The following is a 72089-nucleotide window of genomic DNA, read 5'->3' on the forward strand; positions in this document are numbered from 1 at the left end:
TATTTTAGATTAGACTTATTCATTACAAGCAACAAAGAGAATTGTGATGGAAGTATATGATAGTCAAGTCTCGGTTGAAGATCAAACAATCTGAAGATTCATTCAAGAATTATGTGAAGACGAAGTCCGTCTAAAGATTAATCAAGCTTGAATGATGAAGTAGCCTATACTCGAAGATCTCCTATGAAGATTAGAATAGTATAGGTGATTGTCTCGTAATGGTAACTACGAATGAATTTCTTAAGTTGGTAAAGTTATAGCTTTGCACCTATAACATTACTAGTAAAAGAGCTCAATGTTATAGCTCTCCTACTATAACATTGAGATGCTAAGTTTATTATACACGACATATATTGTTTCAAAATTGTTTTTGAAAATTGTTTAAAGTTTATTTTAAATGTTTTGATAAAAGTATTTATTTAATAAAGCTCGATTTAGTCCGGAGTTCGGTTTTATGTTGAATGTTGACTAGTAGTCGTTTTGGGTCAACTTATGTGTTGGACCATGCTACTAATTAGGGTTTCAACAAAGCCTCTCTTAAAACCTAAATTCTTACCCATATATTGAGTTAGGGTTTGCACGAGTCATGAGGCATATGAGCCGTGACATCTCGTGTAACTTATGGTATATCTTGTGAAGATTCTATTCTATAAAGAATATCTTTACATATCTTACTTAATATAATTGTTTATGATAAAAGATATTCTTGTTATAGAAAATCTTATCATATCTTAGAATTTATAGTAAAGATAATAATTGAATAGATTATATTCTATCTTTTGGAATATTCTTTATTATCTTTTAGGCTTTAAGGAAAGAATTAACAGAAGATATGATTTGTTAACATATCTCATATTTTCGGCCATTAGGGTTTCTATAAACCGAGTGAGCCTTGCTCTTTCCTTCCTATAAATACTTTGCTCTTTGTAACATTTAATAGAGAGACCTTGAGCATAAAATTGATTTTGATTTTTACAAAGCAAAACCGTGTATTTCAAGTAGAAAACCGTTTTGTTATTTTTTGAAAGGTCGTGTGTTTTAAACTCGTATATTCATTTGTTAAGTTATCGTTATAAGATAATAGTGCTCAATATATTTCTTACTTGTTCATTAACGTGAACCTTTGCAATAATCTTTAGTGCTTTCTTATTAGCGTAAGTTAGTCACTCGAGTAGTTAACGGTACTCATTGAGCTACAGCTAGAGTTAGTTGTACGAGTTGGGTTAGTAAATTTGTAATCCGTAGAAAGGTACTAAATTTATTAATCGAGAATAGTGGACGTAGGTTTCGATTTGTGAACTGAACCACTTCAAAAACCGTGTGTCTCCTCTCTTTCATTCTTTCGTTTACTTCGTTTTAATCGTTCGTTAGTTGATTAGTTAAAATTTAGTCAATAAACTTTAAATAATCAATTATATACACATAATCGAAAAAGCTTTCAAAAGTTTTAAATCCTCAATTCACCCCCCTTTTGAGTATTTTGGATCAATAGACTCTTCAATTGGTATCAGAGCCTCGTGCTCTTGATTGCCTAACCGCAAAGAGGATGATCTATATTGTTTTTATTTATCTTATCGTTTTATATTCCACTGCCTATCACGTGATAAATGGATTCCAAATATCTCAAGTGTCCCGTCTTTAATGGGAAGAATTATGGATTGTGGAAAAACATGATGACTCACTATGTGAAAGGTCACGATTGGGAGTGCTGGAGGATTATCCAAAACGGACCGCATAAAATTCTTGTTGCATCCGAAGAAGGCACTACCTATGAGAAGAAAGAAGAGGACTACGTCGAGGCTGACTACAAGAAGGCCGAAAAGAACTCCAAAGCAATAAGTCTCCTGCAAAACGGAATGACTTCTACAGAGTTTGATCGGTTTTCTTCGTGCTCTACGGCGAAGGATATATGGGATGGGCTTGAACTAGCTTATGAAGGTACTTCCATTGTTAGGAAGCACCGAATAGATTTGCTAATGCATAAATATGAGCTATTCATTATGGATCCTAATGAGTCCTTGGATAGTATGTCCGCAAGGTTTTCAAGCATTATAAACGAACTAAAAAACCTAGGTAGGAAGTTCAGTACTGAGGACATTGCTAGAAAGGTTCTTAGGAGCCTGACTAAGAAGTGGCGTGCCAAAGTCACTGCAATGGAGGAATCACGAAATCTTGAAAACCTATCCTATCAAGAACTCATTGGTGCTCTCAAGGCCCATGAGATTACTCTTAACAAAGATGACGCTGAACCAAGCCGAAACAAGAGTATGGCCTTAAAGAACGAAGAAGTTGACTTTGAACTAGAGGATGAAATTGTTCTGTTTGCACGCCGGTTCAAAAATAAGATCTTTCGAAACAAACAAACAAAATCATCCTACAATAACAACAACAAGTCGTCCAACAAAAAGGTTACAGAATCAAAATCATCTTTCGCAAATAGAGGTTGCTTCAAGTGTGGACAATCTGATCACATGATCAAGGACTACCCTACATGGGAGAAGATCAAGGACAAGACAAAACGCGAGAAGACAAAGAAAGAGTTCAAACAAGTAATGATGGCTTCGTGCTGGGGAGACCTTGACTCAGAAGATGACGAGGGATCTGAAGATGACGAAGTAGCCAACCTTTGTCTCAGCAGCGTTAGTCTTGACCTAATCTCCGATAGCGACGATGAAAGTACAAACTCTCACTCAAACTATTGCTTTCTCAGAGAGTCAGACGAAGATGACGATGAAGAGGTAAGTTATCTTGAACTTAAAAAACATGTTAAAAAATTGTCTAAAAGTGCTTTAATTGAATTCTTTGAACAATGTCTCGATAAGTGTCACGAACAGGACTTGGAGCTAAAAGATCTAAAGGAACGGATTCTCGAAATTGCAGAAGAGAATCACACTCTGAAGGCTAAAGCTAAGAAGTTAAAGTCTAAGGTTATAGCTGAGAAAGCAAAAACGTTAGATTCTACTATGGCTGAAAAGAAGGAATTAGAGTCCAAAGTTATAGCTAATGAAGCTATAACTTTAGACCTAAAGCTTAATGTCAAGCATCTTCAAGCCAAAGTTATAGATAATGAAGCTATAACTTTAGAACATAGACAAGCCAAAGAACTTTTGGAAACTAAGGTCACATCTGATGAAGCAGTGATCTTAGACCAAAAGAAAGAGATAGATTCTCTCTCAAAGCAATTAAAGGAATCTAAGACCGACATGATCAATGTTAAGAAACAACATTCCGATGTTGTATTTATTCTTAACAAACGAGTCCAAGACTTTCGTGATAACCTTAAAAAGGATAATGATGTAGATCACACGAAATGTCAAGAAGAGATTAAAACCCTAAAGGATCTACTCTTACATGCTAGGAAGGTCCATGATAAGTGGGAGGGTAGCACAAAAGTCCTAAACTTCCTAACCGAACAATCTGACAATAATATGAAGATTGGGTTAGGACATGAGTGCTACAGCCGTAGAGATCACTCTAAATGCAAATCAACACCTTGGATTTGATTTCAGAAAAAGAAGTATGCTGATCTTCCTGAATATCTGATTTGCAATTACTGTGGTCATACAGGTCACATCCAAAACAACTGTGTCAAAAAGACTCATGATATACGAAAAAATACCGAACATGCTAAAACTGTTGACACAGTTGTCGAGGATGATGAAACCCCCATAAATGAACCTAACGAAGAAAGGAATAACAAATTTCGTTGGTTCTATGACATGGCCTTTGACTACACCAATAAACCTAGCACTTCACAAAATCCCTGTCGACCTAAGCCTAGTAAACCTGTGTTAGGTTCATATACCTATTATTAGACTCCTCTAATTGTGAACTAATTAACTTGTTAATTATTTGTTCTTTAGATCTAGTGCATGCATAACAAAATGAAAGATTTATAAGAAAAACAAGGTTCCTTACATTGTTATGTATTTCGAAAATATGGGCACAAGTAAGGTCACCTTCCTTCACTTGTTCTTGAGCTAATAATGATGATGGATGATCCTCCTAAGACTCCAAGTATAGAAGCCACTCCAATAAATTGCACCCAAGATTAATCCCAAAAATCTCTACTAATATTAACTAGATATTTAGTAGAAATATTACCTTAATAATACTAATATTCTTGCATTACTACCTCTAGTAATAGATTGGAGAGTATTAGTATAGAAGAGAGTTTATTGCAATAGCTTATGAGGAAAAGTAGAGAGAAAAACACACAAGCACACATACTAGAAAAAATGAGCAAAAATAATGCCCTCTCTCTTAAGGCCAAAACCGGTGGCCTTATGCATTTGTAGGGAATCTTGTGCTTTTGTTTTTTACTCTTTGTTTAGTGTAGGTAGGGTGTAGGAAGCCTAGGTGTAAGATGTAGTATGTAAAGGCTAGTATGCAATGTCTCTTTCACACAATAACCAACATCTACATAAGACAAAAGAGCATCTTTGCTCATCTCATTTTGGCCGAAATATTGGTCCTTTTATGGACCATTTTTGCCTTTTGTCATTTGTCCCACAAATGCTTATAAGTCTTGTGTTTAACAATCTTACATAATTAATTATTAATGTAATCATTTAACACTTAAATATTACAAATAATAATATAATATACACTCTACTTTTTGTGTAGTATACTACCATTATATCATCATATAATGGGTCCCATAATTTCTAGTTAGTTAAAATTACAACTTTTTGTAACTTTAAATAACTAATTACCTCTACCTCAAAACTTATATAATACCTCAACCAATTTAGTAATATAACACTTAATTACTAAATTTAATCTTTATTTAATCACATTAAAATAAGACGCAAAATTGCACTCCCATAATTAAGGAATTAATTAATCTGTATCGCATACAATTAATTAAATATCTATTTGGGCCTCATCCTATAGGTGTGACCTAAAGGGATCAACTGACCACCACCGTCACACGACAGTAATGTCAAACTCTAGTTAGCCAATCATTACCGATTAATGACGGTCAGTCGACTGTATAAAGAATCATCCCTCACGTATTCTTAGTATGAGATTTAATAATGATATTTAAATCATGTGATCGCACTATTGTTGAGGACACATTTCCCAACAATCTCCCACTTGTCCTCGACAAGTGTGCGTCACCAATTCTCTTGTCCTATTACTATCTCCCACTCAATGCAAGGTGTCTTACAGGTCGTACTTGCATTTGATCATATCTTGAGTGGTTTTCTCGATCCGGAGATTAAGCGTCGACCGGAATTATCTATCAAAGATACCTTCCGAGCGTGGCCACGCATTTCGATTAACTACTCCTCGAGTGGCCTTGAGATTTCAAACAACCCGACAAGGGGTGGACAATTCATATCGCCCTATTCCCTTCGTTCAGCCACAGTCCATCATAACCCAAAATATACCCAGTTTGACCTCGTTTAAGAAATCGTAGAGTATAAATCAAAGCTAATCAGAAGTTGTGCCAACTTGGGCGAATAGTCTCTAGTCAAAAGAATTGACTCATAAGAATACTATAGTAGCTCTTGCCACGACCAGGCTTTAAGAATTTCCAGAACTCTATAAGCGGTCACTGCCCAACAGATTGTCCCATACAGTCTGTCTATGTGATCGACTAGTCATCCCATATGACTCTATGGCACTTGAACTTGCCATCAATCGCATCACATTCTAGTCACTTGGAGACGTCACCTCATATAAGTAACTAGGGGCGAATACCATGTCAATCCAGTTCACTTTAATGGGGTTCAATTTGTCTCTACAACCCATTCGGATACGACAAGGTAGCGGGTGAGTTTAATAAAACTCAAACGATAAATGTGATTATCACATATGAATAGTCAATACACTATTACTACTTCATATTCTTTAATCTCTAATGCAATACAAGCTTGTCAAGTCGATATACCCGATATCCATATATTCCAACTTAATTAATTGCTATTTCCTTACATTCAATGTCATCTCTAATGACATGAATTTTATCCAAGTGTATGTCTAGACATCATACTAGACCTGAGCTCTTTAACTTGAAAGAAGCTTCCACTGTTATCGCATAACTTGTGATAAAGTCATTTGTAGAGGGATTCACCCTTAATCCCTACGTTGACTATATTATCACAACTTAGATTCCTTTTGTAGATATTTGCAATGCGCGAAACTAAAACACATTTCTTAGTTTCTTACTCCTTTGTCAATAACATTAGCTTAGGATTTCATCAAATCCTTTTAAGCTTGGAAACTAAAGTTTGTGTAACCCTTCAACACGTAACTTAGTTTATCATCCAAACATGTGTACAAGTCATCAATTGTACTTTAAGGCTTTCACAAGCCCATCTAATGAATTAACTTATTATTGATTCATAATGTACCTAGCATATGGTACATCACAGCACGTGCGTCTGTTGGCATACATCATCGTTCTAATGGCGGAAACATTAGTAATCGATTTCATGTAATCAACAACTTAATGGGTTCAGTGAACGACTATGATTCCATCATAGTAATTCCACTTTCATCATCATGAATAAGCCATTCAACTTTGTTGTTGTACAACAGATGTGAAATATCTTATCCTCATAAGACTCTCAACTCTATGCCAATATTCTCTCACATAGATTCAAAATCTAGAATACTTTACATCCATTTCCATGTCTCCCAATCACTCTTGCTAGAAGAGAGCATTGGTATATTATTCTCAATAAGTAATATGTTATATACATATAAGACATGGAGAAACAATTATAGCTCCCACTTAACTTCATGTATATCATGATTCCTCAATCATGTGAATAAAACAATTCACTATATCACATGAACGAAAAGTATAATCCTTTAAAGCTAGCTTAAGACCATCTTGTGATTACTTAAGATAGCTATGCATAATATGTTAGGATTCTTAGATCTTCATCTAAGGTTTTGTGTTTCAAACACTTCCTTCTCAAAATTCCCATTTTAGAAAAGCGAATTTATATTTGCCATTCTTCATTATAATGAAATGCGGCAATTCCTAACATAATTTATCTTGATCAACATCTTCATGTAAATCTTATGCATTTGTGTACTCTAAAGCTCTATTTACCTTTAAAGAGACCCTCACTTTAAAGTAAATATACTCATGAGCAACAATTTTCGGATTGTAATGCTTCGGCTCGTATGTAACAAGGTCATGATACTATCACTTTCACAAAGTAATATTTTTAAACACTAAGACATGTGCGATAGACTCCTACTGAACTATGCTCTCATACTATCTTCATAGATAATAGTTCAATACCAACTCCCACTCTATAATTCAATTACTTTCACAAAGTAATATTTCAACTATCAGAGATGTTTGTGACGATTCAATCTACTCCCACTCTATCTCTCAGAAATATATCAATATTCATGAGAGATAGCTTAGTGAGTCACAAACATATATATTTAACGGAGTTTTAGGTGTTATACTTAGACTATGTATTCGCTTTCAAAATGCCATCCCAACATGGCAGCTTGATACATATATGGCTGTCTGATTCATGTCATATGGTTTAATAGACTCTCTATTCTAGGTATCTCATGGTTGACCATCCGATTAGAATTACTTGTCCGTATTGGATTGCAAATTCCCAAAATTGAGTTCAACAACTCAAACCAACTCATATTAGTTTGATCTTATGGGTAGTGACACTAGGTCATAATCCATCTTTAATAAATCAAATTTATTACTTAGATCTTTGCCACTACAATCACATCGTAATGCTTTAGTACTTAGTTCAATTGGTTCTCTACATCATTTAGAAATTTCTCAAATCTCTCAAATGCTTCACTTTATATTTAATTAAGTAAATATACCCTTATTTACTTAAATCATTGGTAAAAGTGACGAAGTAGTCATAAATCTCCTTGCGGTGATTCATATTTAGAACACATACATCGGCATGTATTAGTCTTAACAAATCACTTGCTCGTGTTCCTTTACCACTAAAGGAAGTGCAAATTATTTTGTGAAGGAGACAAGATTCGCATATTCCATATGAGAGAAAATCAAATGGTTCAATAAAACTAGTCGACACTAGCCTTTAATGCGTTTCTCTTTTACGTAACCAAATTGAAAAAATCAAATGTACAAATCATTTGGATTACCAGTTATGAGTCCTTTTGTGCGTATTATGTAGATATCTTTACATGAGTTAGAACTTGTCTAAAACTTGTGTATCATAAAGATAAGTGACATGGCTCACATCCATGTCTATTTTCAATAAAATACAACAATTGACTTTGATGACAAAATATAGATCCTTTCATGTCACACATAGAAATGATGTTTTAGACTAAGTGGGAACATAATAACAATTATGCAAATCATAACTCAAAGTTATTAGCAAAAACAAGTATATAAATTTCTCTTGAAGTGGCGGCTACCCGAGCTCCATTTCATTGTCGGAGATTCATATTACTCTTGTTTAGCTTTTCCACATTTCCAAGTCCCACTTGGAGTAACAAGCCCAACTTGATATCTTCTAAATACTCGGGGCAAATATGCTTCCATTAGCCCATGATATTAAAATAATGACATTCATGGTAGGATTGGATACCCATCTTGGTTTTGTAGTAGTCTCACTATCAACTTCCAATTCACAATCGGATTTGGGTTTCTTACCTTTCTTTGCTTTTCCATTATCAATACCAATACTCCTTTTATTTGCAAGGACACTCTTGCTAGAACTCCCACTTAATTTGATATTTCACCTTGTTTCATCAAACAAGGATATCTTGGAATCTGTGAGATTCCCCTCATATGATCCTCTTACCTGAGAGGTAGGCATGAGTATGTGAGTGGGAGGTGAAGAAGTAGTAAAAAGACAAAGATTTCCATCCTCACTAATGCCAACGCGTAATTCTCAAATCGTATCATTGTCATAATCGGAGCATTTCACATCGTATGATTGGAGCTATGAATTAAGGTGATTGGTGTATGAGTATAAGATGAATTCATTGCGAATAATTAACTACAAAAACCGGAAATGAAGGAAATAATTAACATCCATCGTTTTAATAATACTCGTAAATAAACTACAAGTATTGCATTTATATAGTGACCTCCACCCAACTACATAAATGATTCCGAGATCCAAATTCATATCAACTCGAGCACGGTAAGCCGATTCATCCCTTATTAATATAACTCGGTGGATTAACTCTTTAATCGATTCTACTTTTAGAATTCTCGGTCGATAAAAATTACTCTAATTCTCATCTTTAGCCCGGAACACATGCGACTACGGTCAACAATACTTCCGTTGAGCTCAATCCAAATTTCGATGTAATAACTTTTTACTACCCCACTTCGCCAACGTAACAAGGTTTGTATTACGGTGAAGCCGGATTAACTCCCTCATGAAATTGGTACTTCATGGGTTTCTACTATTTGGTAAGGCTTTATCTCAATTATTATATGTGAGAGGTCTTGTCAATTTATTATCTATCACGTTTTAAGTGAACTAAAGCGGTGAACTACGATAATTATAATTGACACGGTCGATGACTCGATATGATATGCATGTGTTGTTATGGCGATTTGGCAATGCATGCAACATATTAAAAGAAATGCAAAGCAATAAATAAATAAAATTCCTAGTATGGCCTTCCTAAAATAGAAAATCAAATAATCTATTACATATTCGGAAACCAATTCCTTTGGTCCCTTGAATCTTCAATTGGCACGCCTTCCAAGACACCGTCTTTGTCGGATCACCTATCCGAATGGCACCGTCTTTGAAGAAGCTCCATGATTACAAATAATAATAAAAATACAAAACTATTCCTATTATACATTTGTAAAATGGAAAAACTACTGAAAATAAAATAAAAGTGATTCGAGATCACATTAAATTACAACCGAATCAATATTCCCTTTCATTACGGGTAATATCGATTAAAACTAAGGCCATACTAAGATAAAATTACATAATTCAAAATTATATAAATAAAATACATTCAACAATTGAAATATGCAGCATTATAATATGTACCTATCATGCAAAATCATGTGCCAAATCGCCCTATTTAACTTATGTCGTACATTTAACCCGGTTTCATGGAAATGCGTGATAATAACCTTTTAAAATCACTAATTAACACTTAAATCACATCTAAGCTCAAGTTAATTATCCTAACACATTTTAGGACTCAAAAATCAGTCATCACTAAATTTTTGACAATAATTCAACTTGATTTAATTTTATGCTCATTTTTGACCTTAAAATCATCATTTATATGTAATAAATCCAAATTAAATTATAAAAGTTTCAAAATTTGAATTTTAAATTTTTGAACATTCTGGAATAATTCCATGACCCTCATAATGTCAAAAAACATGGTTAAAATTTTCGAATTAATTTTGAGAAAATATAGTTGCATTTTTATCGTTTTTATCTCATAAAATGTATAAAGTATACGAAAATTAAACCAATAATTTTTACAACTTTATATCTGATTAGTGGGATATTTATTCAACTTAAAATAATTTTCTCAAGCCATGCAATACGTTTTAGCTAATTTTTGCTAAAATAGTCACTATTTATGCCATTTTTACTCAAAAATCCATAAATCATGCTAAAGAAGATATTTAAATCTAGAAATTTACATACTCTCTATAAATCTTGCATGTGACATCATATTAAAATATCATGGCTTAATTCAAAATTTAACTAATTTTAACCATTTTACCTCTTTTAATCCATTTTTATCTCATAAAAATCATAAATCATGCAAAATTAATCAAATTAACTCGTCCTTTTACACACAACTTGTAAAATATGCATGTGAGGTCATATAAATTTTTCAAGGTCAGAAACGAAATTTAACTATTTTTAGCATTTTAATTCCCATTTTAGTCATAAAAATGTAATAAAATGACCAAAAATCCTTAAAATGAGCCATAAATTTCCATGAATCATAAAAATGACCTAAAAACATTTTAGGACCAGAATATATAACATGCATGGTGATTTCGTGGCTTATACTTATAAATCACAAATTTTTAAGTTTTATATGTTAACCTTTTAACTCGGAAAAACAATAACCGATTATGCATGCAACATCCTTATGCTCTGATACCACTTGTTAGGTTCATATACCTATTATTAGACTCCTCTAATTGTGAAGTAATTAACTTGTTAATTATTTGTTCTTTAGATCTAGTGCATGCATAACAAAATGAAAGATTTATAAGAAAAACAAGGTTCCTTACATTGTTATGTATTTCGAAAATATGGGCACAAGTAAGGTCACCTTCCTTCACTTGTTCTTGAGCTAATAATGATGATGGATGATCCTCCTAAGACTCCAAGTATAGAAGCCACTCCAATAAATTGCACCCAAGATTAATCCCAAAAATCTCTACTAATATTAACTAGATATTTAGTAGAAATATTACCTTAATAATACTAATATTCTTGCATTACTACCTCTAGTAATAGATTGGAGAGTATTAGTATAGAAGAGAGTTTATTGCAATAGCTTATGAGGAAAAGTAGAGAGAAAAACACACAAGCACACATACTAGAAAAAATGAGCAAAAATAATGCCCTCTCTCTTAAGGCCAAAACCGGTGGCCTTATGCATTTGTAGGGAATCTTGTGCTTTTGTTTTTTACTCTTTGTTTAGTGTAGGTAGGGTGTAGGAAGCCTAGGTGTAAGATGTAGTATGTAAAGGCTAGTATGCAATGTCTCTTTCACACAATAACCAACATCTACATAAGACAAAAGAGCATCTTTGCTCATCTCATTTTGGCCGAAATATTGGTCCTTTTATGGACCATTTTTGCCTTTTGTCATTTGTCCCACAAATGCTTATAAGTCTTATGTTTAACAATCTTACATAATTAATTATTAATGTAATCATTTAACACTTAAATATTACAAATAATAATATAATATACACTCTACTTTTTGTGTAGTATACTACCATTATATCATCATATAATGGGTCCCATAATTTCTAGTTAGTTAAAATTACAACTTTTTGTAACTTTAAATAACTAATTACCTCTACCTCAAAACTTATATAATACCTCAACCAATTTAGTAATATAACACTTAATTACTAAATTTAATCTTTATTTAAGCACATTAAAATAAGACGCAAAATTGCACTCCCATAATTAAGGAATTAATTAATCTGTATCGCATACAATTAATTAAATATCTATTTGGGCCTCATCCTATAGGTGTGACCTAAAGGGATCAACTGACCACCACCGTCACACGACAGTAATGTCAAACTCTAGTTAGCCAATCATTACCGATTAATGACGGTCGATGATTTGTATAAAGAATCATCCCTCACGTATTCTTAGTATGAGATTTAATAATGATATTTAAATCATGTGATCGCACTATTGTTGAGGACACATTTCCCAACAACCTGTTCACAAGGGATACAGTCATGATAGACCTAGAGAAATTCCTAGACCGAGAGAAAACCCTAAACCTAGAACTCCTCCCAAGAAAAATAACCCAAGGGTTAGAAAATTGGTTATTAGACAAGTTTGGGTTCGAAAGGATTTGGTATATAGAGTAACTAATCATAAGGGACCCAACTTAGCTTGGGTACCTAAAAACTGTATCTAATCCCTTTTGCAGGAAGTAGTGAAAGAAAACAATCAATGGTATCTTGACAGTGGATGTTCCAGACACATGACCGGAGATAAGAATCTATTTCTTTCACTCAAGACCTTCAACGGAGGAAAAGTGACGTTCGGGGACAACAAAAAGAGAAAAGTAATCGGCATTGGCAAAATCGGAATTTCTAAATCTCACGCGATCAGTGATGTTTATCTCGTGGATGGTCTAAAACATAACTTGCTAAGCATATCTCAACTGTGCGACAAAGGTAACAAAGTCGTTTTCCATACTGATAGTTGTCGCATTATAATCGAAGGAACTAACAATGTTATTCTTGAAGGCCACAGGAAAAGAAATGTCTATATGGTAGATTTAAATGTTGTGCCTACTAACTCTTTTTCATGCATGAAAGTTACACTTGATGATCCCTATTTATGGCATAAACGGTTTGGTCACATTAGCTCACTAACCTTGAACAAACTCAAGAAGTGGGACTTGGTTGAAGGGTTACCTAAAATCAAGTTCGACCAAGAAAAGATGTGTGATACGTGTGCCAGATGCAAAAAAGTAAGATCATCATTCAAACCTAAAAGAGTAGTAAGCACAAATCAAGCCTTGGAATTAGTACACATGGATTTATGTGGACCTATGAAGGTAAGGAGTAGAAGAGGATCAAGGTACGTCTTCGTTCTTGTAGACGATTGCTCGAGGTATGTATGGCCTATCTTTCTTCATTCAAAAGATGAAACATTTGATGAATTTGATTGTCTTATGAAACGTGTTTAAAACAAATATAAGACTAATCTTGTATCTATTCGTACGGATCATGGCACCGAGTTTGACAATCAAGCTTTCATAGAATATTGTAGAGTTAATGGTGTAAGGCATAACTTCTCTGCACTAAGAACTCCTCAACAAAACGGTGTCGTTGAACGTATGAATAGAACTTTGGAAGATATGGCTCGTACAATGCTTTTGTGTAGTGGTTTACCTCGTAACTTTTGGGTTGAAGCCATTGGTACTTCTTGCTACATCCATAATCGTGCTATCATCCGACCTATTCTTAAGAAAACCCCCTACGAACTTTTTAGAGGTCGAAAACCTAATATCTCCCATCTTCGTTGCTTTGGGAGTAAATGTTTTGTTCACAATAACGGTAAAAACCGGTTAAGTAAGTTCAACCCTAGGAGTGATGAGGCGATTTTCATAGGATACTCAGATCATAGCAAGGCTTACAAAGTCTTCAATAAGAGAACTCTTTGTATTGAAGAAAGTGTCCACGTTATTTTTGATGAAGATAACGTGTTTGATAAGCCTTTACAGGATGAGGAAGAAGACTTGGATGAACCCGACTTTCGTCTTTCAAGAGACGATCCCCCGGAATTGGAATTGGAGGACAATGAGATAGAAGGAACAAGTGATGAACTTGATAATTCTTCAAAAGATAAAAAGGAGAAAACCAAAGTTATAGTTGATGATCCTATAACATTGACTCAAAATAATGACTCCCAAACTAATGTTATAGGTGATGTTACTATAACATTGGATCGAAATCAAGGTGTAGAGTCCGAAGTTATAAACGACTCTAATACAACACCCGGATTGGATTCAGGGGGAACTTCCTCCAATTCCGATCCAAATGAAGTTGGGACAAGCTCAAATAACGATGAAGAACCAATTACTTCAACAAAGTGGAAATACAAGAGCTCACACCCCATGGAATATATTCTAGGGAATATTAAGAAGGGTGTTCAAACTAGACGATCCTTGAATAACTTCTGCTCTTTCTACTCTTTTCTATCCATGATCGAACCAACAAATATCAATGAAGCTCTTGCAGAATCAGATTGGATTGTAGCTATGCAAGAAGAGCTACAACAGTTCGAACGAAACAAGGTTTGGCATTTAGTTCCTAGACCAAAGGATCGATCTGTCATTGGACCAAGGTGGGTCTTTAGGAACAAACTAGATGATGCTGGAGTCATTATCAGAAACAAAGCAAGATTGGTGGTCCAAGGTTATAATCAACAAGAAGGAATAGATTATGACGATACTTTCACATCTGTTGCCCGTCTTGAAGCTATTAGACTTCTGATAGCATTCGCAGCACATAAAGGAATGAAGCTCTTCCAGATGGACGTCAAGACAGCATTTCTGAATGGGTATTTACAGGAAGAAGTCTTCGTTGAACAACCCCCCGGATTTAAGAATAGCAAATTTGAAGATCACGTCTTCAAGTTGGATAAAGCCCTATACGGATTGAAACAAGCACCTAGGGCATGGTACGACAGGTTATCCAAGTTTCTACTTGACAATAGATTCAGCATAGGATCTGTTGATAAAACAATATTTCTAAAATCCGAGGGTTCTGACCTTTTGGTTTTTCAAATATACGTCGATGACATTATCTTTGGATCGACCAACCGAAACCTATGAAAGTATTTTTCTGAGTTGATGACCTTCGAGTTCGAGATGAGTATGATGGGAGAATTGAAATTCTTCCTAGGTCTGCAAATACAACAAACCGATGAAGGCATTAAAATTCATCAACAGAAGTATATCAAGGAATTAGTTCGAAAATTCGAAATGAAAATTCTCATGCTATGCCTACTCCAATGGTCGAGAACAAGAAATTGACATTAGATGAAGATGGTAAATCAGCTGATGAAGCTACTTACCGTGGAATGATTGGGTCACTGTAATATTTGACCGCAAGTAGACCCGATATTATGTTTAGCGTATACGTTTGTGCGAGATATCAATCATCTCCCAAAGAATCGCATATGACGGCCGTAAAACAAATTTTACGATATTTAATTGGAACGGCCAAGCTGTATTTATGGTATCCAATGGAATGTAACTTCGATCTAGTCGGTTATTTCGATGCCGACTACGCAGGATGTTCTCTAGACAGAAAAAGCACGTCGGGTGTCGCCACATTTGTCGGACCGTGCATTATTACGTGGGGTCCTAAGAAACAAAATACGGTTGCTCTCTCAACTGCTTAAGCCGAATATATCGCTGCAGGACTGGTATGTACTCAATTATTATGGCTTAAGCAACAATTACGTGATTATGGTGTTGATGTAGGATGTATTCCTATTTTATGTGATAATACTAGTGCGATAATAATTTCTAAAAATCCCGCACAACATTCACGTACCAAACATATTGAAATAAGACACCATTTTATTCGAGACCATGTTGAGAAGGGGAATATAAAACTTGAATTTTGTAGTACGGAAAAACAATGGGGAGACATTTTGACAAAATCGTTAGCTAGAGAACGATTTGAGACTTTACGGTTGGAAATTGGTTTAATCAGTGGTACCTAAGCTTCTGTATATGTTTTATTTCCTTATGACTGACTAGTTTAAGTTAAGATTGTATGACTGTATCCGTATATTGCGTTGCATGAATAATTTCGTTTATAGGAAAATATTTATCATATATTCTATTTGTTATCTGGAATTTAGTTGGTATACAAACTTAATCTTTTATCAAAAATAGACAAGATACACCATATCTTTTATTTTCCAAATTATACAAAATTCTCCTAAAATAACTTCACAAAATCACACGTTTTACACTTCCTATCCCTAATATACTTCAATTAATCTTACTTTCCATATCTTATCTTTTACCATATTAATTTGATCTCCTAACATCTCCTATTCCTACTTTAATTCTTGTCACAATTTGACACTTACCAAAATTAATCACCACTTGCCTAAGACCTAGACCTAGACCCTTATAATTACCCCCCTCCTTTGCCGTGTACACCTTACCACACCCCAATTGCCTACTTTTTTCTCTTCTCAAAAAATTACCACAATCTCATCATCACCTTCTTCACTCAACCATCAACATCACCATGAATTCTCACCATGCAAAAACCCGATCATCAACCCGACATCAACAAAACCGCAACTTTAACAACCCACCATCACCACTACCATCTCATAATCCAAATTCTTCTACCTCCCCTTTACCTCAACCAAAATCATCTACACCCCTGTTTCACGGTCGTGACGACACGATGTCCGAGGGAAAAAGACGACGACTTTTTAAGGGGAAGAATAAGGTAGTTGTTGATGAGGGTAATGCTATTTATGAACCCAAAGTTATTGTAAGGAATAGTATTGCAAGAACTCTACTCTGGGATGTTTCGAAACACGCTACAAGGAAAGGGTTAAATCGAGTTCGTTTGACATATGATGAAAGTGTCCTTGTTTCTCGTGTCTTGAACTATTCTATCCATGGAGGAAGGTATTATCCTAAATATTGGTTGGTTAATGTCCCAGCTCTTAAATTTTTCATCGGGTGGAGTCACATTAGTCAATTTTCGGGTCCAATTTACCCCGGTTGAAGTTGTTCAATTATTTTCTAGTGTGTCGATTAAGAAAGGGGTCTTGTATGCGTTGGTTAATGGTGTTGATGTGACGGTGATGAGTAGTATTTTAGTCGTATTTTACCCCGCATTTATACCTTATTCCGACTCGATTTTGCGTGCTTGATTGCTTAATAGCTCATTTATTTACTAATTTATGATAATTAGTCCTCGTAATTATATTTAATGTTTAGTCGGGTTTTCATATAGTATTAGTATTATCACTATTAATTTATTATTATATTAATTCAATGTGTAGGTGAAACGGAAAAGCAAGGAGGAATAATGAGACGGAAAATTAAGGAGCAAGTCAAATTGAGGTGAATTAAAGACGGATCAAAGCTATTAGTAGAAAAGGAGAGACTAATGTTGAGTGGAAACAAAGGTCAACCTTTGACCTTTAACAATCAAAGTCAACAATCGTCTTCATCAGCCTTGCTTCACCATCATCATCAGTTCATCTCCGTCCTCTTCATTCACCATCACCTGCATCAGTCATCATCGACACCGTCATCTATTCACCATCAGTCATCACCATTTATACCTCGGCATCAACCCAACCCGGCATCCACATTCATGACCCATTGCCCGACATCCCCATCTCCATCAATTACCTTTCATTTCACCATTACCACGCACCCATTCATTCCGCATCATCAACCCAGAAACGTGTCCCTGCATCTTCACCATTTTCCTCCATCTGCATCACCAGTCATCACTTTCATCCTCACCATTACACAGCACCTCACACCTCGCCATTCAACATTCTCCATGGCTGCCACGACTGCAACACCACAGCAGCTCCTTTTCAATCAACCTTTCATCCGTCGTACAACAACAACAGCACAACAACCATCACCATCCTCAATTCATGCCCCCATTCAAACACCATCATCCTCAACAATTCTAACTCGGTTCCCGACATTTGCAATGCTTCATCGCCAGCTCGTCACTACCATAAACCACAAATCCGTCACCATTTTTGTCCACCATATCCAACCATTAACAACCTCCATCTTCACGGAGAAACCAACAAACCCGACACCAACCTGCAACAACAATACGACCACCATCTCCCCTGCATACCATAACCAATTCAGTCATCATACTCACCTTCATTCTCCATACCGGTCAACCGGCAGCCGACCTCCCCTACCGGTAGCCGCAACATTAATTTTCCCTTCTTTTTGTGAAAGACTCGCTACCGGTCATAGCCACCGGCAGCCGACAAGCCGGCACACAGTCCCCTTCTTTCAAATCTCGCATCAATTGTGTTTCTATGCCGGTTGCCCGGCAGCCGACTTACCGGCACCCACTACAGCCCATTTAATTCCTCCCTTTTTTGACGCTACGCGCTGCCGGTGACAAGCCCCGGCCGCCGGTGACCCGGCAACCACTCCCCTTGCTGCTATTGTTCCTTCCGTCATTCCCCCTTTCCCTTTTTTTTGTTTTCTTTTGTTTTGTTTTGTTTTAGGGATGTTAAGTGTCGACTGATTTTCACTTTTGAAGGGTGATTAGTATATTATTATTATTATTATTATTATTATTATTATTAGAACACTTAGTATATAAAGACACCACACCATTACACACTACCTTAGAAATTAGACTAGACTACCACTACCAATTAGAATAGAAATTAGATTAGTCCATTAGTCCCTCTATATTGTAACTGAAGAACCCTAATATTTACTCTCTCCTTTTCATTCAATAAAATTTGCAATCTTTCTTTAATTATTAGTTTAATTCTTCCTTTGTTTATGCAAGTTCTTCATCTCTCATTAGTATACAATTAGTATTTTGGGTTGTATTTGAAGATTAGAAGAAATTCATTCTTCCATATTATCCAAGATTGCTACTTTCTTCTTTGTTGGTACAATTCTCATCTTTTGTTTGCATTTACTTTCATTTGTTTACATTTCTTATGTTGTTTAATTGTTATTCATCAAAAGTATTAGTCTTTATCATGTTTGCAATGTTTACTTGTTTATTGTTGGAAATTGTTGGTAATTTCTCACCCATGAACATGAGTGAGTAGTCTTATCTAAGGTCATAGGGGGAATTTGGGTAATTAAGGGGATGAATTTGGGTTGTTAACCTTTTGAATTGGGTGATTATGTGGTTTCTACTCTTAATGCATTTGAAGTGTTTGTGGAAATGCCTCAATGAAAATTGGACATTTCATTAACATGTTTGGCTTACCTTGGTGCGTTGTGCTATTAGATAGTTTTAGAAGTGCTTATAGATGAGTTTTAATGAAAGTTAGAACATCTCTTTGATGCATTCGATCCGTCTTGGTGCTCATGCTATTGGGTAGTCTCTATGCTTAATTTGTATTTAGTTCATCTCGATCAAGTGACAACTTATTGAGGAGCTTAAGGTGACTAAGAAATTAGTCTTAAACCCTTGACCACTATTATTACCCTTTTCTTGTTAGACCTTGTTTCTCCCCCTAATTGCCCTTTGTGAACCCAAAGACCTTAGCCTTCCATCAATTGAATACAATCTCATTTAGTTTAATTTAACTTGTTTGCATCTTAGTTTTAGATAAATCAACATCTTATTTTTATTTGGCTAAACTAAAGACTTAAACAAACCTAGTATCTAACCCCCGCCATCTTCGTGTTCGACACCCGAATAAATACTACTTTTATTTGGTTTTATAAATTGTTTTTGATTGGGAAGTGACGGCAAATCCCTACATCAGACGGTCTCTGTTTCGGATTTTTGCTCTGCTTTTCGGTTCCCGATGACGGAATTGAAATTGATCCGAGTCTTGAATGGTCCAATGTCGTTAGTGAAAAGGAGATGTTGATTAAAAAGTATTTTGAGGAAGTTGGGACGGACGGTGGGAACATTGTTGTTCGTCCTCTCTCGATTAAAATTAAGTTCCTCCTAAACTTTCTTTGGAACACTGTTGTGCCGAGAAGGGGAGGACGAGACAAGGTTTCTAGTTATGAGGCCATTATTATCTACTCATGGTTGGAGGGACAAAAAGTGAATTTAGCAAGTCTTGTTTTACATCGTATAGTCCAAACAAGTCTCACGGTTGCCAAAGAGAAAGTTAGTACAACAATCGACCTTCCATATGGGATGTGGGTGTCTCGTTTGTTAGAAGTGAAACAAGTGGTAGGACAGGCTAGCTACGGTGTGAGTGCAAAGGATTGTATGTGTGATCGCTTGATTAAGCTTATGGGTCTTGTGGTTGATGGACCCAAGTTGTTGCTTATGAAGGATGTTGAGAAGGTTCCCAATGATTCGGGTTTGGGAGCAATGGAGGCAAAAATGGAAAGTTTTATGACTTCCTTAATGGAGAAGTTTGAGGAGCAATCCACTAACTTGGCTACGGTTTTATCGCACGTTGGACTATCACGGTCTTTGGAGTCGGGTTTGGATGCTTCTCGGGTTTATTCTTGGATGGATGAGGTGGATAAGAGGTTAATGGGTTTTGAAATGGAGTTGAAGGCCATCCGTGGGGAATTGTTCTCACATGAAGATCGTCTTACATTTCTCACGAGTTAAGGCGGTGCTTTGGTTATGCATGGAAAAGTTATGGCAAACGATTAATCACTAACTTTAGAAGCGACTAAAGCTTTTTCCTTGAAGATACTCAACTTTGAACGAAGTCTTCAAAGTCGTTCTCAACTAGTGAGGAGCTCCTTTGATCGTCTCGATGCCTTGAAACATCGTACTCGTCCCGACTACGTGAGCCCATACAAAACCCGCAATATTTGACCTTGCCTCGCCTTACCTTATTTAGCACTTTCTATTTTTAGCATCTTTTTATTATTCTAGTGGTGTATTTTACAAACTTCATTCGGCCCATTTTGGCATATACTTGTGGATTATGGCCCAAGTATTTCTTTAAACATGTGTTCATTCGGCCCTTTCGCACTAACATGTTTTCCTAAGTTTGTATGACAATTAATCCTTTAGATGCTTATGGTTATGCGTGGTTTATTTCTTCTCTATGACGTTTTATCTCTTGTGTCGTCTTATATTATTCTAGTCATTTTAGTTTTGTTCTTAACTTTTCGATGATGTCAAGAGAGGGAAAGAACGTCTATGGTAAGCATCTACCTAAGCTTGCTCCTTGTCAAGACCAATTGTCTCTTAAAGTACTTACGTTTTCGATTACTTGTTAATCATCTTCATCTTGCGTAAATCTTTATTATTAAGATGCCGGTATTATATTGAGGGGGAACTCTTTACTTAGTCACAATTTTAGGAGACTTGCCATCATCAAAAAGGGGGAATTAGTTGAACCATATAGAATATATGTTTATGTTTTGATGATGTCAAGGTGTTTTAATATTATATATACTCGTTGTGTGTAATCGTTTGTTAAGATCTTTTAGATTAGACTTATTCATTACAAGCAACAAAGAGAATTGTGATAGAATTATATGATAGTCAAGCCTCGGTTGAAGATCAAACAATCTGAAGATTCATTCAAGAATTATGTGAAGACGAAGTCCGTCTAAAGAATAATCAAGCTTGGATGATGAAGTAGCCTATACTCGAAGATATCCTATGAAGATTATAATAGTATAGGTGATTGTCTCGTAATGGTAACTACGAATGAATTTCTTAAGTTGGTAAAGTTATAGCTTTGCAGCTATAACATTACTAGTAAAAGAGCTCAATGTTATAGCTCTCCTACTATAACATTGAGATGCTGAGTTTATTATACACGACATATATTTTTTCAAAATTGTTTTTGAAAATTGTTTAAAGTTTATTTTAAATGTTTTGATAAGAGTATTTATTTAATAAAGCCCGGTTTAGTGAGGAGTTCGGTTTTATGTTGAACGTTGACTAGTAGTCGTTTTGGGTCAACTTATGTGTTGGACCATGCTACTAATTAGGGTTTCAACAAAGCCTCTCTTGAAACCTAAATTCTTACCCATATATTGAGCTAGGGTTTGCACGAGTCACGAGGCATATGAGCCGTGACATCTCGTGTAACTTAAGGTATATCTTGTGAAGATTTTATTCTATAAAGAATATCTTTACATATCTTGTATATCTTGCTTAATATAATTGTTTATGATAAAAGATATTCTTGTTATAGAAAATCTTATCATATCTTAGAATTTATAGTAAAGATAATAATTAAATAGATTATATTCTATCTTTTGGAATATTCTTTATTATCTTTTAGGCTTTAAGGAAAGAAATAATAGAAGATATGATTTGTTAACATATCTCCTATTTTCGGCCATTAGGGTTTCTATAAACCGAGTGAGTCTTGCTCTTTCCTTCCTATAAATACTTTGCTCTTTGTAACATTTAATAGAGAGACCTTAAGCATAAAATTGATTTTGATTTTTACAAAGCAAAACCGTGTATTTCAAGTAGAAAACCGTTTTGTTATTTTTGAAAGGTCGTGTTTTTTAAACTCGTATATTCATTTGTTAAGTTATCGTTATAAGATAATAGTGCTCAATAGATTTCTTACTTGTTCATTTACGTGAACCTTTGCGAGAATCTTTAGTGCTTTCTTATTAGCGTAAGTTAGTCACTCTAGTACTTAACGGTACTCATTGAGTTACAGCTAGAGTTAGTTGTACGAGTTGGGTTAGTAAATTTGTAATCCGTAGAAAGGTACTAAATTTATTAATCGAGAATAGTGGACTAGGTTTCGATTTGTGAAACTAAACCACTTCAAAAACCGTGTGTCTCATCTCTTTCATTCTTTCGTTTACTTCGTTTTAATCGTTTGTTAGTTGATTAGTTAAAGTTTAATCAATAAACTTTAAATAATGAATTATATACACATAATCGAAAAAGCTTTCAAAAGTTTTAAATCCTCAATTCACCCCCCCCCCCCCCCTTCTTAAGTATTTTGGATCGATAGACTCTTCAACTAGGCATTACATCAGCGAGACAAGCTAATGCGGCCTTTCTTACTAAACTAGGGTGGAGAGTCCTTGCGGAGCCAACAAGACTATGGTCGCGGGTTTTACGAGCAAAGTACTGCAATAATCGTTGTAATATTGACATATTTCAACCAAAAACTAACATGTCTAATGTGTGGGCCGAAATCACGGAGCAATCAAAAACGATAATTAGAGGTACGGCATCCGTTGTGGGTAATGGTAGACGAACTTCTTTTTGGGAACACGCATGGGTCGATGGATTGCGTCTGGCTGAGCATACTCTATCACCAATTCCAGAAGAAATTAAAGATGTGACAGTGGGGGAGATGTGGTGTGAAAGTAATGGCTGGAAGTGGATAATTTTGCGAACTTCTTACCGCAAAACATACTGCAACGAATGGCTTCTATTTACCTTGTACACGACCCCGACCTCGAGGATACGCTATATTGGCAAGGCTCGTCCTCTGGTAAGTACTCGATAAAATCTGCATTGGGCTATTTAAAAAGTTTCGATGCGGATGCATCACCCGAACCTCCAGTTTGGCGAACAATATGGCGCCTTCCAGTCCAACAACGAATTCGAATGTTTATATGGCTAGCAGCTCATGGTCGTTTAATGGTAAATGTTAATCGGGTCATGAGAAATATGGGAGATAATCCCATGTGTCCCAGGTGTGAGGAGGCCGAGGAGACCACCGAGCACTTACTCAGGTCATGTCCTATATCCCAACAAATTTGGAGCTTGGTTGGTATTCAAGCTTCACACACCCACTTTTACTTTATGTCCTTTTCGAGTTGGCTGTCAAAGAACGTAGGGAATGAAGACATTATTTCCGTCGCAGACTGGCCAATGCAGTTTGCAATTACGTGTTGGTGGATTTGGAGATGGAGGATCAATATGGTGTTTGGGCGAGATAGTGACAACCCGGTTGAACCTCAAGCTTTCCTCTTCCAACAATTCGCAAGCTCGAAAAAAGCCTTTAATATGCACGACATATTCACACCCTAGCCAAGAAATTCCCATAAAGAAATCTTTGTCCGTTGGCTCCCTCCCCCACACGGATGGACTCAATTGAATACTGATGGTGCCTCGAAAGAGAATCCGGGACCAGCCGGAGGAGGTGGTATCTTTAGGGAAGAGACGGGTAACTTTATTACTGCCTTTTACTTCTCTTGCGGTATTTGCTCATCAATGAAGGCGGAGCTCCTAGCCCTTCTAACTGGATTGGAAAGAGCAAAATCTATCCATATTCCGAAGCTGTTAGTTCATATGGACAACGCACAATGTGTTAGAATTATCCTTGAAGACCAACTAGTTTGTAATAACCTCAAGTTCATAGTCCAGAGGTGTAAGAAGCTGATGAAGGAATCTCGCTGGATGGTTAGAGTTGAACACACTTATCGAGAGGCCAATAGAGCGGCAGACCTTCTCGCAAATCGAGGAGTTAATTCTAGTACTCTAGTTCAGCATTTGGACCAACCGCATGAAGCACTCCGTTCCATTCTTAGAGAGGATATTTTTGGGGTAGCTATTCCCCGTGTAATAGCAAATAACTAAGTTTATGGGGCTTTGCCCCTCCAAAAAAAAAAAAAAAAAAAAAAAAACTATAATTTTAAGGAAAAATAGCAAAATACTACCTATTATAGTCAAGATTTTTCAAAATACTACATACTAGTTTGAAAGCCCATGCGATGCACGGGACTCCTAATAGTATCATCTGTAACAATATATACCTATGTTAATAAAAAAAGTCCAACTATTTGAACCCGAGATGAAACAAAATTTCGGGTTTGATATAGTTGATGACTGATAAATTATTAGTCCTTTTCAGCATAAAACTTGTGTCATTTGGTATTAGTTATATCGGTTGTATAACATCAAGTAACATAATTGCAATATGTAGTTAGAGATTTCATTGTTGTACCAACTATCAGTTTTTAAATTACTATAAAACACTATCTCAGTAAAGTTGGTGTAGTTCTCCCAAAATGAACCATTGATAACTGAACCAATATATCCTATTCTCTAACGACGACGATAGAAAAGCTTAATAAAGGTACGTGAAGCTATCTTAATTATATATTTAGCGTGTTTGTAAAAAGTGTTTGATCTCTAAACAACGTGATTTTTCTTTAACTTTCTACGGCATACAACTAAGATTAATTGCCCTATAAACCTCATGCAATATAATATGACACCTAATTCGATAAATTTGTGAAAACTTCTTTATAAACATATTTTTCGTGCGGTGCTGGTACATTAATGTAGAAGTTGATCACTCGGGTGATGTTGTTCTTGACGCAGGTACGTAAAGCTGATAGAGACTAAAAATAGGCTTCAGCGGATAAATTTCAATATGATTAAGTGATTGGCACGACTCATATCGGTCATTGTGTACTATAGCCTTAAAGAATATTGCCTCCGCTTAATCATAAAAAGGATCTTTAATTTTCCTCCGAGGATGTCATCACTATACAACATGAACTCGTACTACACCCAAATTGAGGACCCAAAACCCGATTTGACTTGACGCTATTCAACCATTGCTGAATGTTTATTATCGCATTCTGATGTTATCCCCAAAAATCTTGATAACAAACCACCCAAAAATGATCCGAACCCGGAATGACCCGAATCCTTACAAACATAGCCCAGACCCAATGAACGAAACTCAAACCTGACTTGATATATTTACCAAGTCTCGTTAGATCTTGGTTGACATTCATCAAATGTTTGAATAACTGTCTATCTAGGTAGAATCTCTAAAGATTATATGTACACAATTCTTCTTTCTATATTGTTTTAACGAACCTTATTGTTACTCAAAAAGAATCTCGTTGGTGTGTAGTTGTGTACTCCATGTCGCACTTTCCCTTTTCCTCTCGTAGCCCTAAAGAATGTAGCTAATCTCCCAATTCCAAATCAAATTATCCCGTCATCTTAATCGAGCTACACCAATCACCTCGTCCTCTTTATCCAGTCGTCGACATCCGTATTATCATTGTTCAATCACTTCTTCAACACCTCTTACTCGTCAATCCCCGCGTTTCTCCGGCTCAGTTCATCGACGTCGGGACTTGGGCATACCTCTCATTCCTTATATTCCTCCGGGAACCTGTATTTGATGTACTTGCTCCTCTATACTTTATTTGATTTCTCATCTTTCGTATCTACGATTTTATGTGTTTGCTATTTAATCAAATGATGCATCATAGCATAAATATCAACTGTAATGTCTATATTAGAGTTGAAAAACATTTAGTTGAAAGTGAGGCCGACTCCCGGTGGTCTATCTGATGGCGAGTAGAACTCTAAGGCCTTGGAGTTCCTATATCGTCGATGATTAACTTTAGGCTATATAGGGGAGGTCGCCCGTGAGGCAGCTACATATAATTTCGTAACGAAGATAAGGTTGGTTTTTTCTAGTAAACCATAGTCTGTGATTCTATAGGGCAACAACAGTCCAAGATAAACGGATGCAGCAGTTTCTACCTGCGAAATACAAAGTACTTCGTAAAGTATATCAGTGGAATAGCCTTTGTTGTAGTATGTACGCATTATACTTCCGCATCGACTCATCATCCCTTACTCTGTTACCAGGCTGCTTGGCATTGGTTATTCTCATCAATAATATATGGTATTTCTGTGTGGTAACTTGTTCTCTTCATATGAGAAAAGAACCAATTTCATACCAATACAGTGAGTACATCTATTTTACTTGAGGTGTCATAAACATAAAGTTATATAAATGAGGTCGTTCGTTTGCCGATAGGAAGCAAAGATCCTAAACAATTAGAAACACTGGATTAGGGAAATAATAGCTGTTGTGTCCGTGAATGATTGCGGGAACATACCAAAATCTAGGTTTTTCGGGGCCTAGTGGCTCGGGTAATGTTAGCCACAAAGCACTTCTTGTTGCTTTCACTTCCGTTGCCTGTTATTGTTTATTGAGGTTACTCATGTGGAGAAACGCAACCTAAATATCCATCTCTATATTCCCATGAAGTGACCTCGATGCATCCTTATTCCTTACCTCCATTATTCCCTGAGCTCCATACATTGTTGTTTATCTTTTGCCGGATTTCTCAATTGATATATACGGTACCGGGGATAAAGTTATTATGCCCCTATTTTATTCTTATATAGGAACTGATGTACCTATAGACATTAGTTTAGTTAAATAAGGATTAGAGTAGCATAAGAATTACTGTTTCAGTAGAATAAGTTATTATTCTTATTACGCAGACAGGTCTTTTGTACTTTTTTAGTTTGTAGTCTTGTAGTCGTTGTAAATCTTGTAATCTACATGTTTTAGTTTTTCTTTTCTTTTTTAGTTTTAGTATTTACTTTGTAAAATAAACGTATCTTATCTTATTATTATTTAATTTATAAAATCAATTTGAGTAGTTTGCAAAACGTGGACTCTCTAATATTACTTGAAAAGTTTCTGCTTTATATATATGTATTGATTATATTTATTTGTTCAAATTACTACCTACAAAGTTACTAATCTTCCTACATTGCTACATTATACCCAAATTAGATCTTAATTGAGGTCAAATGATCAAAAACTCAGATTTTAATATGTTATACCCATTTTTCCCCTCTTTAAACACTCCCTTAACATATCCTCACCATTGCTAGCACCACAAGAATCAACTACCACCACCACCACCACCACCGCGTCACCACAACCTAATCACGCGCACAAGCTAAAACCGCTCGACCTAATCCAGCCACACCCTAAACTGTATCGACCACTACAACGCCACCCAAGTCCCACCTTTATTATCCCACTACCACCACCACTACCGTACTTAAGTCCTTACCAATCAAAAACTCTAGATCTAAGGAGTACGATTCTTGTAGGTGCGACAACGAGTTAAGGAACTAGGTTTTGTAGCAGAAGGCAGACGGGAATGATAGTTCTAGTTAGGGTTACGATGGTGAACGATTTATCTCTGGCAATCGTGGAAGTGAGATAGTAGGATTGGATCAGAGGCGGCTTAGAATGGTGGTATATAGTGTAAGAGTGGTGACATTGAGTAAGATAAATAGTGGTGGGTGTAAAGGTGGTGACTAATAATAGTGATGATTGTTGAGGGTGGTTGATGTTGATGGTGGTGGTGGGTGGATGAAACGGATGAAAAAGAAAGAATCAATAATAAGAGTATTATGAGTAGATTATGTAGAATTCAATTAAAAAAGGGGGTAAACTATGAAAATTACCTAATAATGGATAATTAAGTCCTAAATTCAGGTATTAGGTAGCAACTTAGGAAAAGTTGTAGCTTTGTAGGTTGTAATTTGAAAAAATAAGTATAATATGTAGTATTTTGAAAAATATTGACTATAATAGGTAGTATATTGAAATTCAGCCTTTTATCGGAGTTACTTTTTCACATACGGACTTTACTCTTTCACATACTTTTTTTCATAAAATTTCCATATCCTACCCTTTTTCCTAAACATAAACAAAACAACTCTTATATATGAAACTTTGCCCTAATATTGAATCTAATTACTCAAAAACTTAGACAATGGATTCTAATTCTGCAATTAATGAAGTAATGTTGTTTATTAGCGGATTATTAATACGTTTTGTAGGAATTATTAGTTGTATTGTTTTATGAAATTATATTAGGGCAAAGATTTTTTGTTTATGGGTGGTTGCACGGTGGTCGGAGTCGGGTTGCGGGAATGAAGTGGTGGTCGGCGTTGGGTAGCGTCTATGAAGGTAGTGAGAGGGTTACATTGACTGTGTTCCAAAAAAATTATTCCAATTGGTAGCGTCAAGTTGTGAGTATGAAGGGTGGTCGGCGTCGGGTTGCGATTATGAAGGGTGGTCGGCGTCGGGTTGCGGGTATGAAGGGGTGGTTGGCGTCGGGTATGAAGGGATGGTTGACATGGGGTTTGAACGGGTTGTCGACGTCGGGTTTGTCGCTGTCGGGTATGAGGGTTAGGGTTGTCGCCGGGTATAAGGGCTATGGTTGTCGCCGTCGGGTTTATCGGATGTATTTGGCTGGGATAGGGGTTGGGAACGGAGGTCTGGTGGTGATGGTGGTGGTCGGCGTCGTGTGTAATGGCCGGCGTTGGTTAACGTGTGTAATGGCTGTGTTGTGTTCTGATTTTTCCTTTTTTTTTTTAATATTTATTAGTTTCTTTTTTTGTAATTATAATAATAATTTTTGTTTTTTAGGTTTTAGTTTATTTCCTTATACTTTGATTAATTTAATTTAATTTCTTTTTTGTTAATTTAATTTCCTTTTTTTTTTGAAATTGTAGGGTGATGACTATTTTGAAGAATTTCCCGACGACATGGTTGACACTTCACACATTTTTACCGGTTATTCATTCAATAGCTGTGAAGAATTGATATTGGAAACTAAAAGAATTGGACTTTTACACGATATTCATATACGTTTATATACATATTTTGGCGATCGTGGTTTTGGGGAACAGTGGCTTTGGTGTGACCGATCTAGACCATATCAGTACCGATCGGATATAAACGCTCCATCTAGCAAATACTTAACCGACACAAAAAAATGTCTATGTCCTTTTAGATTGAAAGGTATTGCTCAGTCTGACGGTACTTGGAAGTTATTTGTTCATAATGGGGTTCATAATCACAAGCTTATTGAAAAGGATGAAATTTTGAATGACAAAGTGAAAGAAATTATTTTGAGAATGACTGCAAGTCAAATTCCGGTGGCTAATATATTGACTGAATTGGCTAATCAAAATTATAAAGTTACGAAAAAACAAGTATACAATGTACGAGCCAGAGAGAAGACAAAGGTGAAAGAAAATCGCACGTCATCAGAACAATTACTGAATTCTGCCCGTGATTATGGATATCTACATTTTCATCAAACGATTCCTGGGAAGAAAAAAGGTACACGTGAGCTAACTGATGTCTTATTTGCTCATCCAGATTCAATAATTTTACTGAGACATTATCCCTTTGTCCTTCTTGCGGATTGTACATACCAGACGAACAAGTATAAGATGCCTTTATTGGAAATTATTGGTGTTACACCAGTAAATAAGAATTTTTCTGTATTTTATGGATTCTTGGAAAATGAGAGAGAGAGACGGCTTATGATTGGGCGTTTAAGTGTGTCAGGGAAGTATTAGATACAGATGAGAAGATAGTATTTGTGACTGATAGACAAAAGGCATTAATTAATGCCATTAAAAAATATTTTTCCAAATGCTATACACTTGCTATGTAGACATCATATAGAAAAAGACGTGGAGGCTTGGGTGAAGAGAGTATCCGGAAAAGGTACAACGGGTGTAGCATTCGCAAAAGGGAGATGGAAAAATTTGGTGAATTCTGCAACTGAAGCAGAATATGTAGAAAATGAGAGGATACTTTTTGAAAAATATCGCTTTGTCCCGGGGTTGGAAAAATATTTGAAAAATACATGGCTTGATCCGTACAAAGAGAGATTCGTGTCAGCATGGATTAATGAAGTTCTACATTTTGGGAATATTACCACAAACAGGTAATCTAAGTAGATAGTAAACTTTGGTTATATGGATTTTTTTTCCAATTTATTTAACTCGTATTGGGTTGTTTTGCAGAGTTGAGAGTGCACATGCGTCGTTAAAGAGACTCTTAAAAACTGTCGTTGGTGGTTTTGACACTGTTTTTGAGTCAATTAATAATTCTGTAAAGCTTCATATTCGAGAAATAGTTAGAGAGTTGGGCCGCTCAAGAATTGTTAGTCTTCATGTTGGTGTGGCTTTAAATGTGTATCAAAGATTGAATTTAAATATTAGTCACCACGCGATTAGGACTCTAGATCTTGCACTACAAAAGCCAGAATGTAATAATTGTGTTATGAGGACAACACATGGTTTACCTTGCGCATGCGAACTTATTAAGCTTCTCGACACAGGTATTTCTAAATATTACTCAAACATTCATTTGACGTTTCTTGTTATTCACGATAATAATTGTTGTTTTCTACGTGTAGATTGTTGTGTTGAACTAGATTCTGTTCATCAATTTTGGAAAACTTTAGACATCAAGACAAGTGTTAAAGAAGGTGTTATCGAAAAGGAAGTAGAAGAGGAAGAGAGGTTGCGCAAACTAGTTGATGAAGTGAAAAAAGGTGGTGTACAGTCGATGAAAAAAGTTTCTGAATATATTGAGAATATGTTGCATCCTCCTAATATTGTTGACCCAGAAGTTAAAAAGACAAGAGGGCGCCCAAAAAAAACCTCGGTGTCCAGAACACCATCACAGTGGGAATATGTCGAAAAAGAATTTCCCACTCAGAGTTCTAAAAGTAGAAGCTCAACGAAATCAGTGGGTAAGGAGAAAGAGGTTCCTAAAAGGGCTCCTAAAAGAGCTAGAACTAATGGTTTCGCAAAAGAGAAATAGATCCCTAAAAATAATTCACCATTTCCGTGGCAACAAGAATTACCTGACATCATGGTACCTTGGGTAATAGACTGGTTGAATGTCATAGGTGATGAGAATTGCGGGTTCCGCTGCCTTGCTTTTGATATTTATGGCGACGAAAATGAATGGCTAAAGGTAAGACATGATTTGTTGGGTGAGTTGAAGGACAACAAAGAGTTTTATACAAATTTGTATGCCGGAGACAAACCATTCAATGATCTTTGCAATAGAGTTTCTTATAAGGGTGGACCCATCAATCGGAGTAAGTGGTTTGACAATGAGTTACTATTTGTTGCTGCCAATTATTATGATGCAATTTTTGTGAACTTGTCAGGCTCTCAAAATGTGACGTTTTTACCAACAAAACAAGCAAAAGTAGAAAAAAGTGGTGCAAAAAGAATCTTTTCTATGGTGTACCTTAGACCCGAGGAACATTTTGTATGGGTAAGTTTACGTAGTTATATTTGAATTTTTAGATTGTTCTTATAATTATGTTACACCGTCTTACAGTACTATATTAATGGTATTTGCAGGTGCGTCTTGGTAGTAGGTCCCCATTACCAAGACCTTATCCGTTGGGTCATTTTCTTTATCTGAGCCAGATTCAAGATCGAATAACTCTTTATCCACCGCGAGTAACGCCCAAATCGAGCAATAAGGAAACACCTATTGTATTTGACGACTTGTAATAGTGTAGTTGAGCGGTATCCATTATGGGGAACAATATTTAGATATTCATTTATTATTAATATATTTCAATTTTCGTTTTGATATTCATAGTTGAAATAAATAGTTTCATTTTAATAATAATCGTCTTTCGTACTTAGTTATTAGAATCCATTTTTGAAATAATGGTCAAAAATAAAATATTTGTCGTTTTGGGTCGGTTTTGAAAATATTTGTCAAAATGGTGTCCACGTAGGCTCGGGATTTCTGAACCTAAAACACGCCACTACCAATGGCGTGCTTATAATGAGTACGGAAAGAAACTTCATTAAAAAATGGACTAAAACAAACACGCCATTGGGAATGGCGGGTTTCGGAGGGGAAACACGCCACCCCTAATGGCGTGTCTTATATAATTTTTTTTTTAAGTTCAGTCAGTTGAGTAAAAAAATTGTTGTAAAGACACGCCACTACTAATGGCGTGTTTCCTTCACAAAACACGCCATTAGTAGTGCCGTGTTTCAGGTCTAGAAATCCCGAGCCTACGTGGACACCATTTTGACAAATATTTTCAAAACCGACCCAAAACGACAAATATTTTATTTTTGACCATTATTTCAAAAATGGACTCTAGTTATTATTACCTTTTAACTTTCATCACCACTACTACTACTACTACTAATAATAATAATATTTTGTAGTAATAATATCAATAATAACAGGAAGTAAATAATAATATGAATAATAATAATAATAATAATAATAATAATAATAACATATAATAGCATTTGTGTACGTATACTTATAATTTGTCAGGTACACACAAGTTAAGAATGACGAGGTCAATGTTTCGAATAAATAATAATAATAATAATAATAATAATAATAATAATAATAATAATAAATAATAATAATTAATAATAAAATAATAATAATTACAATAGTCATGTCCTACATTCGTATAAATAGAAAAATAAATTAATATACTTATAATTGATAAAAAAAATCAAATCAAAAAAAAAAGGAAGAAAACAAACGACACAATACAGGAAATAGTGCAACACCACAGTGAGGAACATATACCGAATTACCGAGGACCCACCACCGCCGTTCCACCACCAGCCAACGATCAGAACAACGTCGCACCACCACCATCCCATACCCCAGCGGTCGACCGAGGACCCACCACCATCTCATTCTAGGTAGTCGGTCGGGTCTGGGGAAGGGAGTGCGGCTATGAGGTCGTCGGAGGCTGAATGGTGGTCGGAGCACGGGGAAGGGGGCTGTGGGGGAGGGGGCTGCGGGGGAGGCTGAATGGTGGTCGGAGCAGAATATAAGGGTCAGATTTACCGGCATTAATATGGGCCGGAGTTGGTGGTTGACTTGGTGGTTAAGACTTAGAAAAGGATGAAGGAAGAGAGAAAAAAAATCAATTGAATGGTAATATGGTAAAATATGTGAAAGAGTAAAATCCATATGTGAAAAAGCACGTCCCATTTTAATTTGGAAAATGAGTTTCTGGGCTCTACACCCTCACAAGCAATAAGTGGGCAAAAGACATCTCTGTTGGCAGTATGGCCCTACCCCTTCCACCATCATCGTAGATTTCAAAATTAGTGATTATCCTCAAAAATCATTACAAACCTCTCTATTCCTCAACCAGTTTAACTAATCAGATTGATGGAAGGATCCACCCATGACTCTTATCATGAAGCAACAATCACAGACATATACGGCTCATCACGAACTTTACGAGTTCCTGTCGTCCAGGAACTCGTACGTCATGGTATCCAAACCATACCAAAAATATTCATAAAGCCAGACGTAGACTCCACCACCTCCGTCTCACTCGACCATTTTCCGTCAGTGAGCCTGGCAAAACTACGAGCCATGAGGCTTGAGGATAGAACCCGAGAACTAGAGAAGCTGGCTACTGGCGCGAGAGAATGGGGCATGTTACTGGTGTATGATCATGGCATACCGGCTTCTTTGTTGGATCATGTAAAGGGAATTGTCAAGGGGTTTTTCGGGTTGTCGATAGACCAAAAAAGGAAGAGTGTTGGTACCTATGCTAGTACTGATAACATGGGTTATGGAAGGAATTATGTCAAATCTCAAGATCAGATTTTTGAATGGGTTGATCGCTTAACTATGATCGCTGCACCTAAAGGATCGACTGATGGACTCGATGTTTGGCCTCGAAATCCCCCTAACTTTAGGTACGTCTCAAACTTTTTATCTGTTCAAACAGATAAAACCGAGAAACCAGTGAAATTGATTTTTTATCTGTTCAAACAAACTATTATGGGGTCTCTAATCATCATAAACTGATTTTTGACAGGGATATCATGGAGCGATATGCCGAGGAAGCAAGAAATGTGGGTGATCAAATACTGGAAGCTTTAGCAGAAGCTTTATCATTAGAGAAAGATAGATTTCTGCGATACTTTGACCGACAAACCAGTGAGATTAAAGTTAGAATCAATTATTATCCTCCTTGTCCAAACCCAAATTTGACATTGGGTTTGAACCCACATTCGGACCCGAGTGCCCTCTCCGTACTGATCCAGATGGACAACTCGGGCGGTCTTCAGGTTATGCACAAAGACGAGAGTGTTTGGCAAACCATACCATGGCCCACTGATGCTGTTTTAGTCACTGTTGGTGACTTGCTAGAGATCATGAGCAATAGGAGAGTAATTAGTGGATTGCATAGAGTTATAACACAACCTGATGTGGAAAGGTTGTCTGTGGCTTTGTTCTACCTTCCGGCCCCGACAACTGAAATTGAGCCAGTGGAGAAAGATCAGACGGGTGATGTCGAGTATAAGAAGGTGGTGGTGGGTGATTATATTAAGCATTATTACAAGGTTAGCCCGGCTTATGGTAAACAAACCACTCTTAGTTTTGCCAAGGTCTAGTTCATTGATATCATATCCTGTATTCTGTTTGATGTATGGATCTATTCCTTATAGTGACGCTGCTCTTCGACTGAGCTAATCATTTGTTTTAACTGAACAGTGTTTTAAATTGTCATGCAAGGTCCTCAAATCATCTGTTTCTTGGATATCTTCTCCGCTGTAAACTACAAGTACAGCTCTCATTGAGGGATGGTACTCACCACTAGTTCTAAACACGCGTCACACTGCAATCCAAGAATTGTATACCAGCAACATTCTGTAGCATCAACTCCATTGCCCTGCCGGCTTCTTCTGCACAGGCATACTCATCACCCAAAATAGATGCTTTCTTATCTTTCTCACCTCTTACCAAATTCTTTTGATTGCTACATGAAATCCAAAATATGAAAAGACAACCAAGATTTCAATAGTTAAAGCACCATATAAATCGGTCATGTTCTGAAATTGCAACAGCAACACCCACTTGCTGTGATATGAACTAATGACCTCTCTGGATTCAGTACACTTCAACACAAGAAAGAACACAACAAAAATATCCAAGTGCTATCCTCACTTTTAATCACAATTTTCAACCAAGTTGGGTATACAGAAAACTCCTCGACAACCGTAAGGAGATTGTGAACAAAAGAATGTCAGAAGTGGGATTTGAACCCACGCCCTCGTTAGAGGACCAGAACTTGAGTCTGGCGCCTTAGACCACTCGGCCATCCTGACTTGTTTGCTTATATTCGGCTCAAAACATATATAAACCCTATTATTCGGATATAATAGGGTATAAATAGCAAAATTTGTTCAATTTGAAGAGAATTAATTATGAACGAAATAGCGTATTGACACCAATTTTCAGTTTTCCTTAATTTTATCTTAGGTCATTCGTCCGATTTTGAATAATATTTTTTGTTTGAGGCAGTAGTAAAAAAAAAAAAAAAAAAAAAAAAAACAATCTCTAACAAAAAATAAGATAATGGAGACTTATACAACCTTACAAAGAAGCAATGTTGCTCTATGATAGCTGTTTTGGCCAAATTATTTAAACGGGGAATAAAGTGCAAACTCGAACACAAAATTTAATATTAGAATTTTAAGTTGGATGAGTAAATGTTTACCGATTCTACTAACACTGCCGAATTGACATAGTAACAAAAAAGCCATGTAGTAGTTATTTACTAAATGCAGTAGGAAGGTTTAAGAGGTACCAATTACAGCCTTAAAGGAGCCAGGTTCGAGTGAACTATCACTAGTAGTCCTAAATCATGAAGGCCACGCTTCAATTACAACCAACATATGAACATTGGATTAACAAAAAATAACCCAAAAGGCCAACCAAATCTACAGGCCATATAAGATCCTGTTTCTCTCGGACCCAAAATTTCGTAACCTTCATGACTTGTACATTAGCAATCAACTGCTCATTTCATCCTCAGAATCAGCAACCTGTGACGGACTATCCTCACTGCATGCATTATCGGAAGCGCTTCCACTGTCAGAATCAGGGACAACACGAGAATCTAGGGCTGAGTTTTTTGTAGCAACCTGTGACGGACTATCCTCACTGCATGCATTATCAGAAGCGCTTCCACTGTCAGAATCAGGGACAACACGAGAATCTAGGGCTGAGTTTTTTGTAGCAACCTGTGACTGACTATCCTCACTAGGGCTCAATCGGTTCTTTGCTCTTAGAGAATGATGGCCAGAAGAGCTGTTGGAACTGTCTTCTGTCGTCCGCCCATTTGAAATAAGACCATTCTGTCCTTGAGAATCAAGTGTGTCACGTTTTACATTTTCGAGGGAAGAATTACTAGCATCACTGTCAGTATCTATTGTATCTCCATTATTGTTGGTACTATGATCACTGTCACTGTCTTCCACCTGAATGTCATTGTTTTGTTCATCCGCATCAACTGAATCTGAAGAGCCTTCTTCCATGGGAACATCGTTTAACTTCTCTCCATTAGAGGCATGACTACCCCTTTTACCATTCTCGTGAGGCTTTTTACCAGTTCTCTCCACCTTCCGGTGTTTCCCTTCCCTACACAGGTTGATAAATCATTACAAAGCACGCAGACAGTAACCATTAAACTTAAAAGTAGAACAAGAGACTTTTACAAAATGTAATCTTACACAAGCACAATAATCATGTGTGAGAAGTCCTACTAGTAAGATTAACCCAAATAATTGTGTATGCCTCAATAATTGTATAGCTAATGGGGTTTCTCTCATACGCTCTCATACATAAGACCGTCCCATATATGTTTTAGTGACACAAGAGTCCCACAGTAATACAATGTATGAAAATCAATATTAGCAAACTAGTGTTTAGACAGAGCAGCGATTCACTATTACTTGGCTTTGTACTTGATAAAAAGAATATTTGCGTTTGGAGCATAATGGAATACACCAAACTGGTTCATTAAACTACATCTGGTTCATACAGTGTGAACTGACTCTGATTGACGCAATTTTCACTAGGGCTATCAGTGCACAATTCTCAGGCACATGAGCTAAGGTTGAGTACATACAACCCTCCATCAGGCACTAGTGTGGTGTTGTATTATACAGCAACTATCCTTATTCGAGAAAGAGCTCTTACTAGGATAAAATGACAAGCAGATTAACAGAGAAAACTTAGAAAGTATTCGTCCATGGCTAATGAATAGAACTAAACTTGATGAAAACCTACCGCGTTACTTTTATGGCCTCTTCGATCGCCTGATCATACTCATCTGTACATGAATTCACAAAATGACAATCATCCTCAATGTCCTTCAAAATCGACAAGAGAAACAGGCAGACAACTTCACCAAATACACGTATGAAACCAGGAAATTAGACCAGGACTAGGCATCAAATGCACCACCAAAGCAATTGACTAACATCTTATTGATATAGTGATTCCATTACTTAAAAGAAAAGAAAGAAATAATAATAAAAAAAAAAAAAAAAAAAAAGCAACTTCACCATTCTGATTTCTATCACAAGATAAATTATTTAAAAACCTGGATCAACGAGTAAGAAATCCTGAGCTTAAGATCATTAGTTCAACATCACTACACGTCTACTACACCTAGTTCTGAACAATAGAAGAACGTGTCACTCTGCTCCATCAAATGTTCCATCAGGATCATTATCTCTACCTAGGTGCCTATAAAGAGGCGCTCGTTCAAAACAAGGTAGAAGGAAAGATATACAATGTCAAGACTAAAACGGGAGAAAATCCCTAGTACTTGATAAAAATTCAAGGGTTCTACATTGCTCCTCCGTGACATAGAAGAACAAAAACAAGGCACATATCAACTGTGAATCCAATACGAGTTAATAATACAATTCAGGGATGTTACAAAATCAAGCAGTGTTTGCTTCTTGATATCAAGCTGAGAACCAGCACCAAAAAAAATATCAAACTTTGTGAAACGACATATTAAACCAAAATAAACCTCCATTTTAGTGGACTTGCTACTAAAAATCAGAATGAACTAGCCGAAAAACACATGGCGGCTCGGCAGTCCCGACTCCTGAGACTACAAACTTCTCTATAGAAATCCTTCCCCCATATGATAATAATCCAACGCACAGTTCAATAGCTTACATCACTTCACGACACCCACTTGACAGGCACTCAATCAAGTCAGTTTCAAGAAGTTCACTAAAGTCCAGTAATTTCCAAATAATGATTGCTCTAAGGACTTGCCTTCCATTTCAATTACTTCTACCAGTGTCCCAGCTTTTTTAGACTGTCTCGATAGCTTTAAGTTATTTCTAAACAGTGCAAAAAGATAAAAATGACAATAGCTAGAAAAAAGCAGATAATATTGAGGCAATTGAGCTACAATAAATTCTACTGGCATTCTGAATGTAATGCAGTGAGACCTAATCAACTGACATCAATGAGTAAGCAAACGCAGAACTGCTATCGTGGGTCGTTTAAGAAGCAAAAGTATCAGAGGGTGAAGCAAGCTAGAAAATGACATAATGAATGGAAACAATTGTCCACTAAGTTATACTGTGAAGCATGAAGAACCTTTCGGCCCCTGGTCAACCAATTTTCATAGGATTACTAGCTTCCCGACTTAATTGATGCTGAAGTGAAATAGTCAAAAGATATTACCAAAAACACAACCACCTACTTTAGACATCCAGCTATGATGAGGGGCTGCTAAGGAATACCAAATAATAACACATAATCTATGAACGGGTAGTGAAATTTGGCCTAGGGTATATCATATAATAACAGACAACCTATGAACGGGTAGTGAAATTTGCCACAGGTGCATTTTACAGGTTTGCGAGTGCGACAAATAAATCAAAGCATACCAAAGGTGTATTTCACAGGTTTGCGAGTGCGACAAGTGCGCGGAACATAAGAACAATAATTATTTAGACGAGCCTCCTCTCTTTGCCTTCGCTTTAAAACATTCTCTTGTTTCTGCAGAATAGGCAGCAAATTACTCAATTAAATATCCACAAGCTATGCGTAGTAGGCAGAATAACTGAGTAAGGTCCTTACCTTCTTCAGTTTCTCAAGTGCAGGAATAACTTCAGTTTCAATAGCTTGATACACAGACCCTTCAACTGCATCAGAGCTAGAAGACAATTCCTCCTGCAAGTATCAGTAGGACGTCAAAACTCAAAAAAATCAAAAAGTATTATCTATTTGCCACATTTTTCACTCAGAATACGAGAACATTAACAAGGTTCAAATTATTACACACCGAGAATTTGCGAAACTCATCTAAGTTTGTTGCAAGAGTCTCCCACTCTGATATGTTAGGAGGAAGGTCGATACAACCTTTGCCTTTGTACTTTGACTTCTTGTGGGGTTTGTTCACTTCCTTGTAAAGCCTATAACCCATAAATGAATCGCCATCATACCTACAAAAGGGCGAGCTATAAATATTTTTATCATCAAAATTGCGTAGATCTGACAAACAGAAAAGAAATTACCAGTAAGAAATTCCAATTTTATTTTCAGAAATTTTTTCAACTCGGAAACGAGAAATATCAGCTCCTTGCTTCAGCTCATCATTTACGTAGGACATCAGATCAACTTGCTGCAACAAAGAAACCAGATCGCCCCAAAAGCTTAGTAGCACACAATTTCAGAAACAAAGCATCATGTTTCCACAAAGTTCAGAACACATCGAAAAGAAATTCAAGTGGCGTCATCCTTGCAAAAGAAAGAGAATTTTAAAGATTGATCCACACAAATTGACAGCAGCACAGAAAGGGGATGAAAAAAATTAACCAAAATCAGTAATTCACCTCGGTTCGAAGTTCACACAATGCTTTTAACATTGACAACCGAATAGCTGGTTCAAGTTCTTTGTATTTAGATATTTCTTCTCTGAACAAGAAACAACAGCGCCTTGTCAATTAAAAGTTTTGGACACAAACAGGGGAGGACATGAGAGAGAGAAAAGACTGCCGTAAAAGTACCCTTTCTCTGCAGTCAGTGGAACCTTGCCGTCAGCAACCTGGAACATCCGAAAATTCAAGCATTTAGATTATGCTGGATAACACAAAACATTATGTCTTTGATTGATATGCTAAAAAACCCCTACCCAGGGCCACCATTCAGCAAGCTTTTTGCAAAGAATCGTCACCCACGCATCAGGATTGGATAAGTTCTTATTAACAGGTGGAATTCCCTGGGCACCATTATAAACTGTAAGAATGCTGCTCGGCTTATAAATAGTCAAATTAATTAAAACTAAACAGTTCTATGTTGAGTCATGTGAACGGTTTTTTCAATAAACAAAATAAAACAGCTAGTTTTTCAACTCAAGAGTCAAGACATAAGAGACCTCAAGCTAGATTCACAAGATCAATTTCTGCAACTCCAGAAATTGAAAAAGGACTGGCAAACTTGAATCAAGGGTCGAGACATCCAGCCATCCGCATAAGTAATCCACCTAACACAAAATGTATTGCATATTTCTAAGCTGCAAATCGTCCAAACTTATCAAGGTACCAGACTCGATTAAATCCTTTTCTTCCAATTTGTGTGATATCACAAGTCCAACATTATCTGATACAAAAGAAAGTTATATGTTTCTGAAGTGTTTGCAGAGGTTGCTTCACAGTTAGCGAGTTCAAAGTCATCACGGTAAGGTGACTTTCCTAGTCCTCGCCAAAAGGTGGCTATAGAACAGTTGTAATTGGAGATGAAATGTGGTCTTAGCCATCACCAAATAGAAGGTGGCCTTCCTAGTCCTCACCAATAGCTGTAAGGAAGCTACACAACAGTTGTAATTGGAGATAAAGCGGGTCATCCCAGTTATCACAATAAGCAAAAACATTTTTTTATGCAAACCAGTGCTTAGTTCATCAAGAAACTAAAATAAAATAACCCTTTATTTGTAAAGAGAGATTTGGAGGAGGAGGGGGACAATTTCCCTTGTTTAAATAGCAAAATAGGTTTGAGGGGCCCATTTTCCCTCCTATATGACAATATAAAATTCCGCCAGCATAGGAAAGGTTTCGAGTTAAACATCATGCTTTTCTCTGCACTCCCTCTTCCTTCACTTTTCCAAACAAAGGGTAAAGAACTACAGCAGAATGTCATTACTTGTGATCCAATTTACTACATCAAAGAACTATAGCAAAATGCCATTGAATTTACTAGTGATACCGATACACTACAATGATCATAGCCAGTTTAAAAGTAATAAAAGCAATACCAACCAAATTAAATCACCTAAATTATGCGTTTAAGCCACTTCTTTTGCGGGAGAGAGCTCACACTACGTACTTATTGCTGCTAAATGTCTCCACCACTCGTCATAATTTGGTCTTTTATCTATAAGAACGCCACTACATGTAATACATGCATTCTTCTCATTCATGCACAACACTTGCACTTCTATACATATGTGTTCCACACATGAACTAGACTAAAATCATGCACCATTAACAACCATCTTTAATTCTACGTTTGGGTTGGACGCATCAGGGCTTAACCAAACACGTACTAACAAAACAAAACAAAAATTAGAGAAAGAGGTCAATGAAATACTTTAGCTACTAAAAATCAATAAAATTTACAAGTATAGAAGAAAACCAATGTGCACATATGAAAAGAGAGTTATGGTCTTCAGGATGGACATTTTATCTTAATAAGTGACAGGAATATACTACAAGATGGTACACAAACTAGAACACGAGAAAGAATTACAACGAAAAAACAGAACCTTGCACCAGATACAACACATCATGCATTGAAACTGCATGAAGCATGTCCTCTCCTACCAATAGAGGAGCACTTAATACTCAGAACCAAATTCAGAAAATGAAGTGAACTTTAAGATGTTATATGAGCTTTACTCCCACATTAGCATATGCACGAAGCATTAACACGTGTAAATGGATAAAATAGGTACAGTTAAGAAACCATAGCAACTACATTTTAACTGTAGGAGTTAAGACTCCCATCGATTATCATCTAACATCAACTCTTTCACCAGAAAAGCAGTGCTATCACCAGTTAAAAAGAAGAGCACAAAAATGCAAAGTTTGTACAAGCGATGTTGTTCACTTTTAAGTTTCCACATACTCATGATGAGTAGAGCACAAGCGATCATCTAAGCAAAGTGCTCTATACAAGCTCAGAATTCACAAACCTATAATCACAAATCCCTCGTATTTAAAGAACAAGGAACTCAAAATCGATGATTTACAGGCCGTGAGGCAGCCTAGTATTGGGTCTGGCTAACTAGAATAACGTGCAATATCGTTTTTCAAATTCACCACCTCAAAAATACCCAAATGCATAGCATATATCTAAAGTTCAAGGAAAGAAACTCAACGTCCAAGGATCGCATTATAAATAAGATGGATACAACATCACTAACAAAGCGCACTCTCAAGACACGACCTTTAGGCATCCTTTCCAATCTCACAACACGACCCTTAGGCATCCTCTCCAATATCAAGACACAACCTTTAGGATCCTTTCCAATCTCTAGACACGACCTTAACGGGTTCTCTCCAGTCTCAAGACACGGCCTTTAGGCATCCTCTCCAATCGTAAAAACACGACCTTTAGGCATCCTTTCCAAACTCAATACACGACCTTTAGGCATCCTTTCCAAACTCAAGGTACGACCTTTTAGCATCCTCTCCAATCTCAAGGCACGAGCTTTAAGATCCTTTCCAAACTCAATACAAGACCTTCAGGCATCCTTACCAATCTCAAGGCACGACCTTCTAGCATCCTCTCCAATTTCAATACACGACCTTTCGGATCCTTTCCAAACTCAACACACGACCTTTACGCATCCTTTCCAATTCAGAAAAAAGGTCAAAACCACGCAACCACAACACCAACCAAACCATCCTTTTCAATTTCTGAGGACGTAAACCACGCCACAACGGCATTAACAGCACAAAAACAGCAACAAGAAAGTTACATAATCAATGTTCAAGGAACAAGCTTAACACATTACTTCACAAAACAACATTTTCACACAAAAACTAGAAAAAGAATACCTTAAGAAGAGTGATATGGAGGTTAGCAAGTGAAAGATTAGGAAGAATCAAAGCAGTCTCAATATCTAGAGCTGACATTTTCACCTCTTTTCCAATCACCGGCTCGAACACCTGTCCATAACAACTTTGCGAATAATTTCACCATTTTACGCAAACAAAAAAACACGAGGAAACGATAATCGATAAATAGAGAAAATTATTACGCGTAAAAAGTTGAGAACGGAGGCTAGTTCCCAATGACGACGGAGCTGACGGCGAGATTCCGCCATTGTTTCACTTTCCGATGACATTTCCAGGTTTTCGTCGCCATTAACGGTGTCCGCCATTGTAGAGAGAGAAAGTGGAAGTTTGAAGTGAGAGAGGAAGATGAAGAGGAATCTCCCGCCTAAAACTGGTTTTTTAGGCTGAGTTTTTTGTTTTTCGTTTTCTTTTTCGAGGAATAATAAATTGGAATTTCTAGGGTTATTTTGTTAGGGAACTGTATTGTTTTTTGAATTTTGATTTTGATCGAATACAACTTTGGCTTATGTTGGTGTTTGGTGTCCCTTTCTAGTAAAGCTTAGCTTAAAAAAAGTTTTATTAACACATGCACATTTGTAGCTGTGGTGATTTTTTTTTTGATAATTGGATTAGGATAACTTACAACATTATCACTTTAGACCATATTTTTATCGGCTGGAAAAAGTTGAACTGAATTGAAGCAAGACTTAATTTATGAAAAGATTAATTGAAATGAGATAAAATTAAGTTCAGAAGAACAAGGCCTTAACCTTTTGCAATACTATCAGCTTTCATATTAAGAAGCCTATGACAAAAGCTGAAAGGAATACATTGAAAAAAACTAGCTAGGTTTTTTAGCAATTTGCGGGAAATCCATTACAAGAAATATCTCATCCCCTTCACCTTATATTCTAGCAACACAATGTGCGACGGTATTTCCCCCACGTTTAACATGAGAGCAGTTACAAGATGCAAACGAACTAAATAGATCGCGTATATCCTCCACGCAAAGTCCAAGCGACGTCCTCACAAAAGTCTTCGTCCTCACTGCCATAAACGACTTCAACGCATCGCTCTCCAAAGTGATATTTGTCAGCCCTCTATCCTTTGCTATATCGAGACCAAAAATGGTCGCATGCGCCTCCGCAACCTCCATGCCCCATTCTGCCTTAACCCGCCTGCTGCCCATCCATATAATACGACCATCGACATCACGTGCTACTGCCCCAATCCTAAACTTCCATTTCTAGCCATATACGCATCAGTATTAATCTTAATAGCTCCTGCCGACGGAGGAGACCAAGCACTACCTGTAACACCCCCTTCTTACCCGGCTAAGGTAATTAGAAAATGTTACCGTCTCGATTTCCCGGGGCAGTGAAATCGGAATTACAATTAAGAAACTTCATTAAATAAATAACAAGTTTAGTGATTACAACATAAACTAATGAATAAAGTGAATTATACAAATTACAAGTCGACTACCATCTATGTCATCTATGCTTCGCTACTCGACTCAGAGTCCAAGGCGCGGCCCAAATTCCGATCACATCAACAAGCAAATATGTACTCAACCCGCTCCCCATATGATCGGAAATATCATATGGATCGACACAGGCCACCCCGGAAATAGGTGACAATTACACAGACACACAAACGTCGGTTTCAGTAAATAAATAAAGTGTGACACGACTCAAAGTGTGTGAGTATGCAACATGACTATAACATGAATGAACCGCTATCAAACAACCACCGCCACGGTATCGGGACACGCCCAGACATACCAATAACCACAAACAGAATTGTCACGATACGCAGAGGATATGCAGTTGGGTCAACGGGGTTTAGCTCTTCGCTTTGAAAAGGGGTTGACACCAAAGATCACGGATAGACTACCAGCTGGGGTACTCACGGATCTGAAAGAGGTATATGCACGAGCTGGGCATGCTGAGAGGTTAGTGCACTTGGCCAAGGAGGCTAAGGAGAGGAATGTTGAGAAGAGGAAGGCAGAGAGTGAGGGTGGCAACCAGTCGGGCCACAAGAGAGGCAATCACGGTCAGGCTAGGGCCTTTTTTGGAGGATCTGGGTATGCAGGGGGATCTCGGGCTTGGGGAAGAGGAGGCGATCGGAGTACTAGTGATAATTCCAACCTTACCTCCTTCAACTGTGGCGGAGTGGGTCATAAGAGGCATGAGTGCACCAGTGCTAGAGGAGGAGGAGGCTTTTCGAGGACTTATCAGGGGAACTTTTCTCAGGCGCCAAGCCAAATCTTTGCTAGCAATAGGCCATCTGTGTCGTGGGGTAATCGCGGAGGGCAGAACAACAACAATGGCAACTACAACCGCAACAATGGAGGGCCCTATCAGCGTCCGAACAACAGTGTGACGTAGAACTCGACACTCAAGCCGATTAATTCGACTACCATGGTCCAGGGTGGAGGTCAAAAAAGCAGTGGGAAGCTCTTTATGATGGGCAGACAGGAAGCAGAGAATGACGCTCACGTTGTTACCGGTACCTTTCTTGTTCATAATACGATATCTTTTGTCCTGTTTGATTCGGGGGCAACCCACTCTTTTGTGTCTAGGAGTCATGCCTTAGCTATGGGTTTGGGAGAATATGAACTGGTGAAAGATAGTGTGTTTATACCTTCGGGAGAGTCGGTGTCATGTTCTAAGTTGTATAGAGATGTGTCCATGTTGGTGGGGGAGGTAGACTTACCGGTCAACTTGTTAGAATTTTCTATAGATGGGTTTGAGGTCATCGTCGGGATGGACTGGTTGGGCAAGTATGATGCTAAGATAGATTGAAGACAAAAGGGAGTATCTTTAAAGGGACCTAAGGGAGTCAAGGTATCATATATGGGGTTCGTAGTGAGACCAAAGTGTAAGTTTATCACGGTGATGACTTTAAAGTCATGTTTGAGGAAGAGGTGTCCTTTGATCCTTTGTCAAGTGAGAAATATGCGTGTGGAGGAGCCGTCGGCGTCTGACATACCTGTGGTTGGGGAGTTTGGTGACGTTTTTCCTGATGAGATACTGGGGTTACCACCTAAGAGAGATATCAACTTTAATGTTGAGCTCAAACCGGGACGAGACCTATATCTAAAGCATCGTACCGTATGGGGCCTAAAGAGTTGGAAAAATTGAAGAAGCGGTTGAATGACCTGTTAGACAATGGGTATATCTGTCCTAGTGTGTTACCGTGGGGAGCACCAATGTTGTTTGTGAAAAAGAAAGACGGGAGTATGAGGCTATGCATCGACTATAGGGAGTTGAATCATGCCACGGTGAAGAACAGGTACCCTTTGGCAAGGATTGACGATGATTTTTACCAGCTGAGTGCCGCGGAGTGTTTTCTAAGATCGATTTGAGGTCGGGTTATCACCAGCTGAGGATAACAGATGGGGATATCCCTAAGACAGCTTTTCGGTCACGATATGGTCACTAAGAGTACGTAGTGATGCCTTTTGGGTTGACGAATGCACCAGAAGTTTTCATGGATCTTATGAACCGGATTTTCAGCCCGTTTTTGGATAGGTTTGTGGTCGTCTTTATTGATGACATTTTGGTCTACTCTAAGACTAAGGAGGAGCACGAGGAGCATCTGAGGTTAGTTCTGCAGACTTTGCGAGATAATCAGTTATATGTCAAACTATCTAAGTGCGAGTTTTGGTTGGAGAAAGTGGCCTTTCTGGGTCATGTGATATCAAACGAGGGTGTGTCGGTGGATCCTAGCAAGATTGAGGCAGTGACTAAGTGGGAATCACCAAAGAATGTTGCTGAGATTCGGAGTTTCTTGGGTTTAGCTGGCTACTACAAGAGGTTCGTGAAAGACTTTTCTAAGGTTGCAAGACCTATGACAGCGTTGATGCGGAAAGAGACCAGATTTCATTGGGATGAGAGTTGTGAAATGCCGTTCCAAACCTTAAAGGAGCGTTTGACCATGGCTCCTATTCTAGTTCTACCTGAGGGAAGTGAGAACTTCGAAGTATACACCGATGCTTCAAAGAATGGTTTGGGTTGTGTGTTGATGCAGAATGGGAAAGTTATCGCTTCTGCGTCGAGGCAGCTGAAGCCGTATGAGGAGAACTATCCTACTCATGATTTGGAGCTGGGTGCAGTTGTTTTTGCTCTAAAGATTTGGAGGCACTATCTTTATGGGGCGACCTTTAAGGTGTTTTCAGATCATAAGAGTGTTAAGTATATCTACACACAAAAAGAGCTGAACATGCGACAAAGGCGATGGATGGAGTTGATTGGGGAATATGACATGGAGATCATCTATCACGAGGGTAAGGCTAATGTGGCGGCAGATGCTTTGAGTAGGAAGAGTGTACATTCGTTGTGTACAGCTATGTCTTTGATGAAACTGAGGGATGAGATGTCTAAGATGGGGATCCATATGATTCGAAAGAGGGACGCCATCGGGGACTTGACTATCAAGCCTAATTTGTATGATGACATAAAGAAGAAACAGAAAAGCGATCCCAAGATTCAAGAGTGGAAGTCAAGGGTAGAGAGTGGCACAGTTTCGAGGTTTTCTATCCACATAGATGGGAGTGTTCATTTTGATGGGAGATGGTGTGTTCCTAGTGGTGTGGATTTGAAAAGGTTGATCATGACGGAGGCTCATTGCACTCCTTATTCAGTTCATCCGGGTGGTGACAAGCTTTATAAGAACTTAAAGAAAACGTTTTGGTGGCCTAACATGAAGAAAGATACGGCCGAGTTCGTTGTTAAGTGTTTAACTTGTCAAAGAGTAAAGGGTGAACAACGCAGATTACAAGGTAAGATTCAGTCACTTAAGGTGTGAGAGTGGAAATGGGAGCCAATCTCTATGGACTTGATCGTAGGGTTACCAAGGACTCAACAAGGTAACAATATGATTTGGGTGATCTTCGACCGTTTAACAAATTCAGCTCACTTCATTTCGATGAAGGATACTTGGACCAAGATACAGTTAGCTTTGGGTTATAGGAAGTATGTGGTTCGGTTACATGAGGTGCCAAAGGATATAGTGTTAGCTCGAGATGCGAGGTTCATATCATGGTTTTGGCAAGAGTTGCAAGATTTGATGGGAACTACCTTGAAGATGAGTACATCGTTTCATCCTGCGACAGATGGTCAGACTGAGAGGACTATAAAGACTTTTGAGGATATGTTGAGGGCTTGTGTCATGGAGTTTGGTGGAAGCTGGGAAGATAGGATGGAGTTGATCGAGTTTTCATACAACAACAACTATCACACTAGCATTGAGATGGCACCGTTTGAGGCTTTTTATGGCAGGAAGTGCAGGAGTCCGGTTTGTTGGGACGATAGTGCTGAGACTGTGGTTTTAGGACCACAGATGGCACAGGATATGATTGAGCAAGTTCGCATGATTCGCCAAAAGATGAAAGCAGCTCAATATTGTCAAAAGAGTTATGCAGATTTGCACCGCAGGGACATTGAATTCGCAGTAGGTGACAAGGTCCTTTTGAAAGTGTTACTTGTGAAAGGGGTGATGAGGTTTGGTAAGAAAGAGAAGTTGAGTCAGAAGTTTATCGGTCCTTATGAGATCCTAGACCGCATAGGTGAAGTAGCCTACCGGCTAGCTTTACCACCATCGCTGAATCGAGTCCAAAACGTGTTTCATGTTTCGCAACTCCGGAAGTATGTGAGTGATCCATCACATCTGATTGAGGTTTAGAACATAGAGTTAGATGAGTCTCTAACTTATGAGGAGGTTCCCAAGGAGATCTTAGATCGGAAGGTGCGCAAGACAAGGAACGGTGAGACCGTCTTACTAAAAGTACTTTGGACTAATCACAGTGTGGAAGAGGCCACATGGGAACCAGAGGTGGCGATGAGAGAGCATTTTCCTCATCTTTTCGATCAAGTATGTTTGGTTACGGGGACGTAACCGTAGTCTTTTAAGGGGGATAGGAGATGGTCGCATGCATGTTTTGAGGTTAGTTGAGGTCAGCATAGTTATGTTTTTGTCACCTTTTGAGTTTGGGATGAGTGTTTTGTCATGTATAGTTGGAGTTGTTAATACTTGGAGTAATTGTTGTTGTTGAGCAGTTAGTGTTGTGTTTGGTTTGTTTTCGTTTTGGGCATGGTATGAACTTCGGGGACGAAGTTCTTTTTAAGGAGGGAAGACTGTAATACCACTATTTTCTGAGTCCTGTTACTCGGCCGAATAGGGCTAACTCGGCCGAGTAAAGTGTCGTGTGTTTTCTGGTCAGGCTACTGTCCAGGAACACTCGGCCGAGTATGGTAATACTTGGCCGAGTAAGGGGTACTCGGCCGAGTACTCTCAGTACTCGACCGAGTATCCGGTCTGACGGAAATTATTTCCGCGGTTTGGTTAAGGATGATTAGAGTTATAAATTACGTTTAACAGTTTCACTTTTTACCAAAACCTAAATCATTTTTAGGTTCTCTAATCATCCATAATCTCTCCCAAGACCTTTGATTATTCGTGAGTCTTTGTTCATCTCTCTCTTGTGTCGTTAAGTCACTAGTCTTATACCTTTTGTTAGTTTTGCCTTTTAGGATTTTACCCTAGTATTGAAATTTGGGGGGAAAAGGGGTGATTGCATGTTGTGATGGGATTGTTGTGATTGTTGTTAGGTGAAGGATTTGTAGAAGAGCATTTCTAGCTTCCGCTTGTAGACTCGTATTTGGATCTATGCTAAAGTAGGGTTTCCCTACTCAGTTGATTGCATAATTAATTTAAGATGTGATGATTGTGAGTGAATTGGCATGATTAGTAACGTTGTTGATTTGTATTCTTGATTGTTGGAGTTGTGGTGGATTGAGTATGTTGGTGAGGTGCGTCCTCGGCTGAGTGGAGTCACTTGCGGGAGTGGCTTCACGCCCTTGATTCGTCCCTTGTGGAACCCGCCACAAGAGGGGATGTGCACATTAAAGAACATGGGTTGTTGCTCGTTGCGATGAGCGGGGCTTAGGTGGGCAAGGCTGATGTCCCCCACTGACGGTGTGGATTATCTGTTGAGACAGTAATCTGGCAGGACTACACACTTAAGTGCGTAGTCAGTTATGAGACATGATTGGAAATGGAGGATGATTGTGGAATTGTTGTCATTATTATTCTTGTATTTTGCTTATCTTAATTTACAGTGAACTGACCCCGTTGTTGTTTTGTAAAACTGTGGTGATCCATTCGGGGATGGTGAGCAGATTGTGACAGGAGATGGTTGTCTTTAGCTACGGGGGCGAGATGGGATGTCATCACTTCGAGTCTAGCTTCCGATGTTACGAGTAGATGTTTTGGATTTCAGTTGTATTTGAGATTTTATATACTCTTTCTTTTAGTATTTCCTTGAGACAGTGTAATCGTTTAAACTTTATACTTCAATAAATGTTTCTGAATGGTTACTTTTGATATACTAACCTCGGGCAACCGAGATGGTAACAGCTTCTCATGCTAGGGTGGTCCTTGGTAAGGCACCTTGGTGTGTGGGGGTGTTACAATTACATTAATTAAGATACCTTCAAGGAACCCAGTATTTAGGATTATTTTATCGTAGAAAGAAAGATGTTTCGCTAATTAGATACGCAGATGTTGGATACTTGTTATTCAAACACCTCTAATTTCCGTAATATAACTTTATAATTTTATTTTCCCATATTTCATATTTTATTTTCCGGGAAAATATCCGTCTCTTATCTTTTGGGCTCGTTGGGCTCGAAAACGGTGAAGACCCGCTCCTTCCTTGGGTCTCACGTGTTTCTTGGTGTAGGTGGGTGAGTTTTGGGCCTAAGTTTGAAATAAACCCATGAGCTTCTCTATAAATATGAGGGAAAACCAAACTCTTGCTTTTCTTTTCTCATAATTCTCAAAACCCTAAACCTAATTTCTCTCTTCCTCCTTCCTCCTTGGTGCCGTGTGCCTCCACCCTTCCTAGGGTTTCGTGCTGCGCCTCTTTCCTCCTCTTTCATCATCTTTCGTGCTTAGATCGATCCTACTTCTTGGATCTATCTATCTCCTTCGTAAGTTTTATGTTTTCGCATAGTTTTATAGTTTTAATAGTTTATATATATAGTTAGTATATTTATTAGATTCGTTATCTTTGGCACGTGGATGATTTAATGAAGGCGTGGAAGTTCACTACTACAAATCCAGGCAACTACAACGCCCCTTTAACAACGAATATTCACGAAAATCACAATAAACGTTGTAGAATGCATGGCGCGAATTTTACTAAAGTCAATTACAACGGGTATGGTTATAAAAACCGTTGTTATTAGTTTTAACAACGGGTCACACATGCGGAACCGTTGTTAATAATTTGGCGCAAAATTGGCGCAAAGTTAGTGAAAAGTAATAACAACGGTTATTTTTGAAACCCGTTGTTAAACCTTATTTAACAACGGGTGTTTTCTACAACCGTTGTTAAAACATATTTCACAACGGTTGTTGTTTAATAACCGTTGTCAATACCTTCCATACTATAAACCACACAAACACAAGTCTGCTGTGACCACAAAACACAAACCTTAATACACAAACACAAACCAAAGAAGAAACCAAACACAAACACAAAACACACACTTTCTCATCGTCTCTTTCTCTCTTTCTCATCGCCGCTTTATCTTCTCGCCCATCCTTTGTTGATTTCATCGTCTCTTTACGTACGTTCGTAATTATCGGTTTGTTTCATCGTCATTATTTTATTGTTCTAATTATTTCATTTCAATGTATGTGTTTTTATCGACCATTAGGTTCCGTTCAAAGATCTCGCTAATTATTTCATTTCCATGTATGTGTTTCTAATTATTTCATTTCCATCTTCTTTTGCGTCCTTCAGTACGGATCGAGCATGTTTTAGCAGTTAGGGTTTGGAGAATATATTGAGATAATGGAAATGCATGTTAGTTGAGATAATGCAATGTATTTATACTAATGTGTGGGTTGAGTTGTTTTTTAATTAATATATATGTTAGGAAGTTGTGCCATATATGTTAGGAAGTTGTGCCATAATCAGATCTTGATGATGACTGATAGATCTATGGAGTTGAAAAAATGGAAGCAAATCAAACAAGCATAACTCAACACTTTCAAAATGATCATTTCATTTAATTTTAAACCAAATACATTACAGCAATTATCAGAAATCAAAAGATGTATAATAAGCCGGAACAACCCCGGTTAAGCGTAAAAAACGCTTCTCAACCTGCCACCAATCACGCCACTCTGGTATACCGCTAACTTCCGGGTCATTGCACTACAACAATTTGTCACTTGCGCCACGAATTATGCCACGGGAATTTATAATTCGTGGCTAAATTTTGCTTAGCCACGGGAAAAACTTATTCATTATTTTCGAAAAATTTTTATGCCACGGGATAACTTTTCCCGTGGCAAAAAGTCACTTCCGCCACGAATTAGGGTACACCCGTGGCAAATAATCATTTTAGCCACGAGCTATGTCACACCCGTGGCGAAATTTTATTTAGTCACGAATTGTAACGTGGCAAAAAAAAAAAATTTAGCCACAAACTAACAAACACCCGTGGCGAGTATCTTTTTCGACTTAAATTAAGATATTTTCATGTTAAGGCAAACCTAAAAATTGCTTGCTTAGAAAATACAAAATATAAATGAAATTTAATCAAATATAATAATATGAAAATACATTTAAATATGACATTTTATAAATGCTTTGATTAATTTAATTAATATTTTTTATTGTTTATTTACTTAATAAGAAATTTTAAAATTTTATAAACTTATATGCAAGGAAAGAAAAGTTTATCGTCTAAATTTTTTGATTTTCTTATAAATCACACTTGTGTTTTGTAGGTTTTTCAAAACATTGATAATTAAGAAATTTGTTTTAATATATAATTCTGTTTATTAAAGTCGTGAATTTCTTTTACTTTTTTATATTAAACTTTATAATCTTGAATAACAATCTTAAATGATCGTATCATATTTAAAGACATAGCATATCAAATTAAATAAATAAGTTATTTACCATCTATCTTAGAGAAATCTAAAATTAATATACGGAAATTTTCCATGATATCCCTTAATTTTGTCATATTTTCCATGTTACCCCTGTTTTTAAGAATCTGCCTTTGATATTTTTGAGGTTCCATTTTTGTGCTCATGGTACCCCCTAATGTAATGGTTGTTAGATGGCCGTAAAATTTTGATGATGTGAGTTGTGACAATGAATTAGTAATTATAAAATATTCATAAATATGAAATAAAAATGAAAAGTAGGAGTACCATGGGAAATCTGACAAAATTAAGGGATACCAAGTGAAATTTCCGTAATTTTTAATTACTAAGTTATTCCCACGTCATCAAAACTTAACCTTCGTTTAACGACTGTTACATTAGGGGGTACCATGGGCACAACAATTGAACCTCAAGGATATCATAGGCAAATTCTCAAAAACAGGGGTACCATGGGAAATCTGACAAAATCAAAGGGCAGCATGGAAAATTTCCGGATAATATATTGTTAAACTGTTTCATTCAAAATTTGATTTACGACATTATGTGTAAGATATTACATGAAAATTTTGAGTTTGCTATAAAATTTACAGAAATTTCTCATGGTACCCTCGAACTTTGCCAGATGGTACCCCTTATTTTAAGTTTCTACACATGGTGCCCTTGTGTTTATCTTTTTTCATTCCCAAAATACCCTTTCGCAAAATTCTGTCATAACGTCGTTACTTCTATAAGGAATTAGATGAGTGATTGAGTATGTTAAGTTGTTATTGTTTTATTATTTAGGTACTAAATGTTAGTATATAAGACAAAAAAAGGATTTAGGTATTTGATGATTAATAGTTAGTGTCTTAAATAACAAAAAAAGACGTCACAAGGCATATGAGTAGCGACGTTATGACGAAAGTTTGCCAAAGGGTATTCTGGGACTGAAAAAGGTGAACACAGGAGTACCATCATATGTAAAAACTGAAAATATGAGGTACCATGTGTAATCTGTCAAAATTCGAGGGTACCATGGAAAATTTCCGTAAAATTTAACTTGCTGAGAAAAAAATTGGGAAAAAATTTTTTAGGAGTAGAAATGAAACGACGATTAGATTAAAAACTTGATTAAATAAAATAAGTGCGCTAAGAAATAAAAGTAAAAAATGATCTCCCATAAATCAATTAAGAAAAAAACATATTGGAAAAATTATCAATATAAAAATTCAATATGGAGAATGTTTTTCATGAAAATGAGCGCATGTGAAAAATTTAAAGTCACATGTGCAAATAATGTGAAAAATTTGATAAAAGAAACGATAAATCCTAACAAAGAGGAAACAGTTTAGGAAATATGTGATTCTTTTGTACGACAGTCTTTTTTGTGTTTTTTGGGTAAAAAAGTGACTACTTTTAGTTAAAAGTGACCACTTTGAGGAAAAAAAGACCTTTAGTTTTAAAAGTGGTTATTATTTTACCAAAAAATGGTCACATTTTTCATATCGCAGATACGACGGTCATACAATAGAATTTGCGGAGAAAAATATACGAAAAAATGAGTATAAGAGAAATGAAAATCAAAACGTCGATAAACTAAAGAAATAAAAAAAAATGTTTGGAAAACACGATTAAGTTTACTTATTGGAGAAAATGGTTTTGCTGACTTCTGTAAAAAAAAAAAATGACGCCATAATCATTACTTGAGAGGTTAACATCGAAAATTTGATTGTTTTGGCCAAATAATATTTTTCCCGCAAAAATTTGTAAATCATGTTACCTTTTTGTAATTAAATAGTACTAAAGGTAAGATTTGAAAGAAAAAAAAATAAAGTTAAAATGATTCAAAATGCTAATTATATCAACAAAGTCAACATTTAATTCGGTAGCACATGAAAAGAACTCTACAGTTAAGCGTGCTCAGGTGAGAGTAGTGTTGGGATGGGTGACCTCCTGGGAAGCCTCTCCGATGCGCACGAATGCCTGACTAGTTAAACCAAATAACTTTCAAATGAATTGAGTTAACTAGCGAAACAAGTACCTAGATTGTCACGGTTCCATATCTAATAAAATATCCAATGTGAAAAATAAAAATTATTTTACGGTTTATTTATTTAATTTTCATATATATTATTTGCCACGGGAATTAATTTTTCGCCACGGGAAATTTCTTTGGCCACAGGAATTATTAGCCACGTGAGAATCCGTGGCCAAAAATTCAATAATAGCCACGTTATTGTTTTTCCCGTGGCTATCTTTTGCCACGGCCACTTGCGCCACGAAAGGTATTCCCGTGGCAAAATGATTTAGCCACGGAAATTTAGCACTTGCGCCACGAATTTAGCCGTGGCCCAAGTGCTCATTTGTAGTAGTGTTGGCTTCATATTTTGCAATAACAGATTGAATATATGCAAGGACACGACTTGCATGTGGAGATAAGGTTGGAAGAGTACAACTCAACATATCTCTCGGGTCTGCATGACCAAGTTGCGAGTATCGGCCGACGAGGGTATGAAGATGATGATGATGATGAGGCTTTGTTGACAAGCCGGATTGCTTCACGCCTCTTAATCCAATAATTCCGTTGATGTTCAAGGGATGCTTTGATTAATGGGTGTTGATCGGGAAGCTTGGCGAGAACCTTCCCATCATCTTCAATCGTTTGTGTAAGCCATTCTTCGTTGTTGATAAAATTAGGGTTCATTGCCATGTTGTTTCAATTAATGAATGTTAGTAAAGGATGCTTTAATATGTTAGTAAAGGATGCTTTAATATGTTAGTAAAGGATGCTTTAATATTTATAGCTAGTAATATTTAATTTATTTATTTTTTTATTTTTTAAGAACAAACAACAACGGTTATTTATAAATAACCCGTTGTTATAACTTTCCCCCCAAAATTGAGTCACACTTTCCACAACGGGTTTTTATACTTAAAACCGTTGTTAATATTTTTAACAACGGTTTCCTTAAAAAAACCAACCGTTGTTAAAACCTTTTACAACGGACGCTTTAACAACGTCCGCTTTTTTATATAACAACGGTTTTTGACCGTTGTTATAGGTTGTATCTGTAGTAGTGGTTGCTCCTGGAGAGGACGTTTATATCGTTGAAGACGATCTTTAGGATTATTCGCTTAATAAGGTAACTAGGTGTTTCTCTTTTAATTGTGTTTATGCCAATTGATGTAATTAATATGATTTAATGATTGTTTTGCATGATTGGTACATGTTTGATTATTTGTTATCATGATTAAATATGTTTCGCATGTTTGTATATGTTTTTATGCATTAATTATATATCACATGTTGCTTATGCATTAAATTATGGGTGTCATGAGCGTAATTAGGGTTTACAAGTGAACCCTAATGGCGGCATGATAGGCGGCCAAGAGTGCTCTCCAAAGTTATAGCTAAAGCTAGTATAACCTTGATGATGATTCGAGTGTTATAGCTGGAATTAGTACAACTTTGGGTCGTTACTCTAGTTAGTTATAGCTGTTTGAGTTATAACCTTGGAAATATGAATTCAAGGTTATAGCTGAATCTACTATAACATTGAAGTACGAGATAAGGTTATAGCTGGAACTAACGTACCCTAAGATTTATGGCTCAAGGTTATGGTTGGAACTAGTATAACTTTGAGTTTCGTGTCAAGGTTATAGTTGAGGTAAGTATAACTTCAAGTTATATATGTTGAAGTTATAGTCGAGGTTACTATAACCTCGCATCCAGAGTTTATGTTATGGTTAGGGTTACTATAACATTGCAAGGTTAATGTTAAAGTTCTAGTTGAAGTTACTATAACATTAGTTGCTTATACTTATTTCATATGTTGTATCGTGTTCAACGTGTTATGTCCTTGTGTTGCATATGTATTTGGTTACTCTTGTTCATATGATAAGTAGGATGGTCAGTTATACTATCCTATGAGTTGAGTCGTGATGTTGTTCACGCATGTTAGTACAGTCAGTTATACTGTGCATTTGTTTGTGGGCTGGTTGTATAGATGACGTGAGGTATCAGTTATATACCGAACGGAATGAACTAATGCAACCCTTCGGGGTCTGGTGTATGGTCTATGGTCGGGGGGGTAATGGAGGCAGTTGTTATACGTTCTATTCCCCGAGTGTCGTTCGGTGTACAATTATTGCACCGAGAGTCTGGCCAGGTCTTAGACATATAGGCAGTGGTTATAAGCTATACATAGTACCTTGGATGCAGTTGTTATACGGTTCACACCGATGGAGGCAGTTGTTATACGCTCCGTCAGTTCAGAGGCAGTTGTTATACGCTCTGACAGTTAAAGGCAGTTGTTATACGCTCTAATGGCGTTCATTTTATACACTGTGCTTGTGACTAGAGGCAGTTGTTATACACTCTAGTAGGTTGTTGGTTTGGTCACATGTTACGTGGTCACAGTGGTTCTATGATGTGCATGATGTCATAATGTGGTTTGTGTTATGCATCGTCACATGTTATGATTTGGAGTAAACATTTCGGATACTTGTCATTGTTTTGTAGTGAGTTGTTGTCAAGTTTTCATGAGTATAGATGGTCTCACATGTTTACTAGTTTTGCATTTCAATTGTTAATAATTGTTGGTTATATTCAATTGTTGTAAACATGACTGGGAGAGCATCTAGTTACTCCCGACTGATTGTCGACCCCCATTATCAGGTTATTCAGATGTTGATGACTGGTTGATGTTTGCTTGGGGAATGTGCGAAGCGAGATTAATAATAAACTAGGACTTTGCTTTATGTTTTGAGAACCTTTGAATAATGTATTAGTTTGGTTTTGGTTTAGTAGCGAACCGGAATGGTCAGGTGTTTCCGCCACCTTGACCCTTTATCAGTATTATACTCTGATATTTCCTTTATATAAGGTTTTTCCTTGTTTTATAATCCGGGTTGTTACATTTGGTATTAGAGCGAACACGCTCCCAACTCTCGCTTAGTTGATGACTAAAATAAATGACCTAGTTAATGAGTGAGAGTAAATGGGGTAGAAACCAATAGGATTCGTTGGTTTTCTTATGTTTGTAGAGTGTATGAGTAGTTGTTTGGAGTGGTACTTAGGTTATACCACTTATAACGATATTTCGTTCTTGCAGATGGTGCGCAACGGAAATGGTGAGTCTGATGCAGATCGTATCAGGAGACTTGAGGCCGCTTTGGCATCTATGGCCGAAGGTTTCACTAATCACCTCAACAACAACAACAACAACCATCCGCAACCGACTGTGTTTGATCGCTTTGCTCGTCACCGTCCTCCTACTTACGATGGTGCGAATGATCCTACTGCTTTGGAGGCTTGGATTCAAGAGATCGAGAAACTTTTCTTTGCTACTGGATGTCCTGAGGATCAGATGGTGGATATCGCCACCTATTATCTGAAGGACGAGGCCGACAACTGGTGGGCTCTTGCTAGAGCTAGTCTGGAAGTTCAACCAGGATATGGTTGGGCTGTTTTCTCTGAAGCGCTGAAGAAGAGGTTCTATCCTGAGGAGATGCGTTGGCAGAAGGAGCAGGAGTTCCTTCGTCTACAGCAAGGCTCCATGACCGTTGAGGAGTACACCAACAAGTTCGTGAAGCTGTCACGTTTCGTTACTTCTGTAGTTATGGACGAGGTTTTGAGGACTCGTCGCTATGATAAGAATCTAGCTCCTAAGGTCCGGACTGCTATGTCTGGTATTCCTTCAACTTCTTTCCAGCAGGCTTATGATCGTGCTCTTAGTATCTATGATTCAGTTCTTGCTACCGAGGCTGAGGAAAGTGCAAAGACTAAGTTCATGAAGAGGCCTTATGTGACTCCCAATGCTCCCCAGAAGAAGCAGAAGTTCGAGGCTCGTTCGTCTTCCCCGCGTGTTCAGGGTCAAGATAAGAAGGACTGGTCTTGCTTCTGGTGTGGAAATGCTTACCATCCGGGTAAGGACTACGACGGTAATGTTCTTACATGTTATCTCTGCAAGTCACCGGGTCACAAAGCTGTTGACTGTCCTCAAAAGCCGAAGACTGATGCCCCGAAGACTAGTGCGCCGAAGGCTGATGCTCCCAAGACTGGGCGAGTGTTCGTTATGAGTCGTGCTGAGGCTGATGCTAATCCAGATGTGGTTACGGGTACCTTTCTCGTTCACTCGATCTTTATCTGCTTTTGTTCTTTTTTATACGGGTGCCTCGATGTCTTTGTATCCGAATCCTTTTCCGTCCGAGCTGGACTCTCTTCTTCATCATCCGTTCACACCTCTATATCCCTTCCTACGGGTGAGATTGTTTCTTGCTCCGTTCTTTTCAAGGACGTACCTGTCAGTATCGCAGGGGCGATCGTTTCTGTCGATCTCATCCAATTCAAACTCGGAGAGTTTGATGTGATTTTGGGTATGGATTGGTTATCTCGCTATGATGCTAGGTTCCTATGTCATGATCAGAAGATCGTGCTTAAGAGTCCTACAGGTTTGAGGGTTTCTTATCAGGGTGTTAGGGTTACACCTACGGTCAAGTGGGTTTCTGCTTTGAAGATGGTTAACATGAGTAGAAAGGGTCATCAGATCTATCTGTGCAGTGTTCATGGTGTTTCAGTTGAGCCTAAGCTTGAGGATATCCCTGTGGTTAGGGAGTTTCCCGATGTCTTTCCTGAGGATCTACCTGGTATTCCTCCTAAGCGAGATGTAGAGTTCTCGATTGAGTTGCTACCTGGAACTGGTCCCATTTCGAAAGCTCCATATCGTACGGCACCAGCTGAGTTACAAGAACTCAAGAAGCAACTTGAGGAGATGATCGATAAGGGTTTTATCCGACCGAGTGCTTCGCCGTGGGGTGCTCCTGTTTTGTTTGTCAAGAAGAAGGATGGTAGTATGCGGTTGTGCATTGACTACCGTGAGCTGAATAAGGTTACTATCAAGAACAAGTATCCTTTTCCGAGGATTGAGGATTTGTTTGATCAGCTCTGTGGTGCAAGTGTGTTCTCGAAAATCGATCTGAGGTCAGGTTACCATCAGATTCCAGTTAGAGACGAGGATATTCCTAAGACTGCTTTTCGATCGAGGTATGGCCATTATGAGTTCGTGGTGATGCCGTTTGAGTTGACGAATGCACCTGCTGTTTTCATGGATCAGATGAACCGCACTTTCAGTGAGTATTTGGATAAGTATGTCGTGGTATTCATAGACGACATACTGATTTACTCGAGAGATGAGGCTGAACACGAGAGTCATCTTCGTGTTATCTTGGAGACTCTGCGTAAGCAGAAATGGTATGCTAAGTTCTCGAAGTGCGAGTTTTGGTTAAAGGAAGTTACCTTCTTGGGTGCTTACCGATTTAGGCATGTCTTATGCCGATGCTTTGAAGAGACTTTCTGCCCAAGGCATGTTACATCCAATAGGGCCGACTCCGGATCCACCTTTAGAGAAGCAAGTAAACCCTCGGAAGGGCAACAAAACGCTTATATCACCAAGGTAGAGGCCATGATGTTGAAGAGTGTTTTCTATTGAAACACACCATCGAAGATATGATCGAAGAGGGCAAGCTTCCTAAGCCACCTTCCGCCAAGAAATCCAAGAAGATCGGCCCTCTTGGGTCTAATATCATCAAACATGATGAAGAATCATTCCTGGATTGCCATCATCTCCTCAATCATCATGATGACGAAGAGATCAATGTTCTTGAAGACGAAGATATCCAAAATGGAATGCTCATGCTTTCCATGGCCTTCAACAATAAATTCTCCAAAATAGAAGGAGCCATTGATATCCTAAACTCTCGACTTTCCAACATAGAGAACCGGTTCTTTGAAATGGGTAAGAAGCTTGATGCCCAACCTCTCAAGATGAAAAGTTTCCAGACAAACCCTCAACCTAATAGTCCTAAAGTAAAAACTGAGCAAGGTATCTTTAGTTCTTCTAATCCAAGCATCAAAATCAACAAAGTCAACCTCATGGAGCCTTTGTCAAAAGACTCCCCCAGGTCATTCACAAGTTTAGGCATACCGTATGCCCTAGCCTTAAACAAATTATCCTCTCTAGGTCTTCTTGAACCAATAGGGCCTACCCCAGATCCGGAAAGGAAGTCTAAGTTTTGGGATGGCAATTCGTATTGTCAATACCATAGAGGAAGGGGACATGACACCGAGAATTGCTATAAACTAAAGAATATCATCCAGGATAATATCGAGAACGGCAAGTACCATGAATCGACCTTTGCTCAAGCTGACATTAAGTGTGATGGGGCTAAACTCATGGAAGCCCCACCCAGAAGACCGAGACGGGCTCCTAGAGCATTCGCTAACCTTAGCATTACTTATGCGGCGGCACTACAAATGTTAGTATCACAGGGCAAATTACACCCAATCGGTCCAACTCCGGACACGAAAACATACTACCTAGATGGGACAAAGTAATGCATATTGCCAATATCATCGTGGTAGGGGACATGATCTGAAGCGTGCTTTTGTTTGAAGCATATAATCCAAGATATGATTGAAAGTGGGAAGTTGTCCCTCTCAACTTTTAACCTACAAGGTAGCCTAGGCAATCCTCATGGATATACCACTTATCAAGAAACTCTTCTTGACTGTTATCCTTCCAGTGTTCCCAATAATGAGGACGGGGTGCTCAAATGGGTGAATGCTCAAAGTCGATGAAGCCGATTTGCTAGAAGAGTAAATGTTCAAGCGTGGGCCGATGATTACGAGTCTAGATCTGAAATCGAGTCAAAGTCCGGGTCCGAGTCTGAGTCTTAGGCTTTATATCCCATAACATTTTCATAGTGTCTTTCTTTGTGTCCATTTCCATTTCTAGTGACAACCTGGGGGCTGTCCCACGAGTCACATGTCTTCTTGAGTCTATGTTAAATATATTCATTTCAATAAAAGCACAATTTTCAATCCACATATTCTATCATATCTCTTCTCTTATCCTTTTTCCGAGACAACAAGAATTGATTTGATACATTTTAAAAACAAACGACAACAACACATGATGCCCAATGTGAGTACACTTAGATGATGTTCCATTCCAAGTTGTAGAGGACCAGAAACTCCGTGTTCATTTTCCTTACCTATTCCATGTCTGGCAACAGAAACCACAATATAACCCTAGTTTAGGACGAGCCTATCTCCAGAGATTCTAGGACGAATCCAGACCATCTCCCTTGTTAACGATCCATGACGGAAGGCAAGCCCATTCCCCACAATAAACAACCTGTGTTACTAAAAACCAACCCGTTTCACACCAAAGGTGCTAGTCTGACCCAAATCCATGGTAACAAGCAAATCCAAGACGATACGAGCCGTGATCAAAGACAAAGGCTCAATCAAGAGAACCCAAGATCAATATCTAAGGCCGCGATTATGTGCGTAATCCAAGACAAAAAGAGTCATAAGAACAAGGCTCGATCAAGCAAGTCAATATCGAAAGTCAAAGTTATCCTTCAAAACCCGATCAAAAATCGAGCAAAAGCCGAGATATATTCTAGACCAAGAATCTGAGTCTAAATCAAGAACAAGCCTGAAATCAAATGCTAAGCGGAATAATGTTGAAGTCTATATAGAATCAAGACATCGATGAAGATGGTCAACTAGCACCCTCATTTAGCCTTTCACACATCACACCCTAAGTCCTTCTCGAGACCGTTATGGGGAGATAGTTAGGAATTTTGAGAATCCTCTCAAGCTCGTCAAGTATACCCATCCCTTAGGGCCAAGACATGGAAACTTGATCCCACGTCATTTTAACCTACCTTTATGTGCTCAGGCTACATCAAGCCAAGAGACTCCATTTCCAAGCCACATTACAAGCCATAATCCCATTAAGCCTTAACTCCACAAAATCAAGCTCCAGAGATTTGTTCGTCAAAGCCTCTTATTACCGAGCTCCACATTCCAAATATCCAATCCAGTTTCACCTTGACCCAAACACGGAGTCTTCAAATACTTTGCTACCCAGAACGGGACGAACCCAATTCATCCTTAGGGTCCACTTTTAGGTGTGCTCACACGACAAGGAATTTTTTACAAACTTAATTATACCTCTTTGGTCTATGATCAGAGGGAGTTATCTCAAATCGATTCTTCGAGTCACCAAAGGAAAATACTCTCCTGACCCATGCACTTTAAGGCCCTAATAACATAGCTTAGGCACACACTTGAACTACGATCTGGTTTGATTTCACTTCACGTGAATACGTAGGCAGTCCTTTCTTACACAAGAAGGATACAACCACAACACCCGAACAAAATTAACCAAGCCTCAGAACTACGATCTGGTTTGATTTCACTTCACGTGAATACGTAGGCAGTCCTCAAGGACACAACCATCCCCACTTCCAACTTTCAATCTAAATTATCAACCACCTCAACCATCAACTTTCAACTTTCAACCTCTATTTCAACCTTCCAACCTCAATTAACATCCCTTCCACAACTAACACCTCTATACTGGGGGCTCCTTATTGTCGCCCAACTTCTTTTTACCAAAGTCCAGAGTCATCTTCTCATCCTGGGGGCTTCTCCTCCAAGACGCCACCCTTCCTTTATTCCTTTAAGTCTAGCTAGTGCTCGATCCGGACAATGACAAAGATCTTAGATCAATTCTCCAAGTTATCGTGCCTCAAGAGGGGTCTCTTTTACAGCAAACGGTGGTGAAAGATGCCCAAGTAGACAGCTGATCTATGGCTCATGCTTTGCTTTTATATGTCCCCATCTTTCTTGCAATTCTTGTACCTTTGGAACTGATACGCATTGTCACCCACACTTGGCTAGGGGTTGTGCATACTTAAACAAAGTCTGTCAAAGTCATCTCTGTGTCACGTCAAATCTAAGTTAGTGTCGCGTCAGTCAAACCTAAGTCTACATTTCGCGTCGCGTCCTAGTAGATCTGTGTCACGTCAAGTCCTATGTCTAAAGCCCATTGAATATGCATAACGCATTACAAGCGACAAATTTCTTTGAGCAAGTTTTAAACAACTTTTATAAAGAAACGCCTTTTGCAAAACCTATGTGTTTCCTCATTCGAGGTCCATGTGATAATTGCTTACGTGCATATGTGTTTATGTTCTATTTGCATATTAGATTGCATTCTTGTGTGGCTAATATCCATCTTTGGTAAGTATCGAAGCGTGCTCGCTCCGTGGGGGCTTCACCCAAGTCTTCATTCTCCCCAGTGCCAGACAAAGATATTTTGCAGATTGCTCACTCAAGATTTCTTCCATGACGATCAAGATGTTCCTAGTCGTCAAAATATTTGTCCCAGTAAAAGAAGATATTTTGCAAAGATTGCTCACTCAAGATTTCTTCCATGGCGATCAAGATGTTCCTAATCGTCAATATGTTCCCCAACAAGAGTTCGCTTGAGACCGACGCAAGCAGATTCAACCTCAAGTTTTTGCCAGAGTTCGCTTGAGACCGACGCAAGCAGATTCCCCAGCAGTTTCTACCGACGTCCTGCTACCCTCAATATTATTGTTTCCTCACGGAGTTCGGCAAAGGTGTTGTTCTCCAGAAGTTCCCAAGCCTCCTTTCTTAGGTTCGTAAACCCAAAGTTAGGATTCTTACCCCTAGATTCTTAGATCCCAACATCCTTAGGTTCATAAACCCATAAATCCTTTTGGAGTTCTCATATCTCAGAAAACTTAAACGCACGTGTTTAAAACAAGAATTAGTAAACCAGTAGTTCCTAAACTTAACCCTAGCTCCCAATCCTCTTAGGTTCACAAGCCTTTAAGTTCTCATACCAGCCGTCCTTTTAGTTTCATATACCCAGGTTCACATACCTAGCTTATTTTAAGTTCCCAAAATCCATAAAGTTCATATACTTATACCCCTTAGGATCATATTCCTTTAGGATCACTTTTCCTTAGAGTTCCTACACCCAAACCTTGGTTACCCCTTAAGTTGAACTTATATTTGGCCTCCTTCCCGTCGATGCTTTCCTTTAGGGTCTCATACCCTAGCACAATCCTTATATACCCTTTAGGTCTTACCCTTAGCTCCTACGCTTAACCTTAGCTTCTACGCACCTCCGGAAGCATCTCGAGAAAGAAGTCTCAGGTATGGTCTCTTCTTATGGCTGGCGAGCCTCCTTACGTAGTCTAATGGACTTTAAACGACCCTCCCCGATAGTCGACAGACTCTAAAATGTTCCCGACGACAGGTCCTTGGCTCAGACCCCTTGAGCCGCCTCGCGTCGCCATAGTCGTCAGGTTGTAATCTTCGATTGACCTGATGGCTATACTTTGACTTTCGCCTTGTCCAAGCCTCAGTCAAAGTGGGGGCTCTGTAGACACCTCGTTTCTGCACCTCCCGCAAACCACCCGGTGATGATTGGGCCGCATGTTTGGTACGCGGAACGATTTGTGACAGTTCGTAAGTTTATCGTCAAGTGATTGCTCAAACATTAATGTCTACCTCTTAGTTGTCATCTACGTGCCGATACGGTCGTTTTGGCAGTAATTAGAGTACATTTGGAGTCCGGGTCAAAAATCGTCTTCATTTCTATAAACCGTCAAATCCCGAGTCAAAGCAATGTGCTTGTCTACCTAAGGTTAAGATGTCATAAAATGTTGAGATTATATCTCATTTTGAGTCTCATGTCACTTCATTAGGCTAAACTTCAAGTCTACATTACAAAATGTGCATTTCATTTAGTTAAAATGACAACCCGAACTTTAGGCCCGTTTTACGAGGTGATAACCACTTTGTTGGGTCAGGCCTATTTCACATAAAGTTCTAGATCTTTTTCTTAGCTTTCCAACGCCACCGAAATCACCTTAATCCGAGTCTTGTAGAGAAAGTTATGCCTAAAATACGAGTAGCTGTCAAACGCGTTTTTACGCGCGAGAGGAACCTACCGGGAAAGGACGCAGCAAGTCGCGCCTCTTCCAAGGGACGCGCACTGCTGCGCCTTTTCCAGGGCTTTCTTTTTGTCCAAGTTTCCGTGTTTAACCTAAGTCGGTTATTTACGGATCTTTCCTTCCGTATCCTAGTCTTACCATAATTCCGTCGTGTGATTAGTATAAATAGGAGCCTTCGTTCCTCATATTTCTCACGCGAGTGTCCGCCCTTCTCTTCTCCCTTTGCATTCTAGACTTTGTTCTTACTAATTGGCGCCTACGTGCTTGGACTTCCGACCACGTAAGCTCGGATCTTTCCGGTACCGGACCTCTCCGTTGCATGACCGACCAATTTGACCAACTACACTCAATCAACCTTAATTAATCAATCGTTTTCCTCTTACGAGGGCACTCTCTTTGCATTCGCGTCGAGCATTCACTAGTCGATATCTTAGTTTATCTCGTTCCGTCAACATGTAAGTCTGAGGGTGTATAATTCTCTTTATTTATTGTATTTTATTTATCGTATCATCATTGTAAGGTTTATGTCGAAAATACCGTTAAAATCGATTTCTAAAACCCTTTGTTAAAACCTTTTTACGGATTTTTAAGATCGACGATCGAGAAAAGACGCAAAGAATCGCTGCGCCTCTTGAAGGAGCGCGATTCTGCTGCGCCTCTTCGTGAGGCCGCCGCAGATTCTCGCTTCTTTTTTCTTCTTCTTAAATCCTCTCGTAATTCGTTCTTGTTCGTATTTGATTTGTATTTGTTTGTTCTTTAATTCTTTCACATGATAGTTTAATAATCACATGTATATAATTCATCATTCATCCACATGTTTAATTCATCATAAATCCGACTTAAATCCCGAATAATCCAATATTTGCGGGTTTTCGTCATTAAATTCAATTCCGGGTTGTAGAGATTCAATTTGTTCATATTGAGTTTCTGGAATTCGTCTTTGATATATTTTCATCCGTTTATTGTCATATTCATCGCATGTTCGTCATTAGTTTGTCATTAATTCATCATGTTTAGTTTATTTCATTCACCCATGTCATTAATTAATCATTTGTCCATCTCGTAATTAATTCGTTTACATCCGTCTCATCCATGTTTATTGCTTTTATGACTATCAATCACATGTAAATAACCTATTAATCACTTTCATCCGAGTAAATAATTTAATCAATCATTAAATTTACCAACGAGTATTAACAACACGCAATTCGGCTACGGCCAGATTGGTCAGTCAGAACAGACGCAGCTGATCGGCTGCGCCTATTCAAAGGACGATTTGACTCTGCTGCTTTATTCGGTTGAATTCTGTCCCTGAACTCCGTTTTTGCCTTGACCTAGTTTAATTAATTAGTTCGTATAATTAACTATTATTCATATTATCACCTTCTGATCTTGTTCGTTAATTCTTTCTTTTATTCTTTTCCTCAAATTGTCCGTTTTAAGGGTATTTTCGACATAAATCGCCTATTCCAATGTAATTAATGTAATTTTCATTCTTGTAATTTATAATCATTGTATTTCTTTTATTGCTTGTATGTTCTCACATGTAATTGAACATTAAATCCAACTCCGACCTAATTGTATGCTAATTAATTGTTCACCGACTTAGTCTAATTCACATGTTAGGATTAAAACTTGGATGTTGCATTGCATGCATATAGCCGACGATATATCGAGTACGAATAACTTCCCTAATCATTAGTAGAGGCCGCTATCGAGGCGGGCGGGATTAGGTGTTCGATCAAAAGAGCTTCCTAATACGTACCCTCACCCCTTACTCCAGATCTCCGTGAGCACCCGTGTTCATTGACATCCACGAGAGTCATTCTAGACATAGAATGCTAAGGGTAACGATTGCTTAGTGTTCATGTCACTACTTTGTGTCTTGACATGACACAAGGTATTCGAACGGTTCCAATTTCCCATAAAAATTGGTGGCGACTCCATACAAAATGCAAACGCTTGTCTCGTTTCTCAACAAGCGCCCCCGTGGGCGGCCCGCTGTCCACAGTTTGGCGACTCCGCTGGGGACAATACACTTACGTGTAGCCAAGGGTGAAACTTGAACAAGGTTAGGGAATAATTTGTACAAGACAATTGTCGGTTTTCATAACTCGGTCTTCCTAGACCGTTTAATTCGGCCTTCCTAGGCCCAACCCAACCCATTCGACCAATCGTCCCGTCTAAACGGTCCTAATTCTTATTTGGGCCTAAGGATGGATAGCGATTGACGTCATCCATACCATGATGCTTACTCTTGTTTGTATCAAGGGCCTTCACTACTTGAGGAAATGGACTAGGAATCGGCCTTACTCTTGTTTGGCACGAGCCTCTCCACAGACTTCGGGTTTGATTGTTCGGTATGACAATCCACCCTTTAAACCAAAACCCTTTTAAATGCACTCAGCATTCCGTTATAATGCTTGTATAATGTTTGTATCATATGTGATCACCATTTTCTAAACGAAACCATGACGATTTTTGTAAAATTAAAACCTCTTTTTAAAACGTAAATATTTTCGAGAAAAGGCAAAACAAAGTCCAAACTCTGTCCGTATGTCGAGTCAAACTTCGGGCCTAAAACCCATTTCAAAATCCGTGCAACAAAAAAAAACCAAATAAAAAACGAAAAAAAAAAGAAAACGTCCAAAACAAAAAAAAAAAACCCAAAAAGAGTCAAAAAAAAAAAACGAAAAAAAAACGTCAAAAAAAAAGAGTCCGAAAAAAAAAAATCAAAAAAAAAAAAAAACGAAAAAAAAAACAAAAAAAAATCCAAAAAAAAAAACAAAAACGTTTTATTCAAAATGTTTTCAAATCATGTAAATATAAATATGTAAATTCAATTGGGCTAAGTTAGAGTCAAAGTTCAAACGGACTATGTCCTAGTCCGAACTCCGTCGAGTCATGAACCCGTCTTCCTTTACATTTTGGGTCTTTTCAAAGTTCAAGTCAAGTCCTAAGGCGTCACGCCGTCATTTTGGACCCCTCTACCCCAATTCAGTTAGGATCTAAACACTCGAGTCACACGTTCCGAGGCTCAACACACGAGTCTCAACACACGAGTCTCAATGGGCCTCATATTTGAGTCTAAACTACAACAGTCTTCTTAAACACCTATAAGCAAACCTCGAGTCAAGTCTGTCTTAAACATACAAGTTAGGATCAACACGTGTAATCAATCCCGTCAATAAAGTCAATCATATAAGGGTCACTCCGTCAAAGCCAACACTCGAGTCTAAAATTAAAGTCAAGCACCGTGAATTCAAACACGAGAAGTCGCTCACGACATTTCATGAATTCACAAGTCAAGCCTAGATTTGTCATCTTTTCCCTTCCTTTGTTTGTTGCCTTAGTATGCGTGATCCCATGTCGAACCGAGTGTAATGCGCGTCATTTCTGTCGAGTAGGAATCCAGCAAGTTCTGTCAATCAGCAAAGTCACAAAGCAGATCAAGCCACAATCACCATGTCTCTTCAAGACATTCATGCCATGGTCCTACGAGTTCAAGCTACAGTGGAAAATTTGAGCATTCGCGTCCTCACCCTTGAAAATGGAATGGTGGAAAAGAACATGCCAACTAGAGAAACCTCTAGTCTAGGTCATCCAAAGCTTACCTCTTGTAATAACCATCGTCCTAGAAAGCCGAAAAACAGAAAGGAAACCGGGAGGCATCAAAGGGTGCTTACCGATTTAGGCATGTCTTATGCCGATGCTTTGAAGAGACTTTTCGCCCAAGGCATGTTACATCCAATAGGGCCGACTCCGGATCCACCTTTAGAGAAGCAAGTAAACCTCTGGAAGGGCAACAAAACACGCTTATATCACCAAGGTAGAGGCCATGATGTTGAAGAGTGTTTTCTATTGAAACACACCATCGAAGATATGATCGAAGAGGGCAAGCTTCCTAAGCCACCTTCCGCCAAGAAATCCAAGAAGATCGGCCCTCTTGGGTCTAATATCATCAAACATGATGAAGAATCATTCCTGGATTGCCATCATCTCCTCAATCATCATGATGACGAAGAGATCAATGTTCTTGAAGATGAAGATATCCAAAATGGAATGCTCATGCTTTCCATGGCCTTCAACAATAAATTCTCCAAAATAGAAGGAGCCATTGATATCCTAAACTCTCGACTTTCCAACATAGAGAACCAGTTTGCTGAAATGGGTAAGAAGCTTGATGCCCAACCTCTCAAGATGAAAAGTTTCCAGACAAACCCTCAACCTAATAGTCCTAAAGTAAAAACTGAGCAAGGTATCTTTAGTTCTTCTAATCCAAGCATCAAAATCAACAAAGTCAACCTCATGGAGCCTTTGTCAAAAGACTCCCCCAGGTCATTCACAAGTTTAGGCATCTTTGTATGCCCTAGCCTTAAACAAATTATCCTCTCTAGGTCTTCTTGAACCAATAGGGCCTACCCCAGATCCGGAAAGGAAGTCTAAGTTTTGGGATGGCAATTCGTATTGTCAATACCATAGAGGAAGGGGACATGACACCGAGAATTGCTATAAACTAAAGAATATCATCCAGGATAATATCGAGAACGGCAAGTACCATGAATCGACCTTTGCTCAAGCTGACATTAAGTGTGATGGGGCTAAACTCATGGAAGCCCCACCCAGAAGACCGAGACGGGCTCCTAGAGCATTCGCTAACCTTAGCATTACTTATGCGGCGGCACTACAAATGTTAGTATCACAGGGCAAATTACACCCAATCGGTCCAACTCCAGACCCTGAAAACATACTACCTAGATGGGACAGTAATGCATATTGCCAATATCATCGTGGTAGGGGACATGATCTGAGCGTGCTTTTGTTTGAAGCATATAATCCAAGATATGATTGAAAGTGGGAAGTTGTCCCTCTCAACTTTTAACCTACAAGGTAGCCTAGGCAATCCTCATGGATATACCACTTATCAAGAAACTCTTCTTGACTGTTATCCTTCCAGTGTTCCCAATAATGAGGACGGGGTGCTCAAATGGGTGAATGCTCAAAGTCAGATGCCGAAGCCAGTTGCTAGAAGAGTAAATGTTCAAGCGTGGGCCGATGATTACGAGTCTAGATCTGAAATCGAGTCAAAGTCCGGGTCCGAGTCTGAGTCTTAGGCTTTATATCCCATAACATTTTCATAGTGTCTTTCTTTGTGTCCATTTCCATTTCTAGTGACAACCTGGGGGCTGTCCCACGAGTCACATGTCTTCTTGAGTCTATGTTAAATATATTCATTTCAATAAAAGCACAATTTTCAATCCACATATTCTATCATATCTCTTCTCTTATCCTTTTCCTGAGACAACAAGAATTGATTTGATACATTTTAAAAACAAACGACAACAACACATGACAGCCAATGTGAGTACACTTAGATGATGTTCCATTCCAAGTTGTAGAGGACCAGAAACTCCGTGTTCATTTTCCTTACCTATTCCATGTCTGGCAACAGAAACCACAATATAACCCTAGTTTAGGACGAGCCTATCTCCAGAGATTCTAGGACGAATCCAGACCATCTCCCTTGTTAACGATCCATGACGGAAGGCAAGCCCATTCCCCACAATAAACAACCTGTGTTACTAAAAACCAACCCGTTTCACACCAAAGGTGCTAGTCTGACCCAAATCCATGGTAACAAGCAAATCCAAGACGATACGAGCCGTGATCAAAGACAAAGGCTCAATCAAGAGAACCCAAGATCAATATCTAAGGCCGCAGTTATGTGCGTAATCCAAGACAAAAAGAGTCATAAGAACAAGGCTCGATCAAGCAAGTCAATATCGAAAGTCAAAGTTATCCTTCAAAACCTGATCAAAAATCTGAGCAAAAGCCGAGATATATTCTAGACCAAGAATCTGAGTCTAAATCAAGAACAAGCCTGAAATCAAATGCTAAGCGGAATAATGTTGAAGTCTATATAG

General features: G+C 38.0%; 3 protein-coding genes and 1 non-coding gene across 4 annotated transcripts; 2 read left to right on the forward strand and 2 right to left on the reverse strand.

Annotated features, from left to right (window-relative positions):
- The first annotated feature begins 31324 nt into the window (after positions 1-31324).
- LOC141613469 (uncharacterized) lies at positions 31325-31983 on the forward strand. Its single transcript, XM_074432206.1, has 2 exons — positions 31325-31738; positions 31828-31983. The coding sequence occupies exons 1-2, from the start codon at positions 31325-31327 to the stop codon at positions 31981-31983; spliced, it is 570 nt and encodes a 189-aa protein (XP_074288307.1).
- Positions 31984-32973: 990 nt separating this feature from the next.
- On the forward strand, positions 32974-34973 carry LOC141611673 (protein LATERAL BRANCHING OXIDOREDUCTASE 1-like). The gene is made up of 2 exons (XM_074430259.1): positions 32974-34179; positions 34302-34973. Exons 1-2 carry the CDS (start codon positions 33641-33643, stop codon positions 34879-34881), a joined length of 1119 nt encoding a protein of 372 aa, XP_074286360.1. The 5' UTR covers positions 32974-33640; the 3' UTR covers positions 34882-34973.
- Positions 34974-35511: 538 nt separating this feature from the next.
- Positions 35512-35595, reverse strand: TRNAL-CAA (transfer RNA leucine (anticodon CAA)). The gene has a single exon. It is a non-coding gene; the product is annotated as a tRNA-Leu (tRNA).
- Positions 35596-36009: 414 nt separating this feature from the next.
- Positions 36010-43906, reverse strand: LOC141611674 (DDT domain-containing protein DDR4). Its single transcript, XM_074430260.1, has 11 exons — positions 43569-43906; positions 43366-43476; positions 40440-40526; positions 40315-40352; positions 40141-40222; positions 39823-39929; positions 39591-39750; positions 39386-39478; positions 39193-39304; positions 37562-37604; positions 36010-36910 (listed from the first exon to the last, which is right to left on the reverse strand). The coding sequence occupies exons 1-11, from the start codon at positions 43689-43691 to the stop codon at positions 36283-36285; spliced, it is 1584 nt and encodes a 527-aa protein (XP_074286361.1). The 5' UTR covers positions 43692-43906; the 3' UTR covers positions 36010-36282.
- Positions 43907-72089: the final 28183 nt, after the last annotated feature.

The sequence above is a fragment of the Silene latifolia genome, chromosome 11 (assembly GCF_048544455.1).
Source record: "Silene latifolia isolate original U9 population chromosome 11, ASM4854445v1, whole genome shotgun sequence".
Classification (NCBI taxonomy): domain Eukaryota; kingdom Viridiplantae; phylum Streptophyta; class Magnoliopsida; order Caryophyllales; family Caryophyllaceae; genus Silene; species Silene latifolia.

Excerpts from the sequence above, each read along its gene's own strand:
- LOC141611674 (XM_074430260.1), bottom strand. The coding sequence starts at position 43,691 with ATGGCGGACACCGTTAATGGCGACGAAAACCTGGAAATGTCATCGGAA. Across the intron at positions 40,527-43,365 it reads TCCATATCACTCTTCTTAAG|GGAATTCCACCTGTTAATAA; the intron begins GTATTCTTTTTC and ends AATGGTGCCCAG. Across the intron at positions 39,305-39,385 it reads CACTTGAGAAACTGAAGAAG|AAACAAGAGAATGTTTTAAA; the intron begins GTAAGGACCTTA and ends CCTATTCTGCAG.
- LOC141611673 (XM_074430259.1), top strand. The coding sequence starts at position 33,641 with ATGGAAGGATCCACCCATGACTCTTATCATGAAGCAACAATCACAGAC. Across the intron at positions 34,180-34,301 it reads CGAAATCCCCCTAACTTTAG|GGATATCATGGAGCGATATG; the intron begins GTACGTCTCAAA and ends GATTTTTGACAG.
- LOC141613469 (XM_074432206.1), top strand. The coding sequence starts at position 31,325 with ATGGTACCTTGGGTAATAGACTGGTTGAATGTCATAGGTGATGAGAAT. Across the intron at positions 31,739-31,827 it reads CCGAGGAACATTTTGTATGG|GTGCGTCTTGGTAGTAGGTC; the intron begins GTAAGTTTACGT and ends TGGTATTTGCAG.